Raw genomic sequence first — 72089 nt, 5'->3', positions numbered from 1 at the left:
CTATCCCGCAAAGCTCTCCTTCCTCTTTGAAGAAAGAATATGGACCTTCCCAGACAAACAGAAACTCCGGAATTTCATTGCAACTAAACCCCCACTCCAAAAAATACTACAAGGAGTCCTAAAGCCAGAACCTCAGAGGGACGAATAACAATGAAAGAAGGCCAAAAAAAAAAAGTTATTAAAAGAATAAATAAACAAAATCAAAGGAAAGACAAACACAATGGCAAATACAGATGTTAACATATCAATATTAACTCTAAATGTAAATGGATTAAACTCTTCAATAAAAAGACACAGAGTTGCAGCCTGGATTAAGAAACAAAACCCAACCTTTTGCTGTCTCCAGCAAAAGATAAAAATAGGCTCAAAGTTAAAGGATGGAAAACAATCCTACAAGCAAATGGACCAAAAAAGAAAGCAGGAACAGCTATACTTATATCAGATAAAACAGATTTCAAACTCAAAAAGATAAAAAGAGACCCCAATGGTCACTACATTATGATCAAGGGGACAATACTTCAAGAAGAAATAACACTCATTAACATATACGCACCAAACAAAGGAGCACCAAAATATATCAGACAACTGTTGTCCTCTCTGAAAACAGACATCAGAGAAAACACATACGTAGTGGGAGACTTCAACACACCACTATCAACAATGGATAGATCAACAAGACAAAAAATAAGTAAAGAAACCAAAGCTCTAAATAAGGACCTAGAGCAATTGGGCTTAACAGACATCTATAGAACACTAAACCCCCAAAAAACGGAGTACACATTTTTGTCAAGCGCACACGGATCATTCTCCAGGATCGATCACATACTGGGGCACAAGACAAACATCAACAGATACACCAAGACTGAAATCATATCAACCATCTTTTCTGACCATGAAGGCATCAAACTAGAAATAAACCATAAAAAGAAGGCAAGGAACTTTCCTACCTCATGGAGATTAAAAACCACACTACTGGAAGACCACTGGACTAATGAGGAGATCAAAGAAGAAATTAAAAAATTTTTTGAATTGAACGACAAGGAGGACACCAATATCCTAAATGTATGGGATGCAGCAAAAGCAGTAATAAGAGGAAAATATATAGCAATAGAAGCTCACATCAAGAAACAAGAAAGTACTCAAAGAAACAACCTAATCTCGAAGCTCAAAGATCTAGAAAAAGAACAACAAAAAAACCCCAAAACCAGTAGAAGAAAAGAAATAATAAAAACCAAAGCAGAAATAAATGAAATTGAAACTAAAAAAACAATCCAAAAGATCAATGAAACCAAGAGCTGGTTCTTTGAAAAAATCAATAAAATAGACAAACCCCTAGCCAGGCTCACAAAGGAAAAAAGGGAGAAAGCACAAATAAACAGGATCATCAATGAAAGAGGAGAAATCACAACGGACACAGCAGAAATCAAAAGAATAATCAGTAACTACTATGAACAGTTATATGGAAACAAGTTTAACAATCTAGAGGAGATGGACAAATTCCTACAACTCTACAATCACCCAAAGCTAGATAAAGAAGAAATAGAACACCTAAACAGACCAATTACAATTAGCGAAATTGAAATGGTAATCAAAAACCTCCCCAAAAACAAAAGCCCAGGACCTGATGGATTTACAAATGAATTCTACCAAACATTCAGAGACGAATTAGTGCCTATCCTTCACAAACTCTTCCAAAAAATTGAGAAGGAAGGGACAATACTAAACACGTTCTATGAAGCCAACATTACACTAATACCAAAACCGAACAAGGACAACACAAAAAAGGAAAACTACAGGCCAATCTCCCTAATGAACACTGATGCAAAAATCCTCAATAAAATTTTAGCCATCAGAATCCAACAATGTATCCATAAGATAATTCACCACGACCAAGTAGGATTCATTCCAGGGGCACAAGGATGGTTTAACATCCGAAAATCAATCAACGTTATCCAACACATCAACAAAAAGAAATATAAAAACCATATAATAATATCAATAGATGCTGAGAAAGCTTTCGACAAAGTGCAACACCCATTCATGATAAAAGCCCTTGAAATTCTTGGGATACAAGGAACATACCTCAACATCATAAAGGCCATCTATGACAAGCCAACAGCCAGTATTATTCTCAATAGTGAAAAGCTGAAAGCAATTCCATTAAGATCTGGAACAAGACAAGGATGTCCACTCTCACCACTGCTTTTCAATATAATACTGGAAGTCCTAGCCAGGGCAATAAGACAAGAGAAAGACATCCAAGGAATCCAAATAGGAAAAGAAGAAGTCAAACTATCACTATTTGCAGACGATATGATAATATACATAGAGAACCCCAAAAACTCCACAGAAAAGCTAATTCAACTCATCAATCAGTTCAGTAAAGTGGCAGGATACAAAATCAACACGCAAAAGTCAGTAGCCTTCCTATACACAAACAATAAATCTGAAGAAGAAGAAATCAAAAAAACCATCCCTTTTGTTATTGAAACAAAAAAAAATCAAATATTTGGGAATAAATCTAACAAAAGAGGTAAAGGACCTATACAAAAAAAACTATAAAACACTGTTAAAAGAAATAGAAGAAGACACAAAGAAATGGAGAGACATCCCTGCTCGTGGATTGGAAGAATAAACATTATTAAAATGGCCATCCTTCCAAAAGCAATATACAGATTCAATGCTATTCCAATCAAAATTTCAATGTCATTCTTCAAAGAAATAGAACAATTATTGATGAAATTCATATGGAATCACCAAAAACCCCGAATAGCCAAAGCTCTCCTGAAAAAAAAAGAAGGGAATGGAGGCATTACACTCCCAGACTTCAAACTATACTACAAAGCCATAATCATCAAAACTGCATGGTATTGGAACAAGAACAGACACACAGACCAATGGAATTGAATAGAAAATCCAGAAATAAACCCACAGATTTATGCTCAACTAATCTTTGACAAAGGAGCAAAGACTATGCATTGGAGCAAAGAAAGTTTGTTCAATAAATGGTGCTGGGAAAACTGGGTCGCTACATGCAAAAGAATGAAGCTTGACCACTACCTCACACCATACACAAAAATCAACTCAAAATGGATTAAAGAACTAGACATAAGACCTGAAACCATAAAATATATAGAAGGAAATATAGGCGAAACACTACGTGATTTGCACATCAAAGACATCTTTACAAACACATCACCCAAAGCAGTGATAGTGAAGGCAAAGATAAACAGCTGGGACTACATCAAATTAAAGAGCTTCTGCACAGCAAAAGAGACAATAACAAAAACAAAGAGAAACCCCGCCAACTGGGAGAACATTTTTGCACCCAACACTAATGATAAAGGACTGATCACAAAAATCTGCAAAGAGCTGATGAGACTCAACAACAACAAAGAAAATAATCCAGTCAAAAAATGGGCAGAAGAGCTAAAAAGAAACTTCTCTGAAGAGGAAATGCAAATGGCCAACAGGCATATGAAAAAATGTTCAACATCACTTGCCATCAGGGAAATGCAAATCAAAACTACCATGAGATACCATCTTACACCAGTGAGAATGGCACATATTAAAAAAACTAGCAACAACAAATGCTGGCGAGGGTGTGGAGAAAAAGGAACTCTTCTACACTGTTGGTGGGAGTGCAAACTGGTCCAACCACTGTGGAAAGCTGTGTGGAGATTTCTGGACCTACTAAACATAGAGCTTCCATATGATCCAGCAATTCCACTCCTAGGTATTTACCCAAAGGACACAGAAACATCAATTCCAAAGAACACCTGCACCCCTATGTTTATAGCAGCACTGTTTACAATAGCTAAGCTTTGGAAACAACCCAAATGCCCAAAAATAGATGACTGGATCAAGAAGATGTGGTCCATATATACCATGGAATATTACTCAGCATTCAAAAAAGATAAACACATGCAATTTGCAGCAACATGGATGGCGCTGGAAGGGATCATGCACAGCGAAATAAGCCAAAAAGAAAAAGAAAAATACCGGATGGTCTCACTCATAGCAGGAATCTAGAAAACTTAAATAAGGGACCAGGAAAATGAATAACTATAAGAAAGTGAAAATCAAAATCAACAAAAAACTATGAACCAGAGACACTTTTAGGGGGGCGGGGGCAGGAGGGGAGGGATTGGGGTCAGAATGGGGGGCTGCAATTGTATGGGGAATATAACAATAAAATTTATTATTAAAAAAAAAACATCAACATCAAGGGAACAAAAGCAAAAATAAACATGCGGGCTTACCTCAAACTAAAATGCTTCTGCACAGCAAAGAAAAAAGATCATTAAAATGACAACAACCTACCAAATGGGAGAAAATATTTGCACATCATAAATCCGATGGGTAATATCCATGATCTAGGGGCTAATATCCATGATCTACAAAGAACTCAAATGTTATTTGCATTGCTGAGTACTTCCATAGGGTAGATTATTTGAAGTAGGATTTTGATCAAAGAGTAGGCACACTTTCCCCTTCACATTTTATTTTATTTTTAAGATTTTATTTATTTTTGTGTAGAAGAACTGGTGTACAGGGCAGAGGTGGGGGTGGTGAGAAGACTCACCAAAGACAGAGTGGGGAGCAGAGCAGGCAGACTGACTGAAGTCAAAACCAGGTAATTGCAGTGACAGCACCGAGACTTAACCCCTAGGCCACCAGGGAGGTCCCTCCCCTTCACATTTTAGAGTCAACGTATTCTTCTAAGAGACTGGACCAAGTTATATTCCTTCTCTGGTGCAGGCGGTATGTTTTTCCCAACCACTTCTGGCCAGCGGCGAATGTGTTCAGTGCTTTTAATTTTTGCCAATCTGGTAGACACAAGAAATGTTTAAATTTTTATTTTTTTAGAGAATTTGAGGACTTTAACGTGTCTTCATGTGTTTATTGGCCATGCTCCCATCTTCTGTGATTTGTGCATATTCTTTGCTCACTTTCTATTGGATTGCTTGCCTTTTACATATTGAATTTGTAAAAATTCCTTATATATTATATATATATTCTAAATCCTTATGTATGTTTATATGTCCTTATATATATCCTGAATATAGATCGTGTGGGTATTTATAAATTTCATAAATTTTTTTTCCCTGTGGTTATTTATAAATCTTACAAATATTTCTCCCTAGCATGTCAGGTGTCATTTGATGCTTTTCTTTCTGTAGAGGTTTCAAATGTTCCAACAATCAAATCTGGTATTTTCTTTGATGGCGCTGAAGTTTGGTTGTTGCGTTGAGGTGAATCATTCCTACCTCTTTAATTATAAAACTGACCTTCTATGTTAAGTCTCCTATTATAGAAGATCTTTCCATGTTTTCTAAATTTTAGAATTTTATTCGATAGTGTAATTTTAATTAGTAATTATTAAAGTTTAATTGCTTTTCTTTTAAAATTAGTATTAAGTCTTACTTTTATTTATTAATATTGATTGGCTTGCACTTCATTTCTTTTAATTTTTTTGAAGTAACCTCTGAATGTATTATTTGTAAACATTCCAACATATAGTGTAAAAACAATCAGTTGCCCCTTTACTCCTTCCCAAAGCTCTCATCTTACTCTTCCTTCCAGTTAATTATGTGTGCCTTCCAGATCTTTTTCCAGACACTTACATTCATATATTGTTATTTTTCTCCATGTGATGTGTTTAAAAAATTTTGGATTCTTTTGTTCACAAACTTTCTATTTTTGACTATTGTAAGTGTCTTAGGGGATCCTTATCCCTGCAGTGTCTGTGTATGCGTGTGCATACGTGTGTGCATGTGTGTCATGCCACCTGCTCCATGTGCATGCACATAAGTATGTTTGTGTGATCCTTGTTTGGTTTGTTAATTTTCTGGGAAGTAGTGGGCAGCTCATTTTTTTCTGTGCTTTCGGTCACATTCACAATAGCAGCCCCCCATCCCTGGAGGCTGATGGAAACTCTCATACCTTTGCTCTTTGTTCATTGTTCTTTTCAGATTTTCTAAAAGGCTGGACCAATTTTGTCACTAATATATTCCAAGAAAATCTTCCATTTTATATAGATAAAGCAAAATCCATGAAAGGAAGCTACCTACTGTCTCACTTGTGGTTTAAAACACCTCCTTCCTATCTGTAGTCACCTCACATTTTTAACATGATATTTTCAAATTTGTACCTTTTCCATTTTCCCTTTTGCTCAACTTCATAGAGGTGTTCATTTTAATTCTTTCTTCAAGAACCAGTTTTGTATTTTATTTATCAAGTCTGCTTTTGTTGTGGTTGATTTAAAATTATATTAGTTTCCTTATTTGTCTTTTAAAAAAGCTTCTTGTGTTCTTTGCCTAGTTATGTCTTCCTAATATTTAAGTATATACATATATACCTGAGGCTATAAAATTTCCCATGAATAACTCTTTGGACCTACCCCATCGGTTTTGATATGCTATGCTTATAACATAGTCTATTCCTGAAGAATTTTCCATATTTGTTGTTATTTTCTGTTGAACCCAAATTGCTATCAGCTTTTCCCTGGGCCTCTTTTATCCTATTTATGACAAATTCCTCTGAGGATATGAATTTCTTTCTAAATACCAATTTCATAATTTTTATATGAATAACTTATTGTCCTCAAGTTCCAAACATTTTATAATTTTCTTTTTTTTTTTTTAAGATTTGTTTATTCATGCTAAAAGAACTGGCATACAGGCCAGATGTGCGGAAGGGTAAGAGGATTCACCAGAGACAGAGCAAGGAACAGAACAGGCAGAATGACTGAAATACACTGCTGAGGGGAGCAGCGGGCAAGACAGGAGAGGTCTACCGCGCCATGTGTGTATCTCGCCGGCCGGCAGGGATCGAACCTGCACTGCAGAGGCTACAGACAGCTTCATAGCGCTGCACTCAACTGCCTGTGCCACCAGGGAGGCCCATATTTTATAATTTTCATTATGAAAACTAATTTAGTTTCCAAAATGCATTTTTCACATTTTCTTCTTTCTTCTTGTTTCTATTTTTATTGCAAGCTGGTGAGAGAATGCAATTTGTATAATATCTATTCCACAAAAGATATTGGGGTTTCTTCTCTCATCCAACACAGCATCAGCATTTCCAAATGCTTGACATGAACTTGACATTCACCTTTGGGTTCACTCTTTCTGTAAAAACGAGCTCTTGATTCTGCTTCCTTTGGGTAAATACCTAGGAGTGGAATTGCTGGATCATATGGAAGCTCCATCTTTAGCAGGCTGAAAAATCTCCACACAGCTCTCCACAGTGGTTGGACCATTTTGCACTCCCACCAGCAGTGCAGGAGAGTTCCTTTTCCTCCACATCCTTGCCAACATTTGTTGTAACTAGTTTTTTTAATATGTGCCATTCTCACGGGTGTAAGATGATATCTCATTGTAGTTTTAATTTGCAATTCCCTGATTACAAGTAAATGTGAATATTTTTTCATATGCCTGCAGTTTGCAGCAACATGGATGGAGCTGGAAGGAATCATGCTCAGTAAAATAAGCCAGAAAGAAAAAGAAAAATACCGGATGGTCTCACTCATAGCAGGAATCTAGAAAACCTAAATAAGGGACCAGGAGAAAGACTAATTATCATAAAGTAAAAATCAAAATCAACAAGCAACTGTAAACCAGAGACACACTACGGGGGGCACGGGGAGGAGGGAGGCGGGTCAAAATATGGGGGATGGGAATTGTATGGGGAATATAATCAAGATGAAAATGCATACATTGTGCAAAAATGAAAAATGATGTAAAAATATGTAAAATAAAATAAAATAAAAACGAGTTATTGATATTTCGACACTTTTTCCTGTTTTCTAATAACCTCTTTTATTTAGTTTCTTCAGATCTTTTGACAGTGACTCTTGCCTTTGCCATATCCAGGACATTTCTCTGTTTATTTAGGATATAAAGGTGGGTGTGGGGAGAGGTCAGTTGCCTGTTGTGTGGCCTGGAACATTTGCTTTGCTCTAGCTGTGCCTTCCCAGGTAAGTGCCCCCCTGTCTCAGAGGGCGTAGTGAGCACAGGTAGCAGTAGCTACATCATGAGGTGCATTTCCACATGGTGGGTTGCTGGGGGTGGGAAGTCCTTCCTCCATTTGTTGTTGCAGCTGAGACACGACCCCTTCTCTGCTTCATGATAGATCTTGATGGTCAGTGGGCTCCCAGCTGTCTGGCTCCTGCCTGGGCCCACTGTGCAGAGAAAACCTGAGCAGGAATGCAGAGAAGGTGCAGGAGCGCAACTTCCCTATTCCCTCCCCCACCACTACTATTCTGGAGGGTGTCTGGTGGCCCCTCACCTTTCTCCAGTGGACTCATCCTCCTGCTTGGTGGCTTTCAGGCGGCCCTCAGCCTTGTAGCCTTATCTCTCTTGCGTCACAACTTCCCGCACCTTCTCTCCTGTACTCCAACGCTGACTTGAAATATCCCTGGGGTTTATGACAGGCGATTCCACATATGGCTCAGGATGGGATTTTTTTGAAAGCTGAGACTCAAACAGATATTTGCACGGCCATGTTCACAACAGAACTATTCACAAGAGCCAAAAGGTGGAAATAACAAATATCGACTAGCAGATGGATGGATAAAAAATGTGTATACATATCTACAGTGGAAAATTGTTCAGTCTTCAGGAATTCTGATACATGTTACAACATAGACGAACCTGGGAGATATTATGCTTAGTGAATAAGTCAGACACTAAAGAGCAAATACTACATGATTTCCCCAAATCATAAAGACAAAGAGTCAAAACGGTGGTTGCCAGAGGTGGGGTGAGAGACGACCGGGAATTGTCTCGGGTTCTGAGTTTCATTTGGGAGCATGAAGTTCTGTGGATGCAGGGTGATGTTTGCAAAACAGTGTGAATGTACTAATACTTGGACGCTTAAGGATCTGAACTGGACGCTTAAGAATCATTAATAGAGTTTCATGTTATGCATGTTTTACAATTAAAAGAAAAAAGGGCATGGATTTTCAAACCGGTCTGTTTCCAATCCTGCCTTCACCATTTAGTCATTCAGTCTTGAGCAGGTGACCAGGCTTCTTGTGCCTCAGTCTTCATCTGCAAAACAAGAATCCAACCGATCTCAAAGCTTGACTCTGGGGGTTACCTCGGCTACTGGAGCCCCGGGCCCAGTGTAAGTGATGGCGCTGCTGCCTTAACTGGACGTTACCAGCAGATTCCCAGGGAAGGGAGGTTAGGAATGTGAACCGTTTTGTTAATCCCCAACCTTCTTCCAGGAGGGCTTTGCTGAGCTTCTTCTCCCACCAAGCCTCAGCACCCACCTCTCTACCCTTCATGCCGGACTTGTCCTTTAACCTCCAATAACATCTTGTTTTTCATGTTCAGCCACAGAGTTGCCTCCACCAGGAACCCCACCCTGACCATGGCTGTTCCCGGGGCCTCTCTCCATGACTCTTTTCTGCATCTGTTTGTGGAGACACCTGTTTGCCCCACTGGGTGTTAAGCTCCTCGACAAAGGCCTCAGTTATGACCAACTGAGGTTACAGGGCCACCTTCACGGGCACATGGCGACCTACTGCAGCCTGCTTGGGGGGCTCTGTGGTGTGTCCCCAGCTTCTGCTCCATAGTGCTGCTTCCTGGGCTGGGAACTGACCACAAGCCTTACTGCCCTAACGCCTGGCCCTGGTGCCAGGCCAGCAAATACTATGGGACTAGACACAGGGTATCCTCTTTCAGGGCCTCAGCTTCCCCATCTATACAAACAAGGTCATCATAACTCTGGGATTTTGTGCCTATGTGATGTGAAGTGGTGCCAAATCAGGTGTAAGCCCAGTAGGCTTGTCCAGGTGAGTGTGCATGCACACGTGAGTGCCCCTGAGTGAGTGTGGGCACAGTGTCTGAGAGTGCATGCCCTCTGTTCCAACAGAGGCTAGACCCAGCTTCCAGAGTGCAGAGATTTATCTCCTCTCACAATCCCGAGGGGAGGAGGGCCATCCCACCTGGCTCTGAGTGGTGGTGGGAACAGGATGTCTAGGATCACCTACGTGCTCTCCTTTCAGGTGCCTTGTCAGGAGAGTTACACATGTGAGCCAGCAGGGGCCGCCACAGACAAGCAGATGTGTGGGTCTCTACCAAAACCACTTTTGCCTTCCCTGCCAGCATTCCTGGAGAACTTTCTAGGTACCAAAAATTCTGTGCAGAAATTCCTTTCAGCCCCTGCACTAGAAGCAGAGTTTACTGATGAAGCATGGAAGCTTGCAGAGGGGTAAGTAACAAGATCAATGGCATTGTTGTTTCCATTCTTTTTCTTTCTAGTTTGCCTCCAGCCCACTTCCCCTTCCATGATAACAGATGCCACTAGAAACTCCCTCAGGTCCATCCAGCGGGACAGGGGTGTTCTGTTGGCTTCTCAGACCCCCTGAGCTCCTCTGAAGTACTGGAGCTATGTGGGTTTTCCCAGCGCAGGGAAGGCAGGCTGCATACCATGTGTCTTGCTATTGGGGTCTCCATGGGCCTGGCCACACAGAGGGACCCTCACATGGTGCTGGGTGAATGATCTCCCTGACCCACTCACTTTAGTCTTGGGTGAGTCCTAGACTGCGTGACCTCCTCGGTGCACACAGAGCCCCTCCCCAGCATGCACACATGCACCCACCCACACACCCATGCCCACACCCTCTTGTCTCTGCATCTTGACTTAACCCTCCGCCTCCTGCTTGCTATCCTTGCTGCCCTTCAAGGCCACACTCAAAAACCACCTCAGCTGCCTTGGTCCTTTCTCCTTTCCTTCCCCTCAGAAGAGTGCTGCTCTTCTCACCCAGCAGTCACCGGGCAATCATTGTGTGCTGGGTCCTCCTGCGTCAGGTGCAGTGGCTGAGTGTGTCCTACATGCCAAGCTGGGCTGCTCCGAGTCTAGGGCTACATTGACCAGACAGGGAGCCTGAGAGGGCCAGGGGTGTCACGTGACAGCGTTGGGCCCACCCTCAGACTCCAGAGCTGCCCCTACCCTACTACGTACAGGTGAGCGGGGCAAACATCTTCCATCTTCTCTCTCCCAGAACTCAGGGGTGCTCCTTTACCCACAATTTACATATTTGTTTGCCAAAGCTATGCTAAGAAACATTCATATATTCTTTCTCCATGGACACAAACTAGGAATATAAAGTTAGCTGATCAGGAACTTTTATAAAAAGTATTTTTTTTTTAAAATTTAAATTTTATTTTTATATTCCCCATACAATTACAACCCCCTTATTTTGACCCCAAGCCCTCCTTTCCCCGCCTCCCACCCCCCATAGAGTGTCTCTTGTTCATAGTTATTTGTTGATTTTGATATTTTCTTTCTTATAGTTATTCTTTTTCCTGGTCCCTTATTAAAGTTTTCTAGATTCCTGCTATGAGTGAGACCATCCAGTATTTTTCCTTTTCTTTCTGGCTTTTTTCGCTGAGCATGATCCCTTCCAGCGCCATCCATGTTGCTGCAAATTGCATGTGTTTATCTTTTTTGAATGCTGAGTAATATTCCATGGTGTATATGGACCACATCTTTTTGATCCAGTCATCTATTTTTGGGCATTTGGGTTGTTTCCAAAGCTTAGCTATTGTAAACAGTGCTGCTATAAACATAGGGGTGCAGGTGCTCTTTGGAATTGATGTTTCTGTGTCCTTTGGGTAAATACCTAGGAGTGGAATTGCTGGATCATATGGAAGCTCTATGTTTAGTAGGTCCAGAAATCTCCACCCAGCTCTCCATAGTGGTTGGACCAGTTTGCACTCCCACCAACAGTGCAGGAGAGTTCCTTTTTCTCCACACCCTCGCCAACATTTGTTGTTGCTAGTTTTTTTAATATGTGTCATTCTCACTGGTGTAAGATGGTATCTCATGGTAGTTTTGATTTGCATTTCCCTGATTACAAGTGATGTTGACATTTTTTCATATGCCTGTTGGCCATTTGCATTTCCTCTTCAGACAAGTTTCTTTTTAGCTCTTCTGCCCATTTTTTGACTGGATTATTTTCTTTGTTGTTGTTGAGTCTCATCAGCTCTTTGTAGATTTTTGTGATCAAGTCCTTTATCATTAGTGTTGGGTGCAAAAATGTTCTCCCAGTCGGTGGGGTTTCTCTTTGTTTTTGTTATTGTCTCTTTTGCTGTGCAGAAGCTCTTTAATTTGATGTAGTCCCAGCTGTTTATCTTTGCCTTCACTATCACTGCTTTGGGTGATGTGTCTGTAAAGATGTCTTTGATGTGCAAATCCCGTAGTGTTTCGCCTATATTTCCTTCTATGTATATAAAAAGTATTCTTAGAAAAGAAACCGGGGGCCTTCCCAGTGGCGCAGCAGTTGAGTGCTGGGCTGCGAAGCTGCCCGCAGCCTCTGCGGCACCCGTTCGATCCCCAGCCACTGGTGAGGGTCCCACATGGCGCGCAGACCTCTCCTGCCGCCCGCTGTTCCCCTCAGCAGTGTATTTCGTCAGTCTGCCTGTCCTGCTCTCCGCTCTGGTTCTGGTGAATTCTCTCACCCTCCTGCGCTTCTGACTGTACCCAGTGCTTGTATAAATAAATAAATAAATCTTAAAAAAAAAAAAAAGAAAAAGAAAAGAAACCCGACGGCATCCTAGATAAGACATTGGCCTTTGGTGTATCCCTTAGTCTTTTGTGTTTGGGCTAGTAGGAGTTGTGACCCAAGTTCTAGCCCAAGGGGGCTAGAACTGCAAAATAAAGGAGCAGACTGTGAAATCATGCCCCTGCCCCTCCTCAACCACTAACTCTGGTGGGAATGGTCATAGTCTCTCTAACTATAAACAGCAACAGCCACTAACATCCACTGGGTGCTTTCTTTGGACCAGGCTGTGTTTAGTGCTTTACATACATTCTCTTTTTTTTTTTTTTAGATAATAAATTTTATTGTTATATTCCCCATACAATTGCAGCCCCCCCATTCTGGCCCCAATCCCTCCCCTCCCGCCCCCGCCCCCCTAAAAGTGTCTCTGGTTCATAGTTTTTTGTTGATTTTGATTTTCACTTTCTTATAGTTATTCATTTTCCTGGTCCCTTATTTAAGTTTTCTAGATTCCTGCTATGAGTGAGACCATCCGGTATTTTTCTTTTTCTTTTTGGCTTATTTCGCTGAGCATGATCCCTTCCAGCGCCATCCATGTTGCTGCAAATTGCATGTGTTTATCTTTTTTGAATGCTGAGTAATATTCCATGGTATATATGGACCACATCTTCTTGATCCAGTCATCTATTTTTGGGCATTTGGGTTGTTTCCAAAGCTTAGCTATTGTAAACAGTGCTGCTATAAACATAGGGGTGCAGGTGTTCTTTGGAATTGATGTTTCTGTGTCCTTTGGGTAAATACCTAGGAGTGGAATTGCTGGATCATATGGAAGCTCTATGTTTAGTAGGTCCAGAAATCTCCACACAGCTTTCCACAGTGGTTGGACCAGTTTGCACTCCATTCTCTTATTTCAAACCATGGAACAACCCTATGATTATCTTCATTTCACAGACAAGGAAAATGAGCCCCAGTGAGATTAAGTAGATCACCCAAGGTCTCTTAGCCAGTAGGTGGCAGTGCCAAGGTTATTCTGGCAGACCGTGGGCCTCTCCAGCTTACACCCCAGCCCAGCATCATGCAGTCTCTGCCAGGGTTTTCTGTGATCCCCACAATAATCTTCAGCAATCTTGAAGCAGCAGACATGATTAGTTCTGCCCCACTGAGGCACAGATGAGCAGGAACTGAGATAGTGGAGCTCAAACCAGAGCTCTCTTTCACCTTCCTGAGCTCATTCTCCCAAGTAGAGTGCCTATGTCCTGGCATTAGGGTGGCTGCTCAGATCTGACCCCCAACTTGTGGCATGCACCCATTAGCACCCCATGCACCATTCCAGGTAGCCCTTCTTACCTATAGAGCTGGGAGGACCTATGCTGGGGGTTCCTGTACAGGTAACTGGGCCATCCCACGCCATGTGGCTGTGTACGTGGTCACTGGGGAGGCTGGGGCTTTGCAGCCAGCACTGCTCCCCAGCCCTGGGCTGCCCTGATGGGCTGCTCTCCTGACTTTCTGCCCTAGGCCCCTGGCATCCACTAGACTTCCCTCCTTCTACTAGTCTGGCCCTAGTTGCCCTAATTCTGCCACGTGTGAGGAGCAGCCCTTCTGGAAGCCACATCCTCCAGGGAGATTTGATTATGTCCTGGTGGTGCCACCTTGTTAATGCAATCAGGAAGTTTTCTCAAGACTTCAGCTGCTTTGCTGGCAGCCGGGCCCGGCTCCTGGGGCATCACTGCTGACTCTCATCTCACAGCTCTTCTCCAGGCTGACAGGGCCTCAGAGACCCTCCATCCATGAGGAGGGGCCATGCCCACAGGGAGGGGCCAGTGTGGGGTACAGCTTCATCAAAGTGCCTTCCTGTCCACGCTACTCCCTTCTCCTTTCAGTGAGGTCCATGATGTGATTTTATTCAGCATTATTGAGAGTCTTCATCTGTTTAGAAAAAGCACTCAGCATTGAGGAATCAGCATTTTGGAGAATGCTCCAGAAAATGGCCATTTTCCATCAAATTTAGGCTCTTAATTGAAAATTTTAAGAGGAGAAGAAATTTGGGGAGATTCCAGAAATTCTCTCCATTATGGTAATAAGCTGTAATCAGAACTGAAGAGTTATATTAATTCCATGGGTTTCCTCCTCAGAATTGCCCTGAGTGTGTTAGCAGCAGACATTCTGTGCTGGGGAGAGATGACTGATGAGTTCAAATATTCCAGGAAACAGAGGGAGGGTAGGGGTGCTGCTTGTTTCTTGGTTTTCCTGCACCCCACCTCCAAACCCCAGGCCTGTACCCAGGACTGACCTTAGAGTCACCTCAGAGTCATGCAGTGCGAAGAGGACAGGGTCTCCTAGGCAGAGGGGAGCACACTGCTGCAGCTGGTGTGGGGCAGGCCACGGTCCTGGGCTGAGCTGACAATCTGGGCTTTGCCAACGACCAGGTAGGGACTGGAGGTGGAAAGAGAGGTTGCTGAGGGAGAACAGGTACCCCAGAGAAAGTGGGTTTTCCAGTCGCCAGACAGTTGGAAGAACCAAGTCTCCGTGAGCATCTGCTTGGCCAGGTGTGGCTATGAGGGCATGTCAGTCCCGTCCCAAGTGCCCTTCCTCATGGGGCTGAGTGAAATTCCCTCTCAGTTGGCTCTAACACGTGGGCCGACCTGGCCACCTCACTTCTTGCACCCACTGGCCAGCTCCCGGTTTTTGTGTATGCCAGCTGTCCCCAGGGAGCTTCTCAGAGCCTGGGTTCTGGGCCTGGATCTGCCCTTTTGGCTGATGGTCCACAGACAGAACTCACTGGCTTCCGCAGAATTCCCTACAAACCCACTCCAGGGCCCCACTGTCCCACCCACAGAGCAGGTGCCTATCAAATGAAGAACTTGCCTGGCAGGGCTTTGGACACGAGACAGATTATGGTGTGGGCAGTCACAGTGACACAGCCACGTCATTATTCATTTTCTCTACCTACCTGGTCTCATCAAAACACCATGTGAAGTTCTGTTCTCTCACACATTTCTGCCGCATCTGAGACTTCTCTCCCTTTTCTATTTAATGCTTTGAGTACTCTGGGCCTGAACTGAAAGGTAACATGTTTCTCTCTCTGAGTCAAGATGTAGCCCAGGAGTTAAAATAAAATACCATCACACATGCTATGTGCTAGGAACTCTACATAGCTTTGGAGATCTTGGAGGTTAAGCTCCACCATAGCCCCCCTCCCCGAGACACCCTCTTGGGTGACACAGGAAGCCACTGGGCTCTAGGAGCCTCGGCAACCCACCCAGAAGGGACCAGGACCATCCAGTTGCAGATTCCCACCTCCACCTCCTGACCCAGAGCCTGAGCACTATTTGCTGCTCTTGTCATTTTATTCCTCCCTTAGGTTTATGCCTACCATGGAACAGAAAACAAGGCTGTGTCAGGGAATGGGGGTGTGGGGAGTTAGGGAGTGGCCAAGACTGCCATCCATTTGTGAGTATATTCATTCGGGGCCCACTGGGTTTCATTGTTGAATTCTCTCACAGAAATGTGTGACAGAACAGAACTTCACATGGTGTTTTGATGAGGCCAGCATGAGATCAGGTAACTGGGAGCAGCCATGGGCCACTCAGAGATGTCTTCAGGACCTCTCTGTGAGCAAACATACAACAATAGGCCCCTTGGAGTACGGTTAGGAAAATGCTAGCTTTTCCCAACAAATGATTATGAATTCTTGTCTGGATAATGAAGATTATGATCTATCCTGTTTCCCTTTTTACCTTGACTTCTAGGAAGCTCAACGCCAAGTTTTATGCTCAACTTGATAATGAATGTCCTTACTTTGGCTTTCCTTGATCTTTGTCTTCATTGCATGAGACTGATATTTAACTTATGTATATTTTGCCCATTATGGATGATTGTGGGACATCCTTTCTGGAAGGAGGTTGAACATAAAGAGTGAGTAAGTAGTGGTAGGATGTGACTGTGTCCCTGAAGGGCTATCTGTTAAGGATGGGTTATGGTATTTAGGCTAACAAGGGGGACAGGGGACCAAGGGTCTCAGGTGTGGCAGCCAAGGAGCAGGTATCAAGAAGCACATAGTTATGGTAATGGCATGGCATACCATGTGATTTGGACACTTGGAATAAACAGTAGTGCTGCAAATGGGCATGATTAAGCCTCATGCACATAGGATGGAAAACCCATCCATAGTCCTGTGCCCCTTATTTAGTTGTCACTGCCTTCATGTTTCTTGGCCATCTTGTCTTAAATGCGAGGTGACATCAGACATAAAGCCTGTGTTGTATTTCAGTCACTAAACTTTGGCTAAAACAGAAGACCCAGGCTTTACACGGGCCAGTGTCTTACAGTGGCCCTCCTGCCTCCTGCTGGAATTTCTCCTAATTTTTGTTGTTCCTAATTTTTTCACTATTTGTGCTAAGAGAACTTATTAGTACATAAAAGATTTATTTATGCATACAATAACTGGGGTGTAGGTTGTGTGTAGGGGGTGAGCAGATTCATCAGAGACAAAGCGGGGAGCAGAACAGGTGGATTGACTGAAATACACTGCTGAGGGGAGCAGCGGGCAAGACAGGAGAGGTCTGCTGCGCCATGTGGGTCAGCTCCTTGGCGGGGGATCGAACTCATGCCACAGTGACTGGGGATAGCTTGTTGTGCTGAGACTCAACCCCTTGTGCCACCAGGGGTGCCCTAGAGTATGAACATTTAAAAGCAGGTTGTGTGTGGGCCCTGAAGGACGGGGCCAGTTCCCAAACCACCAGTTCCCATAATGCTTGCTCCTGCACCCCAACTTTGTGGCTGTTGGCTTTTGCCAGTAAGGCATTAATTTGGTACAAAATTGTACCTTAATCGCTCAATCTGAATTTCTTTGATCGCTATGTGGTTAAGCATTTTGCCCTACTTTTGTTGCTGTTATTTTGTTTTTGTTTTTTTGGTGTTTTTTAAAAGATCTGTGATGCATTCTCATGAACTGTGTATACCCATTGCACCTTCATCAGCTAAGGACTTGATGGAGTCATAAAATTTGAGTAAATTTTACAGTACTTTGTTAGCTCTAGGCCTGTCATATAGGACACAATATCTCTCTAGCCTATTTTCTTATTTTAGTTTTCTTTCATGCCATGTGAAGTTCTGCTCTCTCACACAATTCAGATTCTGCCAGTGAAAGGGGACTGTGCCGTTGACGTTCCCTGACTATCCCTCCTGACAACAGCAAAGCACTTCCAAAACAAAACAAAGTAAATAAATGTTCATACTCTAGGGTGATGACCCTGTAGAAATGCTGTAAAAGAAGGGAAAATTTATATGTACTAATAGGCTCTCTTAGCACAAACAGTGAAAATACCGCCTCTCCCCACTCAGGTGCTCCCATGTCTGCCTGGGAGTGTTCTTAGGAGCATGTGCCTTTGAGGCCTGTACCTCAGACCCATCGGTCTGGCAGTTGGGGTAAGTTTAACACCAGGACAATCTGAATCTGAAGGACCAGGGTGGGTGGGCTTCCTCCTCAGCTCAGGGCCGTCTACCAATCCTCACTGGGGCCCTAGGCCCCTCCAAGTCCTGCCCTCTAAGACCCGCCTTCCTCACTGGTACCTAAGGTTGAGCCAGGGAGGATTCAGCATAGGTAGCTGCAAAGAGCCTCCTGGGGCTGTGCGGAGGGGAGATGAGTGAGATGGGAGGTTTAGGGTGGCCCACGTCCCCAGGGATGTGTTACTTGTGGCAAAGACAGAGACAGGGAGGGGCAATGTCCTAGGTGCTGAGCAAGACCCCTCCTACCTCTTCCAGGCTTGTAGACTCACATACCTGGCAGCTCCTCAGCCTCCTGCTCTCCATTTGGGCTGAACTGGTCATCTGTCAGTCCCACTGATCATGCACCATCCCCTCCCTCAGGAGCCTCCCTTTACTGACTTCCCCAGGCCTCTGCACAGTTCTTCCTGGTGATGCATCCTGGAGGACTTCCCAGTAGAGGTGTCCCTGCCAGCACAGGCTGGCTCTGTACTGAAAGGCACAGTAGGCTATTGTCAGACTGAATGTGTTTTCTCTGTTTGTCGAATGGCTGGGCCCCAGGCCCTGGCAGGCAAGTGAAATTCCCTCTGGTCCCTCTGGGATTCCCTTTCCCCATTAGATTCGAGTGTGGAGTTGGGGAGGGGGTTTCCTGGTGGGGTGGAAAGCTGGGAGGTGCTCCTTACTGCCTCTTGGAGCTTGGGCACTGCTCAGGAAGGCAGCCAGCTGTCCCCTTGTCTCCAGCCTCCTTTGTGTATGAGTCACCATCTGGAAGTCGCCTTCATTTGTTTTAATTTAACGGACCCAGCTCATCCTGGGAGCACTGCCACCGGCTTGTCCTTCCTTCCACTGCAGCTTTATGCTTCACGAGGAAAGGGGGTGGGGCGCAGAGTGCTTTGCAATAAAGCACTCTCCCCTCATCATCTTAAAAAAATGTTCTTAGCAGAAGCAGTGGGAGAAATTTACTGGCCTGTCAGAAAAGCCATTGCTCATCAGACTGGAGAAAGGAAAAGCAGAGGTCATCAATTCATGGGTAGTGTCTCAGGAAGGGATTAAATCATTTAGTAACATGTCCTTAAGAAATCATTGAAGCCTCACACTGCCTTTTTCTTTTCCAAGACTCTCCCATCAAATGCATTTTCCAAATGCAAAATGAGTCAGATGCCAATGGTCATCTTCCTGCTATTCAGAAGCTGATCAGCTTCTGCTAGAAGACTGGGCAGACCTGCGGTGCGTGGGTGCACAGACGACACACACACATGCCTCCATGTGCCAACAAATAGGTGTTCATGTGACATGGTTACATAAACGTGCACACAACCACTGCCCAACTGTGATGGTTTCCAGTTTTCTTAGGTTTGTGATATAGTGTAAGTTGCTGCAAATTCATTAAGTTAAGCGCAGGTATAAACTACATAAGCCCCTAGCAGCAGGGTGGCCGGGGACTCTAAGGTCTGCTGGTGTATGTGGCCTCTGTCACTCGCAGAGCTTTGCAGTGACCAGCATGGTGTTGTCGGGTGATGGGGGAAGCTGCTAAGTGCCCAGGCTGGTGTGCCCCCTGCAGATCAACAGACTTGACCCCTGCTGGGAGCTTCGACTTTGAAAGTGCTTAAACCTGGGTTCAAATTGCAGCTTCCCACTAGAATGCCCTGTGGCTTCCCTGTTATCGCTGTCCTCTTCGGGCCTCTTGAGCCCACACTGGGTGCTGCTGGGATGAGTTTAAATACATGGATGAGCGTTTGTTAACATGCCTGAAATTCTGGAAGCCTGTTCCAGCAGGTCAGCCTGTCCTCCAGGATACTCACTCAGCCAGGTGTGAGGCATGAGGAGTAGCTAATGAAGATCTTCTGGTAGTTAAATTTGTGTGTCAACCTGATTGGCCTATGGAGTGCCTAGAACAAGCGTTCTTCCTGGGTTTGTCTTGTGAGGATATTTTTGGACAAGATTCGAATTTCAGTGGGTAGACTGAGTAAAAGAGGATTGCCCTCCCCAGTGTAGGCCTGAATAGTACAAAAGGTAGAGAGATGGAGCATGGGACATAGTTCTCCTCCAGCCCTTGATCTAGAGCTTGTCTCATGGGCACTTTGATTCCCAGCCTTTTGGCCTTGGATGAGATTTACAGCATGAGCTCTCCTGCGTGTCCCATATGCAGATCATGGGGCAGATGTGAAGGTTGTCAGTGCAGCCCAGCCAGACATGAAAAACAAACAAAATAGATGAAATATCTTGTTGGAATTAAATAGGAAATTTTCTAAGCACGAATCACCTTCTCTGTTCATCCAGCAATCATTGGGTTTCTCCCTGTGCTGAGCCCTGGGCCAGGGCAGGTGGGGCGGACTAGCCACCTGCTTGTCATGCAAAGGATGGGGTTCTTGAGGGAGATGGGTCACAGGAGCCCCTTCAGGTGTTTGGCTGGCCTGACAGACGGCATCTTCAGAGTCTGGTTTCCACCTGGAGATAGAAGCTGCTCAGGGCGGGCCAGGGGTGAGCAAGAGTCCTGGCAGGGCCTTGGCCTCTGGCCCCTGGACTCTGGGGCCTGGATCACCCTGCTTCAGTTGGCTTTTCCCAGGGTGCCTTCTGTCTTCCTCATGATAACATCATGCTCCCTGCCTGACCTCAGAGGATCTGACTGGAGCTCCTTCTCCTGGTGCCCCCAGTGTCACCTGCAGTCTATCTGGCTCCGAGTGGGTGTCTGGAGTGTGGGCCACGGAGGCCAGGTGAGCAATCAATGGCCTCTGCTGATGGGAGTTTGAGAGTCCTCCTCTGAGAGTCCTCCCATGAGAATCCTCTGGGGATTCTCAGTGCCTGGAGCTGAGTCCCTGCAGCCACCTTTGTGGGCATCACCTGGAGGAGAGTCCAGCTGGCTCATTTTCATGCCTGGGAAGTTCATAGGGCTGCTGCTGCCCCTCTCCCTGATACTCCTGTCACTAGCAAAGTGGTGACAACTAGCAGTGCCCCCTCAGGCTGTGGAAACAGTGGCAGGTGGGCCTATGGCAGGGATGCAGGGCCAGTGTTCTTTGGGGTTGTCAGAGGTATCCCCATGTCAGAGGCTGGTGAGTCTGGAACCAAGGGACCTGCTTACTCATCGCAGTGGGCAGGGAACCTCTGTGCTGACCCCAGGCTCCATTCAGGTCTGTCCTCTACTGTGGCCAGGGTGGGAGGGGAGGAGGAGGCCCTGTAGATGCACACCCCTTCCTGGTGTCTCATTTCCCCATACTGCTCTGCTGGAGCTGAGGCACTGTGTTGCTAGCTGGAGAGACCAGTGGCCTTGTCGTCCGTGTGTCACATGGGGGTGGCTGGCTTCACACCACAGCCAGGACCCAGGCTGAGCCTTAAGGCACTGGCGCTCCTCTGTGTGGCTCCATTCCTGCGCTCCAAGGGCAGTGGTCATGGGCCACAGCTCATGCCAAGGACTTCATCCAGGGGCCATCCCCGCTGTGCCCCTCCCCAGTCTCCTCCCAGCGGTGGCGATGAGCCATGTGAGCACCAGGCACTGAGCTCCTTCCCTGAAAAGAGGTTGAAGGCTGAGATCAGAGATACACCAAATCTACCTGTCATGTTCATTTAGCCATCAGGAGTGAATGCCCTCCCCATGTCTGTGGGCACTAACTAGACAGGGGAGGCAGAATTAAAACCCACACCCCTTCTCCCAGCAGCCAAAGCCTATAGGGATAAGGCACTCTGTTCTGGGGCTGCATGGGCACATAAGAGCACGCCCCACCTGGGAGGTCCAACAGACTCCCCTGAGTCCTAGGGAAGGAGTTGCAAGCTTAGCGGGGAAGAGGGTACAAGGGTCATCGAGGCTGAGGGGCTCCCCTCTAGCTAGCGCAAACCAAGGCGATGGGTCATGGTGGGGACAGGTGGGTGGAGATTGATCAACTTATTCCTCTGCCTAGAACTTTCCCATTTTAGAACAGAAAGTCCCCTGGGCCGGGAAAGTGCTGCATCCTTGGCAGGAGGCAGAGTTTGGGTGTAACAGGAGAGGCCAGGCTTAGGTGGTGACAAACAGGCCAGGAGCTTAAACTTGGCCCTGGTGGGTGGTGGGAGTCACAAAAAGCCTTGCTCCAGGGACCACAGGGTGAGATTGTGTTTCAGAAACCCTGACGGACGCTGCACTCAAGGACTCTGGGCAAGCGTGAGTGGTGGTGGGGTTCTAGTGATCAGGGCCAGAAGTCAAAGGCCCTCAAGTCAGACTGCAGAAAGTGGGGCAGTTGGAGGAGGCAATACTAGGGACTTGGAGACCCAACAATGTTACATGAGGCATGTACCCCAGCTGGGCTGGCATGCCCAGGGGTGGGTAGATGGGATCCAGCCTCCAGGACACTGACCAGCTCTGCGCTGGTTCCTCAGATCATGGGTGTAGTGGTGGTTGGGCACAGGGCAGGATTTCTGTGATTCGAGCAGATGGGTGAAGGAGGAGTCCTGGAACCCTGAGGGGCTTTTCAGGCTCTTATTGGTATTTTACTGGGTACACAGCAGGCAGGGTGCCAGGAGGCTTGTCAGCCTCCCAGACCCCAGCAAGTCTTCACTCTTTCTGGGCTCTCCGGTGTTCACTCGTGGCCTTGCTTTTCTGCTCCTTTTCGCTCTACTGTTCTCCTTCTGGTGGTTCTGCTGCTCCATTCTGCTGGCATCTCCGTGATACCTTCCTTATAAGCCCAGTCTCACTCCAGGTGTACCCACTTATGTATGCTCACACCCCACTCCAGGTGCCCGCCATCAGGCATGCATTCAGGACCGCAGGGTTCCATCATCAATCCTAATGGTGGGAGGGCAGAAAAGCCTGATAATTTACTTACCCTACAGTGGGGAATTCAGTTGTGTCCTTGGCTGGGTGGAGCTGAAGTGCAGGGGTCCTAGGATAGAGTCCCCAAGACTGATGGGTTCAAAATGATCTGGCTGTTGAAGGTTCAGAGTTCTGGGGAGTGCACAGAGCAAGAAGGGTTGAATCTGAGGCTGCTGGAGGGAGGCAAGGAAGAAATAGGTGGGGGGCAGCAGGAGGGAAGAGGATGTGGCCTGAGGTAACCATTAGGGTCACAGGGGATCACAACTGTGGCCAATCTGCTGTTTCAAAGGAGACCAATATGAACCTGGAGGTACGGCTGCTGATTCTCCAAGTGGGTTCCTTGGGACGCAAAGGTGCTACATGGGTGTAAGGGCAGGAATTGGGTACGGAGCAGGTTCTATATGATTCTATGCAGACGGGGTAAAGGAGGAGAGTCCTGGAGCCCTCAGCGGCTTTTCAGGCTTTTATTGGGATTTACCCGGTACACAGCAGGCAGAGGTGCTGGGGGACTGGGAGGCTGGCAGGGCTCCCAGGCCCCAGCAAGACTTCAGTCTGTCTGGGCTCTCTGGCGTTCTCTGGTGGTCTCTGCTGCTCTGCTCTCTCGTGGTTCTTCTTCTGCTGGCGTCCCTGTGACGCCTCCCTTAAAAGCCCAGTCTTAGCCCAGGTGAATCCCATCTACCTATGCCCACCTATTCCAGGTGCCCGCCATTGGCATGCATTCGGGACCACAGGGTTCTGTCATCTATCCTAATGGCGGGAGGGCAGAAAAGCCTGATTCTTTTACCTTACCCTACAATCCACCCCCTCAGGCTTTTCTGCCAGACAGTCTATACAAGTTATACACACGTTTCTCTTGGCGAATATGAACACTGCAGCCATGGCCCGCAAAAGCAAATGAAATATATCACAATATAACAGAACACAAGTAAGTCCAGGCAGGGCACCAGCCTAGTGGCAAAAGACAATTATTGGCACCAGCAGATGATCCACCACTTCTGCTGCTGAAGGCACTGCTCATACAAGGAAGGGGAGCCACTCATGGCATCTACTGGAACACACCAGGAGCCGTCAGGCTTCCTGGCCTTCTCTGGCTGTGGTCTCGGCCACAAGCCACACACCGCATCCACCCCCAGGATGCACTCGCTCTGGGATTGGCGATTCTGTACTGTTGGGAGTAATCGCCAACCCTCAGGGTTTCTGTCTGCAGTCGCGCCAACACTCGGCCTTCATAGCCACTAATGAGACTCGCAGACCCCTGCACTCAGGCCAACCCGCTGCACAAGCACATGGGTCAGGGATCCAAACTCCACATGCGGCCTCTCGGGTCCCCTCTTCAGCTTGGGCTCCACCCCAAGCCACGTTCCCCACTGTAGGGGTAGGAAGACCAAAGTGCAGGTTTTCTATGATCCCAAGAAGACGGGGTAAAGGAGGAGAGAGTCCTGGAGACCTCAGTGGGTTTTGCAGGCTTTTTATTTAGATTACCAGGCATATGGCAGGCAGGGGTGCTGGGGGGCTGGAAGGCGGGCAGGCCTCCCAGCCCCCAGCAAGTCTTCATTCTATCTGGGTTCTCCGACCTTCTCTTTGCTTCACTGCTCTTCCATTCGTTCTGCTTCTTCTCAGCTTTTTTTTTCGGCTTCTGCTGCTGCTGGCATCCCCATGACGCCACCCTTAAAAGCCCAGTCTTAGCCCAGGTGAATCCCATCTACCTCTGCCCACACCCTATTCCAGGTGCCCGCCATCAGGCATGCATTCAGGACAAGGATCCATCATCTATCCTGATGGTGGGAGGGCAGAAAAGCCTGACATTTTCCTTACCCTACACCCACCCATCCCCCAAGGACGGGTTCCTCAGCATCTCACACTCACTCAACCATGAGCAGGGCATCACCCACAGGTGACTTTAAAAGACTCACTGGCCTTCAACATTTTTAAGCTGCGTAACAGCCGCTCAGGGCTTCTCAATCTTAGCACCAGCTTTTGCCTTCTCAGTTGGCTTTTCTCCTGCCCAATGCTGGGCAGAACACTGGCTGCTTTTGGCTACGAAGGCCCACTGGCCACCCCCAGATTCCCATCTCCTGGGGTGTACAAAAATAGCATCCTCCCCCAGGGTCCCAAAAACATATCAAATTTGCCAAGGTCCTCCGCCCTCTGGTGGGATTGTTAGTCCATTAGTCCATCAGTCTCAAATCCATAAATTTCTCCCTTTGTCCGCACTGGGGAGCTCCGAATTGTGGCCCTTTCTTATCGATGATTCTTGCTGCCTCGGGGGTTGTTGGCTGGTCCTCTCAGGCTGTCTCCTTCACGCGAGGTCTCATCCCGCAGCTCCCGGAATTTGTCCACCTCCTGTGCCGCCATGACACGTCCAGCGTTGTCACAGGCAAACAGTCCTACTCCCCAGTCCCTCCAGGTCTTCGGAGGGCTCCATACCCATTTCCATACCCATCATCTTGCTGACTTACGCCAAATGTAAGGGCAGGAATTGGGCACAGAGCAGGTTCTATACGATTCTATGCAGACGGGGTAAAGGAGGAGAGAGTCCTGGAGCTCTCAGCAGCTTTTCAGGCTTTTATTGGGATTTACCCAGTACACAGCAGGCAGGGGTGGTGGGGGGTTGGGAGGCTGGCAGGCCCTCACTCTGAGCTCTCCAGCGTTCTCTGGTGGTCTCTACTGCTCTGCTCTCTGTGGTTATGTTTCTGCTGGAGTCCTCGTGACGCTGCCCTTAAAAGCCCAGTCTTAGCCCAGGTGAATCCCATCTACATATGCCCACACCCTACTCCAGGGGACCGCCTTCAGGCATGCATTCGGGACCACAGGGTTCCGTCATCTATCCTAATGGTGGGAGGGCAGAAAAGCCTGATACTTTTTACCTTACCCTACAATGGGAAATGGCTTTGAAATGTGTCAAATTTTGCAGTGTTGAGTTTATCATGTTAAATGAGCTTCCTCACTGGCCAGCTATCCAGAGCTGTACCTCAGTACCTCCTGGGGGCTTACACAGGGGTTGGGGATGTTCCTGGGACAGACTCTGCTGAGAAGTTGACTGCAGCAGGAAGACGAGGAGACTGGAACCAGAGAGAAATTTGGGACTAAAGAAAGGCTTTATTTTTTATTTTTTTAATAAGAGGGGTAAGTGGAGTTATATGTGTAGGAGAGAGTAGTGGGGAAGAAAATGATTGGTGAAGCCAGTTGTGAGGGCCCCAGAAGAATGGCTGCCTCTTTACCTCCTTACGTGTGTGTGTGTGTAAATGGATCATCCCTGTAACCTCTTTAACACCTGATTTAAATCATGCAGTTTGGACTTTATAAGCTGATAAGATTCACATGGGATTTTTTGGACTTTGACTTGATGTTATAATGGGCTGAAAATTTGGAGGACTTGGGGATGGAGTGTAATTTTCATGTGAGATTGTTGTATATGTTTGGGGGTCAGAGGGCAGGCTGTGAGAAACAGAATAACAACCCCCCCAAAGATGTCCTCGTCCTAATCCCAGAAACGTGAGACTATATTAAATGGCAAAAGTTGCTAATGAAATTAAGATGCTAATAAATTGACCTCGAGATGAGAAGTCATTCTGGATTACCTAGGAGCAGCCAGTGTAACCACGCAGGTGCTTACAATTGGAAGCTGAAGGCAGGAGAGAGCACTGGAAAGGTTTGCATAAGAAGGACTCAGTCTGAGGTTGCAGACTTTGAAGATGGAAGGAGAGGACACCATCCAAAGAGTGTTGGTAGCCTCTAGAACCTGGAAAAGGCAAAGATCCTGCAGGAGTACAAATGTGCAGACACCTTGATTTAAAACCAGTGATACCAATTTCAGACTTGAGATGTCCTGAACTAGAAAAATAATAAATTTATATTTTCTCAAGCCATTAAATTTATGGTAATTTGTCACAGCAGCAATGGGGAACAGATACAATTGGTGTTGTAGGAGGGACTCCCGTTCGTGCAGGAGAGGGATGAACCTTCTTTGGCTGCCTTCTGTTGTGAGGTTGAGGGTCAGAAACACGCACCTGGGTAGCCTTCTGAGGCCCTGACTCCCTGACACTGTACTGTTCCTCCATTTCTGGGATTCAGATCAGTTCACCTCCCCGTCATCAACTTTCATAGTTCTTTCTGGGTTGCCTCTTGCATTATTTCCAGGGTTATAGTTGTATATAGAGGGAAGGATCAAGAAAAATAAGTTTAAGTCATCTTGTTTTCAACTTATTTTTATTCATTCTAAATTATTACTATTCTGATCAACATTTATTACTAATGTCTTCAGCTAAGGCTTTATAGAAATACATATATGTTTATAGTGTTTTTCTATGCCATGACTTTTTGTACCTTCCTTCTGGGTTCCATTTCCTTCTTCCTGAAATATAGTGCAGCATTTAGTAGGTCTTTCAGCAAGGGTCTGTTTATGGTAAATTTCTTACAATTTGGTATGAAGTTGTCTTTCTTTTGCCTTTTCTCTTATAATTTACATAATACGGAATTTTATGTTTGCAATGGTTTCTCTTATCACTTTGTAAATACAATTCTATCATCTTCTGTTGTTTATTATTGTAATTGATAAGTCCACTGTAATCACAGATTTCCACAGATGATCTGCTTTGCTCTAACTGGTTTTGTGGTTTCCTCTTAGTGAGGAAGACAGCTAGAGATTCATAGGAGAGCACCCCACTACCCTATCTTCCTTTTAGTGATAGAAACCTCTAAGTTTCAGCTGGGCATAGGGTTCCTCAGCTAAGGACTGCTTTTTCCCAGGTTACACAGTGTGGCCATGTGGCCAGATAAATGTGCTCAGCAGTCCTGTGCAACTGGAGTTCATGCCTTTTAAAGGAGCCTCCTCCAAATGCATGCATTAGGAGGCCTCCCCTCCTACACTGCCCTTTCCTGCTGGCTGGAAAGCTTTCCTGGTGTGGTCCTCCCTGGCTGCCCATATGGATTAGAGACACTCTGGGGATGGTGCAGTGATGAGGCACGCAAGATGCTGCAAACCTTAATCCCTGGACCTTCTACCAGTCCAGACATTATTAAGAGAGAACCAAATGTCTTCATTGTTTTAATCACTGTTATTTTGGTCTTTGCTAAAGTAGCCAAATCGATATCCTAATTGATGTAGCAAGCAACATTGTCTATCACACACTACTGTAGGAGTCAGCCAGCTATCACCTCAGATCTTTATCCTGACCCCTCTCCCCCATACACACACACACACACATTTCATATTTTTATTTTTAGTTATTTTTTGAAGATTTATTTTTATTTATTTATGAATACAAGAACTGGGGTGCAGCCTAGAGGTGCAGGGGGTGAGAGGAGTCACATTTTGTATTTTTAGAAGGGAATAATTGTTATGTGTCCGGAGCCGCCTGGAGCATGCGCCGTGTTGCGCAACACACGTGCCATTAATTAGTTTTCGCTTTACCGTTTTGCCTGCTGAGAAACCACAGGTGTTTCCTATTAATCAAATGAGACTGGGAGGTACGATGGGAGGAGCTACCAGGATATAAGAAGAGAACCACGAGAAGGTCAGGAGGTTATTGCGAGAGGAGCAGAGAGAAGGTCAGGGAAGGTAGAAAGACAGGGAAAAGTAAAAGAAAGGAAAAGGAAAAATAAAGAAGTAAACGCTAGCGTCAAGTTGTCTCAAGCCCCTCATTTCAATCCTCAGCCCTTCTCTTTTCGTGCCTACGAATCCCGCGGGTCGGGACAGTTATGTTTTTCTTTTTTTTTTTTTAAGATTTATTTATGTATTTATACAAGCATTGGGTACAGTCAGAAGCACAGGAGGGTGAGAGAATTCACCAGAGCCGAGAGCAGAACAGGCAGACTGACGAAGTACACTGCTGTGGGGAGCAGCAGGCGGCAGGAGAGGTCTGCGCGCCATGTGGGACCCTCACCAGTGGCCGGGCATGGAACCGGCGCTGCAGAGGCTGCGGGCAGCTTCGCAACCCAGCGCTCAACCGCTGCGCCACCAGGGATGCCCAATTGTTATGTTTTTCAACTAATTTTTATGCTCAGTGATAGTTCTTAGAAGTTATTCAATTTAGAAAATATTCATATGTCTCACTCCTTTTAGAAGTCACATATATTATAGAACACATGCATTATAATTTAACAACTTTCATTAATTAATATTTAGTTTTTTTAATATTATCCCACATAATGATAAAGTTTAAATCCTTGTGTATTTATTCTTATATGAATATTTCTATAAGACAGAGATCTAGAAATGGCATTACCTGGCAAAAGATAGGCATGTTTAAAAATTTAGTAGGTCAGTCCAGCCAAATTACCCCTCCAAAACAAGTAGCCTAATATATACTCTTCCTAAAAGTACAGTAGGCCTTTTATCTGTCTTATCAATACTTGATATTATCAATATGCTGAGTGTAAAACACTGCCCAATTTCTATTATCATAATAACCTACGGTATGTACCTTTATCACAAATCCAACAATCATTTGCATTTTGTGTAATTTTTCTGTTTCATTCCTTTGCTTATTTTTCTATTGAAATGTGTCTTTTTTTCTTATTAGTTTGTGCTAACTTTTAAATATTAGTTATTAAACTTTTTCCTGTGTGAGTTACAGATATTTTATCCCAGACTCTTTGTCCTGTTCTTTGTCCTCTCCTTGTCTTTGAAATATGTGGTGTCTTTCACCATATGAAACTGAAATTGGAAAGAACTGAAATACTTCCTCTCCTATTGCTTTCTTAAGGAATCCCTGTGGTTTTTTTCTAAATTAATGTCTAAGGGGATTGATAAGTTTTTCTTGTAAAGTGGCAGCAAGTAATTAGTTTAGACTCTGTTTCAATAAAATCTTACTTACAAAAACAGACTGTGGGAAGAATCTGGCCTCAGGGCCCGGTGTGCAGACCTCTGGTCCAAGCCCCACGCCATCTTGTGGAAGGGAGGGGTGTTATTATCAACACAAACATGGAACTCAAATAAACATTCAGGCAGCTCCTCAGGTTCAAGTGATGTATCCGGTTTGAACAGAGTCCACATGGCAGGGGGAGACCTGGGAGGCTCTCTTATTTATCTTCAGTGGGTCCCTGAACCCCTCCCTCCTGAGGCCCTCAGAAGGCAGAATTTTCCCTTTCTTCCCCCCACTCTCTTCCCACCTCCCCCACACTTCCTCTGCCTCCAGGCCCTTCTGATTCTTAACCCTACTTCCCCTGGCTCCCAGCCTCCAGCCTGGGGTCCTCAGACACCCTCTGTTCCATTAGTCAGCTGCTGGATGGGACTGGGGAGGACACTGTGCCTTAACCAGTAGGAAAGAAGGATTCTGTACTATGTGGACTTCCCTGAGGCTTCCTTAACACCCATGAGTACTCTTTTTTCCTTTTATGATTTAGATGATTGCATTAACAGTGACTGCTGTCTATGGATCTTATTAAGCAAGGTACCCCAAGGTCTTTCTGCCCTTGTGATGGGCCATCTGTCACCAATCCCCTAATAGGAGTCCCTTGTTGTTTGAAGTCATACTTGCATTTTATAGATTCATAAAAGATCTTGGTGAAAACTGTCCATTAGTGTCTCAAATAAGGTAAAAAGGAGTTTACAATTAGATATTACCTTAGTAACACAGTAAAGGAATATAAATATTTTTCTCCTATGGGATGGTCACTTGACTGTTTTGGTGGAGGCTGCCTATGAGTTGAGCCAAACCTGTTATTTCACTTACCCATCGCTGTGTTATGATCACTCTAAAATTAGGTGACTTAAGACAACCATTTACTCTTTCTCGCAATTCTGTGGGTTGAGAGTGAGGGCTGGGCTCAGCTGGGCAGCTCTTCTGTTTCTCCTCAGGGCACAAGCTGCCTGCAACTGGCAGCTGAGCTGACTGGAAGAGCAAAAAGGATCCACTCACATGCCTAGAACCCCAGTCCTTCCCATGCGGTCTTTCTCTTTCTACATGGATAATTTAGACTTCCTCAAAGCACAGCCATTCCAGAACAGCTGGACTTCTTACACTGCCTGGATCCAGAAGAGAGGAGGCAGAAGCTAAGGTCTAGGATTGGAAATCTCAAGATACCATTGTCACCATATTTTGTTGTTCAAGGCAATTCCCAATATTTCAACATTTAGGTGGGTGGGTTGATATGCATATACAGGGAAAAATTCATGGTGGGCATCTTTTTTTATTTTAAAGATTTTTTTTTTTTTTTTTTTTTTACTTTTGCATAGAACTGGGGTATAGGCCAGAGGTGCAGGAGGCAGGGGTGTTGAGAGGATTCACCAGAGACAGAGTGGGGAGCAGAACAGGCAGATCTACTGAAATACACTGCTGAGGGGAGCAGTGGGCAAGACAAGAGAAGTCTGCTGAGCCATGTAGGTAGCTCCCTGGCCTGGCACTGAACTCAGGCCTCCGAGGTGGAGCACTGAAATTTAACACCTTGGCCACTAAGGAGTTCCCATGGTGATGACCTTTAGAGATTATAATCCATATCTTTTATTTTTTGTCCTTCTTACCAAGTGAGCTAGCTCAACATTAGATTAGGAGTCCTGAGAGAGAATTGCTTGGACTCTTGAAGAATCTGACAGTGACAGTTAATTTTATGTGTCAACTTGCCTGGGCCACAATGTGCCTAGATATTTGGTTAAACATTATTTTTGGGTGTGTCTGTTAGGGTGATTCTGAGTGAGATGAACTTGTGAATGAGCAGACTCAGGAAAGCAGATTGTCCCTCCAGATATGGCTGCGCCTAGCCTCATCCAATCAGTTGAAGATCTGAATAGAATGAAAGACTAAGAAAGAAAGCTCTCTCTCTGCCTAAATGTCTTGAACGGGGACAACTGTTTTCTCCTGCCTCTAGGCTTGGACTAGGACTGAAACTATACATTGGTTCTCCTGGATCTGGAAATCTTAACTTCCGTAATTGTGTGAGCCAATTCCTTAAAATAAATTATATATCTCTATATATTCCATTTCTCTGGAGAACCCTAATATACCTCCTTTTACATAGAAGACTAGAAACTGTGTGAGTAATACCTGCTCATATAATTTTTAAACGCATCTTATTTATTAATATTAAAAACAGGCATAGTAACAACATAATACAAAATTAAAAAATGAAAGCTAAGTCTCCTGCGGTCTTTCTCTCCCAGTCATCTTCTTTTCTTTCCCTACAGGCAGAGCTATGGACAGTGTCTTTTATAGCCTTCCAAAGTGGTGTTTTGTGTTTTACACTAATGGTAGCTTCCAAAACCCACAGTTCTGCACTGTGTGTTTTCCTTTAATAATATATCAGTTCATATAAAACACCTCATTTTTCAATGGTTACACATGGTTGTGTGGATGGTCGTTATTTAGTTTATTTATGGAGATCTAGATTGTTTGGTGGTTTTCATATTTTGCTCTTGGAAGCAATGTCACAGTGGATTTTCTCACTCCCAGGCCATTTGATACATAAGCATGTCTCTCTGCAGGGCGGACAAATAGACTTGCTTTAGAGCTTGTGCATTTTTTACCTTGAAATGTGTTAACAAATTATTCACCATAGGACCTCACCCATGTGCACACCCAGCAGCAACCTTGCTAACACATTCTGCTCTCAGAATTTCCCAATGGTGCAATCTGAGAGTGGAAAATATCTTACCATTTTTTAATATTTAAGTAATCTTGGTTTATAACATTATTTAGGTTTTCAGATGTAGCCTTTTAGATCAACGTCTGTATATACAACCTTATGTTCACCACCAGAATTCAAGTTTCTATTAATTACCACAGTTTGTCCCTTTTACCCAATCTGCAAACTATATTTTCCCTCCCCTTCTGGTAATCACTATTTTGGTTTTATAGTCTAAGTTTATTTTTGTTTTATTTAGTCCACTCACATGGACTAAACATTTGTGGTACACAAATGAGTCCATTCTTTAGGTGTCACATAACAGTGAAATCATACAGTGTTTGTCTTTTTCCATCTGACCTATTTCACTAAGCATAATAAACCCATCCGTGTTCTAGCAAGACTTCACCTTTTTTATAGCCAAGTAGTATTCCAATGTGTATTTACACCTCTTCTTTATCCACTCCTCTGTTGATGGGCACTTAGATGGTTTCTAACTGTTGATTATTGTGAATAATGCTATAATGACTTAGAGGTAGACATACTGCTTCAAATTAGTAGTTTTGGATAAATACCCAGCAGTGGGGTAGCTGAATCATATGGTATGTCTATTCTTAATATTTTTAGGAATTTCCATACTTAAAACAGTCTTCTTTCTGTAAGGGCTGTTTTAATGTATAGTTTCTTATGAAGATTTAGGTAGAGAATCTTTTATACCTTCTACACAATGAAGATGAAACAGCTGCCGGCCTGTCTGGGGCTGTTATGCTAAAGGAGGTGTATCCCTCCATGTGACAGAGGGCGCTTCTTTTGCCTCTGTCTCAGAAAGTGTCCAGTTCCAGGAGGAATATGTGTGTATGTTGGTGAGGAGAAGGAAAGACATATCTTTTAATATGTTAAAAGTGTTTATTTAAGATTATTTCTTACTTTATCTCCACCACACTCTTTACCTATTTCAGGTACCTAAATCTGGGTACCCAAGATGGGTGTGGTTCCATTTTGTTTTAGTTTTGAAAGATGTGGACATGGTGCCTAATTGATGGATATCTTCATAGCTAAAATAAAGACCACCTCCCTTTATAATGTGTATTTTATTTGTCTCTCATAGGAGCCATCACTGGCTGGGAGGCTGGTGATCAGGACTATTCCTAACCACCTATATATCTCAGAGAAAAAAGCCTGGGATCTCACAGGGCCTGGCCATCTGGTTTTGCCAGGAGTAAAGTGAAAGGGCAGAGTGGCCAGATCACCCAGCAGGAGACGCAGTGAGGGATGGTAGCCCTGCCTGTCACAGCTGGAGGGCAAGAGTGCTGTATATTCAGCTTCCCAGCATCCCTTAAGTCTGTCTGCAAATCCATAAATTCATTTCGTCATAAAGGTACTGGCTACCCCTCCAATGGGTCTTCTCTATGAAGGTGTGAGAAACACTGACTTAGGACCCAGTTGGTGCTCATTCCTAACTACATGCAGGGTAGAAATAACTCTGAGAATTGTTTGGGAATCATGGTCTTTAGAGTTGAGGGGATGTGGCTGCTTTTTAAGAAAGGGAGGCTGAGTTTGTGTCTCTTGTCTTCTCCTTTCCCCATCATTTAAGAGATGCAGTGGGGAGAAATCTTTAAGTGCTGACTGCCAACCTTGGAAAAGGAAATGAATTACCTCTCATTTCTTAGAAAAGGAACTATGACAAATTAGACCTGGAAGAAACACAAGTTGTTGCAAACAGACATGGGGGCCAGGGTATCAATGCAACCTACCCTCATAGAGAGAGGGCCTTTGCTTGCCTATCTGAGGTAGGGAAGTGGCTTTACTGAACAAGGAATGTATCCTTTGGCAGAGGAGTGAAAGGGGCTGTTTTTTTCTTCAGCAGTGGGTGAAGGCTTGGCAATCACAGGAGGCAAATCCAAGGCCATGGGGTCATAGTCAAGGACCTGGGGTTTAGGCAGGGTTTTAAGAGATTCCCTAGGGAGGGCAGAAGGAGCTTGACTCAGGGGGAGCTGAGACTTGGCTGTGAGGGGTTGGGGCTCTCAAACCCCTGCCCCTCACTATACTCCTGCCATTCTGAGGTGAGGCCACTGCTTTTGAGCACAGAGGAGAGGGTTGCTCTGGGCAAAGGCTCCACAGGGAAGCTCTGCCCCCTCCCTTTGGGGATACCTCTCCCAGGGAGACAGGGGGAGACCCCAGCTGGCCCCCCTGCTGTTGCTAGCGAGGCCTAGGGTTGCTCTGAGCTAAGCTGTCAGGAGTGAAGACAAGGAGTGCTGAGTCTTACAAAGGACTTGTTTGCACTGCTCTGAAAGAAGGGCTCTGCTAAATGATGAAAGAGCTTAAACATAAAACAGTAGTGGGGCCAAGTAGTTAAGTGAACAGAAGGATCCAGCTATAAAAACCAGACAGGTGGGATGACAGGTGGATTATGAAGTAAATATTGTTGCAATGATGACATGAAAATCACAAGTTGAATAAAAAAGCACAGCTAGAAGAAAGGCTAACACAATTTTTCTGTGTATGTGGTAGGAAGAAAGTAGAGAAAGATTGACGGGTTAAATTCTTGCTACTTTTTATTGAGCTCTGTGAATATTCTTGGCCATATGTACACATAACCCGTATGTATGTAGGTTTGTATGTACGTATGCATGCATGTTTTAGGTCAGGAATGTTACAAACAGGTTCTAAAGCCAGATATGCTGCCCCTTACCCCAATCCATACCCATAAAACAGTGCCCATTGGCACAGAATAAATCACTGAATTGTGGAATACCAGGGGTAAAAGAAAGTGGAATAGGACAGACTGGTGCTCCATCTATCAGCGAGGTGATCTGTGGGCCGTTGCACATACTGTCCTATCTGCCTGGGAGACTCCCCCAGTCCTCCTGGCCTGATTTACTCCCACCCATGATTCATATCTCAATGTGGAGTCTTCAAACCTTCTCCATACCTGTTCCTAGCTCCTGACAAAGCCAGATACTCCTTCTCTGTTGCATCCTGGGCTTTCCCCAGCTGTCACAATGATCATACTGCATGTGACTGCCCTTCACACACATACACCTTTTGATGAAACAAAATGTGAAACATACAAAGAACATATGCAATGCAAACACACTGTTAACATGAGAATAGTACTTGCATTCAGTTTAAGAACAGGATTTTTTTAAAAAAGGTTAATTTATTCATTTCCATGTAGAATAACTGGGGTGCAGGCCAGAGGTCCTGGGGGGACAAGAGGACCCACCAGAGACAGAGTGGGGAGCACAGCAGGCAGATCCACTGAAATACACTGCTAAGGGGAGCAGCAGGAGAGACAGGAGAGGTCTGCTGTGCCACGTGGGTAGCTCTCTGGCTGGGGATCGAACCCAGGCCATAGTGGTGATAGCTCAGACTCAACCCCTAGGCCATCAGGGAGGCCCAACAGGATATATTTAGTAGCTTAGAATATACCCACTCACCCCTTGCTTCCCTGCTACAGACAGTGATATCTCCCTACTCTTCTTTTTCGGTGACTATAATGAATTGCATATTATTGCAATTCTGTTCCATGTAATCTTGCATGCTACTTTCTCTCCATGAAGTTTTGGAATTTATCTGTGTTGGTGTGGATAACTACCTATAATTTACTAATTTTCTCTGTTGTGAAGTGATATTCCTTCATATGCATTGCTACAATTTATTGATTTGTTCAGTGCTGGTGGGCACATGGGTTGTGTTCACTTTTTCCTATTATTAGCATTGCTCCAACCAACCTGAAAGATGCATGGGCAAGAATTTCCCCTGTGTGCGTGCAAGTGTGTGTGTGTGTGTGTGTGTGTGTGTGTATGTATTTGTCTATACCATCTATATCCTTGTCTAGGTACTTACAGAAGAAAAGTGCTGGCTTGCAGGGCACACCTGCATAGGTCATATCTTGTGGGTAATGCCAAACTGTTACTCAGAGTGGTTTGTACCAACTTTGGCTCTGCCAGCAGTCGTGAGAACTCCCATTGCTCATCATTACCAATACTAGGGCTGAACTATTAAATTGTTGTAAATCTGGAGGGTATAAAATGGTATCTTATCATGGTTTTAATTTGTGTTTCTCTCATCAGTAACATAATCAAGCATCTTTTCATATTTTATTGGCCATTCAGGTTTTTTGTGACTTCTTGAAAATCTCCAGTTTTTTGAGAAATTTTCTATTGGGTTCTTTTTCTTTTACTTTTGTGTTGGAACCTCTCACCAGGTGCTCCTCTCTTCTCACCCCTGAACTTGGCAACCTCACATCGGAGACTTGAAATTGGCTCCATAAGAGTATTTATATCACAGAAAACAGCAAATAGGAACTTTATTCTGGAGAGAACACCGGTATTTATAGGCATCCTTTATATCCAGGCACTAGTCATTTGTTGAAGATATGTGTTGCATATCCCATATCATGGTTTTTAAAAATTGTTTCATTTGAAATGAGTTAAATTTACAGATGTTGATATTTTTAAGGTGGCTATATCTTTTTTTCCTAGTGGCATAGTATGTTTCATGTTTTAAGAAATTTCCCTCACTCTAAATATGTTTTCATATTTTCTTCTGAAATTTTTGGTATTTTGCATTTTCCATTTGAGTAATATATCTGAAATTGGTTTGTGTGTGTTGTGAAATAGGAGATCATTTTTTTTTTATTTTGGAAAGCCTAGATCTCTTATACATCTCCATAGATACAATATGATACATTATCTGATAATGTATCATATATTATAAATTATAATGTTATAAATTGAGTGAGATAAGGCAAAAAATCCAATAACTGAGTTAGAATATGCTGTAGTAATACGATGTCCAAATATTTCATTATTTTATGTCTGTCATTTGAATGAATTGTCCCAAGACACACATCTGCAAAGCACCCAGTGTGATAGATTACAGAGAAAGGCCCAATTATTTGTGTTGCCCTATAACCAATCACTTAGGGATTTGGTGTCATGACTTTGGGGTAGTAGCAGAGGCATGGAAGAGCAATTATAGATTTTCACTCTTTTCTTGTTAGTTCTGCCACTACCTGGTGTGGCCACTAGAAGGATGCACATAATGAATGCAAGAGAGATGAGTCATTTCATCTGGAGCCTCCCCCAGAAGTTCAGAACAGATCTTCCCAAGACTTTGGTACATGGATTATTTTGTGCTGAGGTCAACCAAAGACCCGTAAGCCCAAGGGAAACTTTTTACCACTCCCTTAACTATCTAAAGAATGAAGATAGGGGGTAGGTGTATCTCCAGAAATAACCTTTCTATCAGAGAAACTCATCTATATGGCAGGGCAAATATTGAGTTACAGAGTATCTGGTTTTTGTCCTACAAGTGACTCTGTCCTCGCCACACGAGTCCCCTTCTCTCTCCCTGAAGACCCAGGCACTTATTTTATTCCTTTGCTCAGGATAAATACCCGAATTTTGCCCCCATTTTCTTTGGAACCTACATCCATGTATTAAAGATTCTCCATAGGCATGTAATTAAATATTACATTCTCCATAGGCATGTAATTAAATATTTTCTCCTGCTAGTCTATCTGATATTAATTTGATTGCTCAACCAGCCTAAGAAAAATCCAGAGGGTTGGGGAAATTTCCTCTTCATCCCTACATCATTCTAGATTGACCAGTTTCCAGTCAATACATCAGTTGATTATTAATGAGCCCAGCCAAGATCAGCTAAGTCCAGCCAAGAGTACAGGACTGCCCACTAACCTCTGAACTCATGAGAAGTAATCTATGGTTACTGTTTTAAAGTAACCGTTAAGTAACCACTGTTTTGGGGGTGTTGTTACACAGAAATACCTAACTGATACATCAATTATCTGGAAGAGTTCACATCTTTAAAAAACTCAGTGACACTGTTTTATTTAGATTATAAATGTACTGAATACCTTCTAAACATGATGTTCTTTTAAAATTTTAGTCAAGTTTACCATTTTTTAAAAGATTTATTTATATAAGCACTAGGTACAATCAGAAGCGCGGGAGGGTGAGAGAATTCACCAGAGCCAGAGTGGGGAGCAGAGCAGGCAGAAGGACCGAAGTACACTGCTGAGGGGCGCAGCGGGCGGCAGGAGAGGTCTGCGCGCCATGTGGGACCCTCCTCCGGTGGCCAGGGAGTCAGATCGAACCAGCTGCGGGCAGCTTCACAACCCAGCGCTCAACCGCTGCGCGACCGGGGAGGCCCCAAGTTTACCATTGTTTTTAATAGTGTTCAGGCCTGTTATTGTTATGGTTATATTTTTGTTATTTCCTCCAAGGCATATTTCTCAAACTTGATAAGCACTCTGTCATTTCAGCATGCTGAGAGCTTTAGTAGCACTTGTGAAGAACCAAAATATAATGGTTATGGTTAATGAAAATCTGTTAATTTTTTTGGGAATTAACTGATTTTTTTTCATTAGAAGCATCAATGATACTTATGAAAAACTGCTCTCACTTAAGTGTTGATGATATTGTTTTAGTGGAGTCAATATTTCTACAAATATTATTTCACCTTTTATATGTGCACAAGAAAACTTGAAACTTAAAGTGAGAGAAATTAATTTATGATAAATAGTAACTTGATCTAAGTGAAAAGTCATGTTTCACATAGTGGTATATAACATACCTTCTGTGGGTAGTTATTAAAACATAGTCGTTTCAGGCAGAGTGCAGCAGATATTGATGCTTCTTTAGCAGATTAGTGTCAATTGTTCTTTTTAAATTTTAAAGCCATTTTAAAACTATAGATTCACCACTGAGCATAGATAGCTTCGACAGCTTCTTTGGTTATGAAATATTTTGCTTTTATCATCTGTTATTTTACTCCAAATGTATTCTTGATGCAAAAATTATTCAGTAGTTGAAGAAAATTGGTGCCAAGTTCTGAATCCCACATGGGTATCCTTGGCTTCTTCTCTATTCAGGTATAATCATTTATCTGCTCTCACCTTTTTAGCTCTGTACTGACCACGTGATTTTGTTCCTCTCCAGGAAAGATAGGTAGTAGATCCTGGCAGAAATAGAACACAATGTTTTAGAATCTGGATTTGGATTTATTCAAATTCTTTTAAATAGTACATGATGTAAGTTTTGGATTATGAAGAGACATAAATGATTAGAGGATTCTTTTTGCTATTCCAATAATAATAATAATAATAATAAATAATGTATAAAGATAGCATTTATGTGTGCCAGGCACTTTTGTAAGCATTATAGATACACTGGCTCATGTTAATCTTCAAAACAATCGAGGAAGATAGCGCCTACTGAAATACCTATTCTGTGATAAAGGAAATAGAGCTTTAGCAGTAAATGAATTTGACCAAGATCACATAGCTTGTAAGTATAACAGGGATTTAGTAATCTAGTTATGTATTTATAATCTTGTTATGGTTATATTTTTGTTATTTCCTCCAAGGCATATTTCTCCAACTTGATAAACACTCTGTCATTTCAGCATGCTAAGAGCTTTAGCAAGATATAATGGTAATGTTTAATGAAAATATCTTTTAGGGCCTCCCTGGTGGTGCAGGCGGTTGAGCGCCGCAGTGTGAAGCTGTCTGCAGCCTCTGCAGCACAGGTGCGATCCCAGCTGGCAGCGAGAATCCCACATGGCACGGCAGACCTCTCCTCTCTCAACCACTACTCCCCTCAGCAGTGTAATTTGTCAGTCTGCCTGTTCTGTTCCCCGCTCTGTCTGTGGTGAATCCTCTCACCCTCCCACGTATCTGGCCTGTACCCCAGTTCTTGCATAAATAAATAATTCTTTAACAAAAAAAGAAAATATCTTTTAATTTTTGGGGGGAATTAACTGTTTTTTTTTATTAGAAGCATCAATGATACTTATGAAAAACTGATCTCACTCAGTGAACACTCAGTGAACACTACTGTGTTCATAGCCAAGATAGTGATAGGCTATATCTCAATATTAGCAGCACTGCACACCATCCTGTAATAAGTGTGAGGGTTGGCTTCAAACATCTAAGCAGCCTTGGTTAGACTCCTGAGCTGACATGACTGGCCTGGTTTTAGAATGAACACAGAGAAATTTATCTGCAACTCACATTCCCTGTCTGTGTATCTTTCACATTGAGTCACCAGTAACATTTTGTCCTGCTTGTTCTTTCTTTCTCCCTCTCTCTCCCTCCCTGTCTCTCTCCCTCCCTCCCTCCCCTCCTCCCTCCCACAAGTACCATTTGTGAATAAGTTGCAGATATCATAACAATCCCTAAATATTTTAACCTGTCTTCTTTTATAGAACCATAATGTAATCATTTAATTTGACACTGATTTTTTGGGACAATTTTTAAGAATATAGGGTAGTTGCTTTGTGGAATGTGTTTTATTTGAGTTTGATGTTCGTTCACGATTAAAGTCATACATTTTTGTAGGGTATGTATTTTGTGATTGAAATTCATTCATGGACTCATTCTTTCGTTCATTTGACAAGAACATTGTAGGTTGATGTATCTCTCTCTGAGCATTCATCTGGACTCCAGTTTGTTGTATTACTAGTGATGTTAAATTTGAGTCAACATCACTGTCTGCCAGATCTTTCCACTGTAAAGGTTTCTTTTCTCCCCTTCAAAATTCATAAATAAGCTGTACAAAGAACATATCCATCCTGTTAACTTCCATCTAGTGGAATTTAGGATCCATTGATATTTCCATTGATAATCAATTATGACATTGGTGGTTACACCATAGAGTTTCTAACTCTATATCATTCCTTATAAAGAATGATTTATTCATTTTTTTCATTCAGTTGTTCACTTTATTTTTTTTTAAAGATGTATAAAATTTATGTATACAAGAACTGGGGTACAGGCCAGAGGTGTTGGGGGTGAGAGGATTCACCAGAGACAGAGTGGGAACAGGAGTGATGAGTACAATTAGATTTTGCTTTCTAAATGCCATTTCCTCACTAAACTGAATCAAGGCTTCTTGATAAAATGGCAGATTGACTGAAATACACTTCTGAGGGGAGCACCGGGTGAGTCAGGAGAGGTCTGATGCACCATGTGGCTAGTTCACTGCCCAGGGATCGAACTCGTGCTGCAGTGGCTGAGGATAGCTTCATAGGTTGCATCTTAACTTCTTGCACCACCAGAGATGCTCCCAGTTGTTCATTTTATTGCTTGTACTAATACAATGATACCAAGTATTCTATTTTTATTTGCTAACTTATAATACATTATTGTTTCTATTCATTTTAATGCTCAGATTTTCTCATATTTGGCTAGTGGGAGCTTGTTCAAGTTGAATTCTGTGCCCTTTTCATGCCCTGATCAATTTTCAAGCATTTCCTTACTTTCTGGCACAACAAGATATTCTAGATTCACAATGTACTTTTCCTGCCCCAGTCTTAGATTTAGCCATTTTATCAAGAAGTCTTGATTCAGTTTAGTGAGGAAATGGCATTTAGAAAGCAAGATCTAATTGCACTCATCACTTCTGGAGTGCCAGGCTTCACAGCCTTTTCTGTGAACAAAGGGAGGAAATAGATGGGGTTTTTATTTGTTTGCTTGTTTTTTAAATTAAGAGTTTATACTATTGGCTCTAGTTCTAATCCAACATAGGATTCTTCTCCTTGCTTCATTCATTCTTTTATTTCCTTCTTTCAAAAGGATAGGCTATTTATTTATTCATTTGCTCAATTCTGTAATATACACAAAGTGGTTTTAGAATTACTTCTGGGTTTTCAAGTAATTTGCAAATCATCTCCTATAATCTTTAGTTTCTGTATTTCAGTGATTTTTTTCAACTTGTTTTTTATTTTATATTTCCTTTTTAACATTTTTTGCTAAATCATCAGAATTTCAATCAATCAATTAATTAGTTTTATTTTTCTGTTCTCAAACTTATTCATTTTTGATTTTATCTTTATTTTATCTTCATGCCTTTTTTAATATTTTATTTTAATAATAAAAATAATAATTCTTACATCATTTTTCATCTTTGCACAATGTATGCATTTTCATTATGGTTATATTCCCCATACAATTGCACCCCCCCCTTATTTTGACTCTAGTCCTTCGTCTCCCTGCCCCTCACTCCCCACCCCTGCCCCATAGAGTGTCTCTGGTTTATAGCTGCTTGTTGATTTTTGTTTTTACTTAAACACATGTAGTTTGCAGCAACATGGATGGAGCTAGAAGGGATCATGCTCAGCGAAATAAGTCAGAAAGAAAAAGAAAAATACCAGATGGTCTCACTCATAGCAGGAATTTAGAAAACTTAAATAAGCGACCAGGAAAAAGATTAATCATTACAAAGTAAAAATCAAAATCTTTATGCCTTTTTTGGTTGATTTTGTCATCCACTTTTGGATTTATGAACGAACATGTACTTCAGATTATAAATTTTTCTTTGACCATACACTAAGTAAAGCATTTCTATTATCTTTATTTTTTAGTCATTCTATATTATTTACTTCTATTTTTTCTTTCATCGAGTATCTTAATAGAAAAATTTTAATTTTCAGAGTGAATGACTTTTTAAAAATTTGGTATTAATTTCCAATTATTTTGGGCCTCCCCGGTGGCGCAGCGGTTGAGCTCTGGGTTGCAAAGCTGCCCGCAGCCTCTGCAGTACCGGTTCGATCCCCGGCTGCTCCCCGGCCTCCGGAGGAGGGTCCCACATGGCGCGCAGACCTCTCCTGCCGCCCGCTGCTCCCCTCAGCAGTGTACTTCGGTCCTTCTGCCTGCTCTGTTCCCCGCTCTGGCTCTGGTGAATTCTCTCACCCTCCCGCACTTCTGACTGTACCCAGTGCTTGTATAAACAAACAAACAAATAAATAAAACATGCCTCTGTTAAAAAAATAAAAAAAAAACCTTAAAAAAAAATTTCCAATTATTTTTGTAAATTGATAAAAATGTTGGTTTTCACCTCATGGAACTTATTGATGTATTCACATGTAATCAATTTTATGAACATTCCATGTACACTTGAGAAGAAAGTATATTCTCCATTACCAAGGTGTAATATTCAATATGTGGTCATAAGATTTACTTTTTCAATATATAGTCATAAGACTTACTTTATCAATTATGTTGTTTAGATATTCTTTATTTCTAGTCATTTTTTGGTCCAGTTGATCTCTTTTGTATGTTAAAGTCTCCTCATTTTGGTGTTTCTCTATCAACTTCTCCTTAAAGATATTCATCATTTTGATGAGCATAAATTCATCAACTTTTGCCTATGGTTCATCATTTGAGATTTTGTATAAGGCCTCCTTTTCCATCATTAGGTCACAAAGGTATTCCTTTATGTTTTGTTGCCTTTAGAGTTTGACATTTTGTAGTTTGTCTTTTATTCATCTGGATTTCATCTTTGCATATTGTGTTAGGTAGTAATTCAATTTTATTATTTCTATAGAGTAAGTCAGTTTTACCAACCACTAAACATAAATTTTGTTTTTAATGTTCTGTTTTTAGCATAAATGTTCTGCTAAACATAAATTTTGTTTTTAAGTTTCCACATATATCTATATAATATGTTTTTTATTTTACATTCTATATTACATTATATATCTGAGATCTCAATTCTGTTTCCTTGGTCTGTTTGGCTGTTCCTGCATCAATACCATATTATGTGGGTGGTAATTTTGTAGCATTCCTTAATCTTAATATCTGCTCAGTAAAACAAATTATCATTTGTTACTCTTCTTTATAAAATTATCTAATTCATAGCCTTTATTTTTTCATATAAATTTTATGTTATTTACCTAGTTTCTCACAAAATGTAACTGAACTTTACTAGGACTGAGTTGAATTTGTAGCTTAGGAGAAAATTGACATTTAAGAAATGTCTCATTCAAGAGTTTGAACTGTTCCTCCGTATTTCAAATCATCTTATCTTTTTTTTTAAAGTTTTACTTATTTATGCATACAAGAGCTGGGGTGTAGGCTAGAGGTGCAGGGGGAGGAGTGAGAGGATTCATCAGAGACAGAGTGGGGAACAGAACAGGCAGACTGACTGAAATACACTGCTGAGGTGTCCCGACCCGCGGGATTCGTAGGCACAAAAAGAGAAGGGCTGAGGATTGAAATGAGGGGCTTGAGACAACTTGACGCTAGCGTTTACTTCTTTATTTTTCCTTTTCCTTTCTTTTACTTTTCCCTGTCTTTCTACCTTCCCTGACCTTCTCTCTGCTCCTCTCGCAATAACCTCCTGACCTTCTCGTGGTTCTCTTCTTATATCCTGGTAGCTCCTCCCATCGTACCTCCCAGTCTCATTTGATTAATAGGAAACACCTGTGGTTTCTCAGCAGGCAAAACGGTAAAGCGAAAACTAATTAATGGCACGTGTGTTGCGCAACATGGCGCATGCTCCAGGCGGCTCTGGACACTGAGGGAAGCAGCAGGTGAGACAGGAGAGGTCTGCTGTGCCATGTGGGTCACCTCCCTGGCCGGGGATCCAACTCATGTTGCAGTGGCTGAGGATAGCTTCATAGTGCTGAGACTTAACTCCTTGTGCCAGCAGGGAGGCCCTTCATTTTATCTTTTTACAAAAAAAAATTTTTAAAGATTTATTTATTTATTTATACAAGCACTGGGTACAGTCAGAAGCGCAGGAAGGTGAGAGGATTCACCAGAGCCAGAGCAGGGAACAGAACAGGCAGACTGACGAAATACACTGCTGAGGGGAGCAGTGGGCGCGGCAGGTGAGGTCTGTCGCACCATGTGGGACACTGGCAGCTGAGGATCGAACTGGCAGCTGAGGATCGAACCGATGCTGCAGAGGCTGTGGGCAGCTTCTCAGCCCAGCGCTCAACTGCTGCACCACCAGGGGAGGCCCTTGACAAAAATTTTTAAGAAATTTCCAGGAGGAAGACAAAAGGAAGCAACACCAGAGGTGTGGGCATTTTTTTTCCTGCCCACTGTGTCTGAGATTCATTCTTAAGGAACTGAGAACTTAATCTTCCAAAATGTGAAAAAGACCATTTTATGTCCCATCTCCCACTCTAGCTCCTCAACAAAAATGCCAGGACACCAGAGTTTGTGGGATACAGTCCGTACAGTCATCTCACCTTCAAAAACAGGCTGAAGGGAGTGTGGCATCAACAACTGGTCATGGGTATTATGGGTACCAACACAAGTCACCAGATAAGCCACTGATGCCCTACACAAGGTACAGCAGAAAGATCTGGGACCAAGTAAAACCTTCCAACCCTGACTTAAAGTTGTGGTATAATGGCAAGATTATTGGTGGCATGTGGCAAGATCTCACTGATGAAGAAAAGAAAGAATATTTAGTTAAACATGAAGCAGAAAAGACAGTACAATGAATCTATCAAGGGCTTTCATAACCCACCATACCTTGCATATGCAACCATACCTAGCATACACAAATGCAAACATCATGCAGAAACTGCTTTAGAGGAAGAAAGTCAGCAGAGACGGTCTTGCATGAAAAGGAGGACCTTGCACGAATGCTCAGCCTGCTGAAGATCCAGGTGATTGTGCTGATGACTTTTCAGGGAAGCATAATGCCACTGCCTCTTTCCAGAGAAACCACCGTGTCATCAGTGAAATCCTCAGTGAGAGTGTGTGTCAGACATCTGGTCAGTAGTCACAACAGCTAGAATGCAGGTCCTCATATGAAAGGACCAGTCCTTAATAATGATCCATCAGTGAAAACTAGAAGCTGAACTCAGATATAGGAACCACACCAGGAAAAGAAGAGGAAATTCCTGGAAAGCACAGATTCATTTAACAACAAACTGAAAAGATTGTGTGGCTTGAAAGTAGAAGTGGATGTGGAAAAAAATGCAGCTGAAATTGCACAGGCAGAGGAGCAGTCTCTCAAAAGGGAGGAGGAAAGGGAGAAAGAGGCAGCAGTAAAGTCAGAGGAGCTTAGTTCCTGAGGAAGAGCAAGGAGCTACTAAGATGGAAGAAAAGAAAGAAGGTGAAACCATTTCAATGGAAACAGAGGAGACACATCTAGAAGAAAGATGGAAAGTCAAGAAAATGGGGAAGAAGGATTATTTTCTCCTGATGACAAGGAGAGTGGGCAGCGGTGGGTGGACAGTATGGCAGAGGAAGAAACCAGTGATAGGAAACCAGCTGGCAGCATCACTGGAGGAGCTGCCAACAGATCCCATACCAGGATATGAGAAAGAATAAATATTGTCATGTTTTATGTGTTCCTAATACTTTTTAAAATGAAGTGATGTTTTTGGGGAAAAGAACTTTGCAGCAAAGATAAAAATATAGAGAAAGATATTCTTTTTCAGATTATATGAGCATATCCTCTGCAAATAACAGTTTTAAATCTTCCCTTCCAATGCATACACATCTTCTCTCTACTTCCTTACAGTCGAAAACAAGTCTTCCATTCTTGTCTTACTATTGATGTTAAAGGGTATGCATCTAATGTTTCTTCATTAAATCTGACATTTGCTGCAGGATTTTAAGACATAATCCGAACCAAGTTAATAAAATTGCATCATAATCATAGGTTAAAAAGTGTTCTTTAAAAAATTATGTGTTGAACTTTATTAAAATACTTTTCTCAATCAAGTGAGATAATCACATCATATTCCTCCAGCCAGTTGTGCTAAATTACATTGGTAGATTTTATGATGTTGAGACATCCTTGCTTTCTTACAGTAGACACTATTGGCTTATATTTTATAATTTTATAAAATGTAATGACTGTCTTTTAGGTCCATAATAAAATGTCTCTATAATTTTATCTTGTCTAAGTTTGTCCTTAATTAGTGTTGGCATCAAAATCTTCATAGGATGAATGGGTGGATGTGTCTCTTTTGGCCATATTTTGGAACAACTTGTGTAACTTGAACATTTGTATATAATTTGAAAATTTTGTAGAATTTACCTTTAAAATCACTTTGGCCTGGAATTGTTTGTTTGTCTAAGGGCTGGGGTGGTGGAAGGGAGCTTTGACAACAAAGTTCAATTTTGTTAATGTTTCCTGGTTTACCTATTTATACTAGCCTTATGCACTTTGACTTTCTATTTTTTATTTTATTCATTTCATTTAGGGTTTCATTTTTTCCCACATATTACAAAATACCCCTTTGTAATTTTTAAAATAGCAGCTGTGCCTGCAGCTATTACTTCTTTTTTGTCCTATATCTTCTCTATTCGTTTTATATTTATCTTTTTTCTTGATGAATATATTGTGAAATATGTCTCACTAATTTTTACAAAGATTTCATTTTTGCTTTTGTTAGTATCTGCATTGTTTTCTTTGATTGATCGTCACTCTAATTCTTTCTGCTCTGTTTCTTTGGTTTTATTCTGTGCAATTTTCCAGCTGTTTAAATCAAATTGCTTGCCCTTCATCTTCTTTTTTCCCAAGAAATGCATATAAAGATATAATTTTCCCTCTAAGGTGAATTTTTTGACAAATGCTGTTTTTGTTAACATTTATTTTTTAGTATCACTCAATTTCCTTCCCAAGGGCTACTTTTACTTCCCCCATATATGGGATTAAAAGATCTCTCTCATGTTGTTTTAGTAGTATATTATATTCGTAGTAAATGTGTACATATGTGTTTAGTGAACAGGTTTTTTTGTGAAATTAATTCTTTGGAATCTGTGGGTACTTCCTTTATGTCCTAATGCATGGCCAATATTTGTACATGTTGCATGCGAGGTCTAATTCAATGTGAATCATCTATTTGTTGGAGTTAAATATCTGTTTGTTTATGTATACTTACAGTAGTTAAATCTTGATATGTGTGCTTATTGTGTTTTATCTGCTTAATCTCTTGGTTTCTGAGATGGTATGTTGAAATATATACTATCATAATTGTTGATTCATCTGTTTATAACATCTGCTATTTTGTTAGCTGTTGCTTTATATATTTTGATGTTGTAGTGGTAGGGACACATCTTTTTCGTGATGGCAACATGTGCAATTCATTTTTCTTTAAGTAGTTTATAACATTCTTATTTTCCCTAACATTGTATCCTAAATTGTATTTTGTAAGATATCATATTTTATTATTTTAAGTCAAGCATCCTTCCATATTTTAGCATCTCTAAATTGAGTTGCTTCTTACACTTACTGTAAGGGAAGCAACAGATGTGACCTACTTGTCATTGCCTGTACTTATGTGAACATAATAATAGTTGTTCTTTTCGTCATTATTTCAATTGAATTATGTGTGTTGTTGGTATTATATGTGTTGAGTTTAACTGCTGTTTAATGTTTTCAAAAGCTTATTATAATCTGGCACTGAAATAAAAGGTTATTATGTATGCAGAAAGACATGAAAATAGAACAACATGGAGTATGTTTGATGTAAAAAATATTATTTGTCATCGGAGAAATGATTGCAATTCTAAATTTTCATGCTAAGCAATAATGAAATGCTTTTAGGAATCCAAGAATTGAAGATACCCTTGGGTAGATAGAGGTGTAATACATTTGTTACTAAGATTCATGAAAAAAGATTATCTGTCATAACAAGTACTCCTGTCAAATCCTTTGGAATGGATGAACAAAAATTGAAGATGTTGTGTAGCACGATAATCGAAGTGTCACATATCAATTGCCAGAAACTTCCTGTTGACTTGATCAGAGGTTATTTAGCTTCCAGTTACTTATGATTCAGTTGAGAAAAACCATGACACAATGAATTAAATAAAATAAGAAGTGCTAATAAACCCTGATATTTTATGGAGTCATTGCTGAAGTGTGAGTGCAGGTTATAAAAAGTAGTGCATCACTCTGATGCTATGAATAACTACCAAAGATCAAAAGTTGCCACCATACTTAATTTTAAACTGCAGAGCAATAAGAGTGTGATATTTCCCTAAATATGTTACTGTGCTTGCACTAAAAAGAAAAGTAGGACATTTGTAAATTGACAGCAGATTAACTAAAAGAATTTGGAACAGGTGTCCATGAAACCTAAGTAACTAACCATGTGTATTTGTTTCAATGCATCTGATCAGCTGAAAAATATACTCACTAAAAGTGAATTGAATTGTTTGTTATTCCAGGATATATGGACAGAGTAGGACCCCTTAATGATTCTATCAACAAACTGTTTAGGAGCTATTTGAAAAAGGAACATGACTCTGTTTTCTGAAAACCTTCTACCAGCAAATTCTGGTAAGATCATGAAACACTAGAATCAACTAGTAGAATTGTGTCATTATCTTGGAAGAAAAATGCCAAAGAGAATAGTGGAATGCTCTTCAATTCACCACAAATTCTATTATATCACAGGAATTTTTTTTAAGATCTTTTTTTTGGTTTTTTAATTTTGTATATTTTTTACATCCTTTTTCATTTTTTGTACAATGTATGCATTTTCATCTTGGTTATAGTCCCCATACAATTCCTACCCCCCTTGTTTTGATCCTATTCCCTTCTCCCCCTAGCCCCGTAGTGTGTCTCTGGTTTATAGTTGCTTGTTGATTTTGATTTTTACTTTATTATAATTAGTCTTTTTCCTGATCCCTTGTTTAGGTTTTCTAAATTCCTGCTATGAGTGAGACCATCCGGTATTTTTCTTTTCTTTCTTGCTTATTTTGCTGAGCATCATCCCTTCGAGCTCCATCCATGTTGCTGCAAATTGCACGAGTTTATCTTTTTTGATTGCTGAGTAATATTCCATTGTGTATATGTACCACATCTCCTTGATCCAGTCATCTATTTTTGGGCATTTGAGTTGTTTCCATAGCTTACCTAATGTAAATAGTGCTGTGATAAACATAGGGGTGCAGGTGCCCTTTGGAATTAATGTTTCTGTGTCATTTAGGTAAATACCTAGGAGTGGAATTGCTGGGTCATAAGGAAGCTCCATCTTTAGCAGATTGAGGAATCTCCACACAGCTCTCCATAGTGGCTGGACCATTATGCACTCCCGCCAGCAGTGCAGGAGCGTTCCTTTTTTCTCCACACCCTCGCCAACATTTGTTGTTGCTAGTTTTCTTAGTATGTGCCATTCTCACTCTTGTAAGGTCATATCTCATTGTAGTTTTGATTTGCATTTCCCTGATTATCAGTGATGTTGAACATTTTTTTGTATGCCTATTGGCCATTTGCATTTCATCCCTGGAGAAGTTTCTTTTTAGCTCTTCTACCCATTCTTTGACTGGGTTATTTACTTTGTTTTTGTTGAGTCTCATCAGCTCTTTGTAGATTTTTGTGATCAGTTCTTTATCATTAGTATATCACAGGACATTTTAGTATGTGTATAAGCTTGGGTAACTAAGTGAAAATAACTCAGAAATGTTTTACTCTGATGCAAAGAAGTTTTAATTTTCCTTTTTATTTATTAATAAGAGTGATTGATAATAAACATCTAAATAGATTAAAAGTTATTTTAATATATCTAAACTGAAAATTCTAAGCAATGAGAAAGCATTGTTTTGTGATTTTATTGGTAGAGATTTTTTTCTTTCTTAGTTATACATAAAATAATAATCTTATTGAAAGGACTGGTACTGTAAAGAAAAGGAAAGCCAGGCCAAGTTTCTCATAGGCAGGAAATTTATTGCGCTCCCGGGTGAGGTTCACCGACCCCCGCGGGGGTCAGAGAAGTCTCACCCGTTGGGGGATAAGGGCAAGCTTTTATAGGGTGGGGTCTGGCCTTGGTGGCAAGTGGAGAATGCGGAGTCGAAGTTGCTTTTCAAAGAAGTTTTTTTCTCTCGGAACTGGTTGTTCTTTCAATGCTGCTTATCAGGGCCCATGCAAACCTGGCAGAGGGGGCTCCTAGGATGCAGGTGCAGCAGTCTCAAGTCCCTCCCCCCCCCATACCCCATCTCTGCCCTGGCCTCGATCTTACACTTATAACTCATGAGTCTCAGATGAATGCAATATAGATATTTCAATTTCTCCACAATCATTTTATTCATTAACTTATATTTTTTTATAGAGTGTCTATTTCCAGCTTTTCTTTTCAATGTGTCCCTTTATATGAAAAATTCTGGAGACCACCTATTTTTGAATACTGTTTTTGTTTTAATCACATCTGAGATTCTAAGTCTTTTAATCATTAGTTAAGCCATTTATATTTTTATAATTGCTATTATAGTAGTGGTTATTTCTGCTAACCTATTTTATATTTCCATTTATGTTGTCCATTAAATATATTATTTTCTTTCATTGACTTAAAGCTTGCAGTGGTTATTTTTACTCTAATGGCAATTGCCCTATAGTCAAACATATCTTTTTACCATTTTTGTTTATTTTTTTCCCACTACTATCCATTATATCCCCTCTTTCTCCCTGACCCTCCCTTTTACCTCAGGGCCCTATCTACTTTTATCAATGCCCACTAGATTTAGTGAGTATTTTACTTTGTCAAACCATCTGTTATATAAATGTCCAGTATTTGTTTCAGAGAATGATATTCTCTGAAATGATATTCTCTGCCTTGCTTTACTACACAAAGTCCCTTGAAATTCCTCCATTTTGCTATAAATGGTTGCACTTTATCTTTCCTTATGGATGAATGGTATTCCATAGTGTGGATATCCTGCTTCTTCTTGATCTACTCATGTATTGGTTATTTAGGCTGCTTGCATGTCCTCACTATTGTAAGTGCCACACATGGTAGAGCACATAGTTTTTTGCATTCACAGTTTCATGTTTTTTTTTGTTGTTGTTGTTTGTTTGTTTGTTTGTTTTTGTGGGCCCCTCGAATATACATCTTGTATATTACCCCGTCAGTAATATATTATATGAATATTTTCTCCCATTCAGTAAGTGTCTTTTTAATCTTAAATATTTTTTCACAGTGTAAAACCTTATTAATTTGAGGTAATTTGTTTTTTATTTTTGCTTTTATTCCCCTTGCCATAGGGATCAAGGCTCCAAAAATATATATTTTTTTAATTTTAATTAATTAATTTGTTTATACAAGCACTGGGTACAGTCAGAAGCGCGAGAGGGTGAGAGAATTCACTAGAGCCAGAGCGGGGAGCAGAGCAGGCAGAAGGACCGAAGTACACTGCTGAGGGGAGCAGCGGGCGGCAGGAGAGGTCTGCGCGCCATGTGGGACCCTCCTCCGGTGGCCGGGGAGCAGCCGGGGATCAAACCAGCGCTGCAGAGGCTGAGGGCAGCTTCGCAACCCAGCGCTCAACCGCTGCGCCACCGGGAGGCCCTCCAAAAATATCTTTATAGTTGATGTCATGGAACATATTGTGAAAGTTTTCTTCTAAATATTTTATCATTGCAAGTCTTATCTATAAATCTTTAATCTGTTTGGAGTTCAGTTTTGTGCATGAAGATAGAGTGATTCAAATTCATTGTTTTACTTGTGACCTTTGGTTTTCCCAGCATCTTTTATTAAAGAGAGTCTCCTTTCCCCATTACATGGTCATGGTTGCTTTATTATAATATGTATGTGATAGGTGTGTAGATTATATCTGGGCCATCAATTCTATTCTACTGCTTCATGTATTTATTTTTGTACCAATTCCATATTGTTTTCAATATGGTTTCTTTCCTTTTTTCCCCAAAATTGTTTTTGCTATTTGAGGCCTTTTGTGATTCCAAATAAATTTTAATATATTTTGTTCAATTTATTTGAAAGATATTGTTGGTATTTTGATGGGAGTTTGCATTAAATTTATATAATTTATGTATCACTCTAGGTTTATCTATCTATCTATCTATCTATCTATCTATCTATCTATATATCTATATCATACTGTCTGTGAATAAGTGATAGTTTCATTTCATTTTCAGTTTTGTATTTGCTTTATTTATTGCTTTGTCTGATACATCTGGCCAAAGCCACTATTACTAAGTTAAAAGTGACAGTGGGTATCCTTTCTCTTGTTCCTGATTTTAAAGAGAAAAGCTTCCAGTTTTTCATCATTAAGTATTATATTGGCTACTGGTTTATAATATATTACCTTAATTACAGTGAGATAGGTTACTTCAATTCTCACCTTGTTTAAAACGTTATAAAAAATGGGTACTGAATCTCATCAAACACTTCCTCTTTATCTATTGATATTATCATGATTTTTGTCTTTTGTTGATATGATGGATTATATTGATTGACTTATGTATGTTAAACCATTCTAGTATTCTTGTGATAAATCCCACTTGTTCATGATGCAAAATCTATGACATATTGTTGAATTCAATTTATTAGTGTTTTGCTGAAGATTTTTGCATCAAAGTTAATCAGGGATTTTGGTCTGTAATTTTCTTGTGCTTTATTTATCTGCTTTCAGTATTAAGGTGATGGTATTGTAAAATGTAGTAGGGAGTGATCCCTCTTGTATTTAAAAAAAACTATTTGACCAAGAAAAAGACTAATTATAATAAAGTAAAAATCAAAATCAACAAGCAACTATAAACCAGAGACACACCGGGTGGGGGAAGGGAGGAGGGATTAGGGTCAAAACAAGGGGTGGGTAGGAATTGTATGGGGAATATAACCAATATGAAAATGCATATATTGTACAAAAATGAAAAATGATGTAAAAATATATAAAATAAAAAATAAAATATATAAAATAAAAATAAATTTATATATAATAAAAAAACCTTTTTGAGCAAGATGGGCATTAATTCTTTGAAGATTTGATAACATTAATTTGTAAAGTCATCTGGTCCTGGGCTTTTGCTTTTGGTAAGATTTTTTATTGTTGTTTCAATTTCCATGCTAGTGATCAGTTTGTTCAATTCTTGTATTTCTTCCTGGGTTTGGTTTTCTATATTGAGCTAGAGACTTGTCCATTTCTTCAAGGTTACCAAATTTATTAGTATATAATTCATAGTAATCTCTTATGAGCCTTTGTATTTCTATGTTCTATGTGGTAATTTCTCTTCCTTTATTTCTGATTCTTTGTTAATGTTTTCCCTCTTCTTTTCTTTGTTAACCCAGCTAGAGCCTTGTCTATTTTGTTTATCTTGTCTAAGAACCAACTCTTGGTTTCATTGATCTTTTGAATAGTCTCTTGATTTCCATTTCACTCTTTCCATTATGATTTTGTTATTCTTCCCTTTTACTAACTTTGAGTCTTGTTTGTTCCTCTTTTTCAAAGTGTTGTAAGTGTAGTATTAGGTTGTTTATTTGGGTGAGTTTTTATTTGTTTGTTTGTTTAGTTTCTTATTGAGGGCCTGTATAGCAATTATCTTCCCTCTTATGACAACTTTTGCTATTTCCCATTGATTCTGGTAGCTTGTGCCCCTGCATTTTCATTAATGTCAAGGTATTTTTTCATTTCTGTTTCAATTTCCTTTTTTTATCCAATGGCTATTAAGCAGCTTATTGTTCAGTTTTTCCCTTTTTATAATTGATTTCTAGCATTATAGTGTTATGGTCAGAGAGTATATGGTATAATTCTGATCTTTGTGGTTTCATTGACAATTGAATTGTGTCCCAAACATATGGTCTATTCTTGAAACTATTCTATGTGCACTTGTGAAAAATGTATATGCAGTGGTTTTTGGGTGGAGTGTTCTGTAAATATCTTTTAAACCTATTTGGTCTAACTTCTCATTTAAGGCTATTGTTTCCTGACTTGTTCTTTGTCTTATTGATCTGTCCATAGTTGTAAGTGGAATATTAAAATCCTCTAGTATTATTATATTGTCAATAACTCTCTTTAGCGCTGTTACATATTATCTTATGCATCTTGGTGCTCCATCATTCAGTGCATGTTTTTTTAATGAGTGTTATTTCTTCTTGTTTTATTAGACCATCTTTATCTTGTATTACCCTTTTAAATTGGAGGTCTATTTTTTATCTAATATAAGCATAGCTATTTTGGACTTTTCAAATTTATCACTTGTTTGTGGTATTGTCTTCCAATCTGTAGCTCGAAGACTGTGCTTATCTTTGTTGGTAAAATGGGTCATTTGTGAAAAAAACAAGAGGCTGGACTCTGTTTTGAAATCCATTTTGGAATCTGTTCAGTCACTGTGCACATTTGACTAGTGTCAGGCCATTTTTTTCTTACATCGTTGGTCACCTTTTTATATTTATTCTTTCCCTTAGGTGTGGTCCTCTCACCAATATTCCATCCATGAATCACCACCTCACTCTTCTGCATGTCTCTCTCTCTTCCTCCCTCCCAACCCCTGATCATTCCAACTCTTCCCTGCATGCTTAGATCAATGGTTGGCCCAAGAATTTTGTCCTTTTCCTAGAACTTGGTTCTTTTTCTGAAACCTTGTCCTTTTCCTGGGTGAGGGCCTATGCTCCTGGACCATGGCAGACCAGGCTGCTCAGATTCCCAGGAGCAACTGTGAGGAGCAAGGCAGAGCACCTCAGGACCCGCTTATAGGGCAGGTGTATGGAGTTCTCCAGACTCCTTGATTCTGGAACTTTCCATGTTATAGGAGACTGTCCTAATTTCTCCAGACCTATTTTGTCTGGGTTCTGTGCCTCCTCATTCACACTGATTGTCCCATCCACTCTGATGACTGTCACATGATGCTGCTTCTGAGTCTTATAATTCTGGTGTCAGCAACCCAGCTCCCAGCCAATATCAGTGGGAAAGTTCCCCAGTGGGGACACTCTCAGCAGTTGGTCAGTCTAGTTCCTCTCATGGTTTCTAGTCCTGCCCTGGGTCATCAGTCATATCTCTGATGTTTTCTTCCTCCAGCTGGAAAGGAGGAAGCCTCACTCATGTTGCATACATTTCTGGACCAGAGGTTTTGTTCCCCAGCTCTGGAGATATTGTAGGTGGAGCTCACGTCACCACACCAACTCATCTCCCAGTCTTCTCTCTCATGGCTCCAACCATGCTGTTTGGATCCAACCCAAATGATGACTGTGTCCATGGCTTTGATTTGTCCCTCTCATCTCCTGGAGGCAAGACCCTGGAGGTCTGCAGTGGGAGTGCCTGAATGACAGATGCCTTGCACAGATCTGAATGAAGCAGGGGCCAGCCTAGAGGGAGACAACCCCCTTTAGCCCACACACTTGCCACCACCACTGGCCTGTGGCCTAGGTCACAATGGGTTGGGTTAGAGTCCCCTTCCCAGGACCCAGGTCAAGCTGGGGTGCCTGGCTCCTAACTCCAGTCCACGACTCCAGTCTCCTAGAGGTGGGCCTGGTGTCAGGCCATTTTTACTTTAGGTGACTAATGAGCATGGGTACTCATTGACTTTTTTGTTTGTTTGTCTTTTTTTCTTTTTTGATGTCTTTCTTTTATGTTTTGTTTAAGTTCCATTTCTCATGTCTTATGTGTTACTTTTATTGATTTTTGCTTGAAAGTTCTACTGAGGTTAATATAAGATGGACTATTTGAATGACTTGTTGGATGGTCTAGTCTCAAATTGATTATGATGGGCCACAATGTTACTCTCTTCTCCTCCATAGTCCATAATTAGGTGTCTGTTACCACCATATTTGTTGTTCTGTTGCTTTACTACTCCATTCATGTGTGGATTTATGTGGACAAATTCTTTTAGTTTTTGCTTTTAGAAAAAACTCCTTGCCCTTTCTTCTGCATTGAATGTTAATCTAACAGGCAAAAGGATTCTAGGCTGGAAATTATTTTCTTTTGTTACTTTAAACATTTCCTGCCAATCCCTTCTTGTTTACAGTATTTCTACTGAAAATTGTACTGACAATATGATTGGTGTTATCTTACAGGTTACCCTTTTTTTTCTTTGATTTTTTTTTTTTTTTTTTGTATTCTGTCCTTGCCATTGGCTTTCAGCAGTTGTATTATATATGTCTTGCTGTATGTCTATCTGGCATTATTTTGTTTAGAACTTTTTGGACCTCTTGGAACACAACATCTGGCTTGTTTCTCAGATTGAGTTGGTTCTCAGTGATTATTTCTTTAAATAAATTTTCGATGCCTTTCTCTTTCTCTTTTCCTTCTGGGATCCCAATGTTACAGATGTTACTTTTCTTTAGATTTTTCCAAAAGCTCCTATGGTACTTACATTTCATTTAAAAATTTTTTTTTTCTATTTGTGTGTTCTCTGATATTGTGCTTTCAAGCTCAGAAAATCTAAGTTCTCTCCATTAATTGCATTTGTCTGCTGTTGAGGCCCTCTATTGTGATTTTTAATTTGTTTATAGTATTTTTTAGATCCATTAATTCTGATTGTAGCTTAACTGTTATTTTTTCTTGACTTCATTCTGTTTTTGTTTTATGTCATCCTTTCTTTTTATTTCTCTAAGCATTATTGTAACTGTTACTTTAAACTCCTCTTCAGGCATATTCTATTGATCTGCCAGATAAAGATTTCTCTCAGGTTTTTTTTTTTTTTTCTCTAGCATTTGTGATAGTTCTTCTTTATCTTTATTTTTTGTTTTTTATGGATGGTAATAGGTATAGACTTTCACAGTGCTGGCTTTGTACCTGTTGAAGTGATCAGAGAACCAATACCAAGAAGGGATAATTGGTCAAAAGAAATTGGAGAAGTAGGAAACTGGAGGTTCCTCCAATGAATGTCCAGATTCAAGTTTCCTACTGTAACAGATTTGTATGGTGGAGATCCACAGTGATCCTCATCTCTAGACCAACTTCTTGGTCAAAGTGTCTCCTATTTGTGTCAGTTTCCACCTCTAGGTTATGTCTGAGCATTGGATGCAGTGCTAGGCATGATTATAGTTAGGTGGTATCACAAGCTGGGAGCTGTTCTCTTTTCTTTTTTAGTGCAGAAACTTATTCTGGGATGTTTACTCCTGTTGTTAACAAGTACTTAAGTTCTCTTTATTGAAAGTATTTAATTGTTGTCTTAGTTTTAGACTTGAATGGGGAGTTGGTGGTGGGTGTTTTGAAAATTCCAGCATCAGGCTTTTAGTAGTAGCCTCTTTTATGAAGAGCCAGGTGATCTAAACTGGTTCTCACCTGTTTTTTTCAGGCTTTAGTTGTTCTATATTGAGAGTTGCAGGCTTGAGTCAGTAATCCTATAGCTCCACCCCTGCTCCTATAGCTCTCCTATAATGTACTCTCTGTTCTGGACACCAACTATGTGCAAACCCTTATCGAGCACACTGTTGTATCTCCTGAGTCCCCAATGTGTGTATATACCCGGGTCAACAACTACATGGGGGCTCCATACAATAGCCACTCCTCCCTCTCAAAGGTTGTAATACCCTGATATTGCTGTAAACACTGTTCAATTAAAGTTTTTCCTACCCTTTTCTGCTAGATGATTGCTCCTGAAGTGTACTGCAGTTGTTCATTTATCTTTCAGATGTTATTGTTTTTTTTTTCTGCTGCAATTTAGTTGTGAGTATTGGAAGAGGAGAGTCTGCCATATTCACTTTGCCACCATCTTGCTGGACTCCCCCCCTTATTTTTTAAGCCTATTAATACATTTGTCTTTCCCCTAACAATGTAAGTACATTGGATGTTCACAATTCCTTTGATCTCTCCTTCCTGCTCCTTCAATCTTGGTCATGTGATATTGTATAGAATTTTAGTTCTTAGTAGTTGCCATGGATATGTTTTCTTCTTTTCTTTTGTCTTGTATGTTCCTTCCTTCTTCCTTTCTTTACTTCAATTATTCCTTCCTTCCATCTTCCTTTCTTCTTGACTTATTTTTTTCTCTTTCTTCCTTTTATTCTTTCATTTCTTTCTTTTTTTTAAAGATTTATTTATTGATTGATTCACTGATTGATCCATACAGACATATAAGCACTGGGTACAGTCAGAAGCGCGGGAGGGTGAGAGAACTCACCAGAGCCAGAGTGGGGAGCAGAGCAGGCAGAAGGACCGAAGTACACTGCTGAGGGGAGCAGAGGGCAGCAGGAGAGGTCTGCGCGCCATGGGGGACCCTCCTCCGGTGGCTGGGGAGCCGCCGGGGATCGAACCGGCACAGCAGAAGCTATGGGTGGCTTCGCAACCCAGCGCTCAACCGCTGCGCCACCGGGGAGGCCCTCTTTCATTTCTTTCTAAGACAAAGATACTTGCAAAGATGTATTTTATTTGAGGACTTTCTTGCTTATATCTCTTGCTTCATCCTTCTGAATTTGTTTTTCTTTTTATTTCTGCATTTTTATTCTGGGTCTTTGTGTGGCAAACCTGAGATCCTATGTGCCTGAGCATACTTTGAATATACTCAGGTTTTCATGAAAAAAATTTTGGACATAAAAATTCTAGCTTTGAAATACCTTTTCTTCAAAACATTAAAGTATTTCCTTGTTATCTTATTGCTTTCCATGTTGCTTTTGAAAAGATTAATGCTAGTGTGATGCTCATACATATAACAGTGCTCTCTGGATGTTTTTAGGATTTTTCTTTGTCTTTTATTTTCTTAAATTTCACTGTGATGTATCTGGTAGTTTTTTTTTATCTTTTCTGACTGACACTTCATGAGTCCTTTCAATATGAAGTCTTTATTTTGGTGAAATTTTCTTTACCTTTATTTAAATAATTCCATTTTCTCCCCTTTTTTGGAGGGGAGGGAATCCTTCCCCCACCCCCTTTGGAATATTGACACTACACATCTATCCTTTATGCCTTTTAGCTTTCTCCTGCAGTTTTAAAATCTTTGTTTTTTTTTCCTTCTGAAACATTATTAACCTTTGCATCAAGTCCTGAACCTGCTCTTCCTCTGTTCAACATGCTATAAAGCCCATGCTGATAAACATTTAAGTAGTTTCCAAACAATGTTTATCCTAACAAGCAGTGCTTCAGTGACTAACCTACACTATTTTAAAGATCTGAAAGAATGTCTATAGGGTAAATCCCCCCCACATTGCAACTGCTAAGTCAAATGGGCATATGTTTTTCTGATTTCTGATAGTTGAACTGCTCTCCACAGGCTGGATCAGTCTATACTCCCATCAGCAATGTGTATAGGAGACTGTTACACTCCAGGCACAAACCAAAATTCTCACATTTTAAAAAGATTTTGCCAACTGATAGGTGAAAACTTGTTATTAACATAGGTTGAATTTGCATTTTCCCCAAGCTGAGTAAGTTAACACCTTTCCAGAGTTCTTTGTATTTTTTTAAATTTTTTTAAACATTACATGCATATGGGTGACATGCTTTGTTTTTGTTTTTGTTTTTAAGATTTATTTATTTATTCATACAAGCACTGGGCACAGTCAGAAGCGCGGGAGGGTGAGAGGACTCACCAGAGCCAGAGCAGGGAACAGAACAGGCAGACTGACAAAGTACACTGCTGAGGGGAGCAGCAGGCGGGCGGCAGGAATGGTCTGCGCACCATGTGGGACCCTCGCCAGTGGATGGGGATCAAACTGGCACTGCAGAGGCCACGGGCAGCCTCACAGCCCAGCACTCAACCGCTGCGCCACCAAGGGAGGCCCCTGTTCTTTGTATTTTTTTATGAACTTTTTATTCAATGCTTTTACACATTTAAAAATTAAATATTTGGTTTTATTCATGATAATTCCTAGTAGCTCTTTGTATATTAAGGAATTCAGCTCTCTGTCTGATGTAAGATACTGTGTTTCCCCCAGATTATCATGTGTCTTTTTCTGGAGATTCAAAATTCTCTTATAGACACACTTATCAATCTTTTCATTCATGGAATTTAGATTTTGAGTCATGGTAAGAAAATTTCCCCACTTCAAAGTTTAAAAAGAATATTTTACTGTTTTCTTCTAGAACTTTTAATGCTCATTTAAAAATATTATAAACTTTGATCTATTCAGAATTTATCTAGATTTAAGGAGTCAAGGACAGGCATACTATTTTTTCAAGATGGTTGCTAAGTTGTCACCACATTATTCATCAAAAGAAAAACTATGTTCCTCCATTGTTTGAGTTGCACCTATATTGCATATTAATTTGCTCTCTCTCTCTCTCTCTCTCTCTCTCTCTATATATATATATATATATATATATATATGAATCTGTTACTATATTTTAAATATATTTCCTTGGGGCCAGCAGTCCGAGCCCGGAGGGGGAGCGGGCACCCACAGCCAGGGCAGCCGGCGCTCAGGGGAGTGCGTCTCCACATCACCATTTTAGAACAGGGACCTTTCTTCAATAAAGACTGCTTGAAACCAGCAGAAGGCTCCCTGCAGAGCCAGAGGTGAGCTGGGAAGTTCGCCCATGCCAGGCCCTTTCTGGCCAGCAGTCCAAGCCCTGAGGGGGAGTGGCACCCAAGGCCGGGGTAGACCATGCAGGGGAGTGCATCTCTGCATCACCATTTTAGAACAGGGACCTTTCTTCAATAAAGACTGCATGAAATTGGCAGAAGTCTCCCCATGGAGCCAGAGGGAGAAGGTTCCCTGCGCAGTCAGAGGTGAGCTGAATGCCCCCACAAGCCTGGTCCACCTGGCAGGAAGTCGGAGCCCAGAGGGGGATCCAATCATTTGGAAGCCACAGTGCAATCCAGCTGCCCCACCTCCAGGGAAGTTTGTGGGACTTTAAGACACACCTTTGTAATTAAACCCAGAAGGAGGAGATATTCTGTAACAGCGACCATTAATATACTCAAAGTACCACTGCCTCACTAGACTTCTAGCATAACAGTATTTGACTCATTTGGACTGCAAGCTTCCAAAACCCCACAAAGAGCACACCAAAAAGATGCCGGCCAGATCCAGCAACACAGTGTCCCAACGCATACGGCAAATTAGAAAACAGGCAGCAGGGAGAAGAAAAACTACATGCAACCTAGCAACTCCTCAGGAAAAAGACAAACCACAAAAAGAAAACCACCTACCAGATCGAAGAACTTCTGATCCTTCCAGAAAGAGAATTTACAATTGCCATGATTAAAAATCTGAAGAAAGTAAAAAATGACATGGGAAAAATAATCAACAATCAGAAGAATGAAATTGAGTCCCTAAAGAGGGAAGTAAAAGAAATGCAGGAGATCAAAGAATCAATGGAGGTGCTAAAGAACTCTGGGAAAAGCAATGAAAGCAGAATAGATGAAATGGAAGAACGAATAATCACTCTTGAAGACACAGAATTAAAAAGAACCAAAACAGAAAAGGAAAGAGAAGTATGAAGGAAAAAGACCAAAGAAAGACTTCGGGAACTATCTGACTCTACAAGGAAAGGAAATATAAGAGTTATAGGAATCCCAGAGGAGAGGAGAGAGATGTAGGAACAGAGAAAATTTTCGAGGAAATAATTGAAGAAAACTTCCCAAACATGAAGGAGCTGAAAATAGACATAGAAGAAGCAAGAAGAATACCAAACTTCCATGATGAAAGGAAAAATAGAGCAAGACACATAATAGTAAAGCTCCCAAGAATCCAAGACAAGAAAAAAATAATGAAGCTGACAAGAGGGAAGACACAGATAACATTCAAAGGAAAACCAGTCAGACTGACATCAGACTTCTCGGAAGAAACACTCCGGGCAAGGAGAGAGTGGAGGGACATAGTCAACAGACTCTAAGACAACAATGCCAACCAAGAATACCAAAATATATCAGACAACTATTATCATCTTTGAAAACAGACATCAGAGAAAACACATATGTAGTAGGAGACTTCAACACATCACCATCAACAATGGATAGATCAACAAGACAAAAAATAAGTAAAGACACTAAAGCTCTAAATAATGATCTAGAGTGCTTGGGCTTAACAGTCATATATAGAACACTAAACCCAAAAAAATCTGAGTACACATTTTTCTCAAGCGCACATGGATCATTCTCCAGGAACAATCACATACTGGGACACAAGGCAAACATCAACAGATAGACCAAGATTGAAATCATACCAACCATCTTCTCTGACCATGAAGGCATCAAACTAGAAATAAACCATAAAAGAAGGCAAGGAATCCTCTCACCTCATGGAGATTGAAACCCACACTACTAGAAGACCACTGGACTAATGAGGAGATCAAAGAAGAAATTTAAAAATTCTTTGAGTTGAACAACAAGGAGGACACCAATTTCCTAAATGTATAGGATGCAGCAAAAGCAGTAATGAGAGGAAAATATATAGCAATAGAGGCTCACATCAAGAAACAAGAAAGAACTCAAAGAAACAATCTACTCTCAAAGCTCAAAGAACTAGAAAAAGAACAACAACAAAAAAAACCCCTAAAACCAGTTGAAGAAAAGAAATAATAAAAACCAAAGCAGAAATAAATGAAATTGAAACTAAAAAAGATCCAAAAGATCAATGAAACCAAGCTGGTTCTTTGAAAAAATCAATAAAATAGACAAACCCCTAGCCAGGCTCACAAATGAAAAACGGGAGAAAGCACAAATAAACAGGATCACAAATGAAAGAGGAGAAATCACAACGAAAACAGCAGAAATCAAAAGAATAATCAGAAACTACTATGAACAATTATATGGAAACAAGTTCAACAATCTAGAGGAGATGGACAAATTCCTACAACTCTACAATCACCCAAAGCTAGATAAAGAAGAAATAGAACACCTAAACAAACCAATTACATGCAGTGAAATTGAAATAGTACTCAAAAACCTCCCCCAAAACAAAAGCCCAGGACCTGATGGATTTACAAATGAATTCTACCAAACATTCAGAGACGAATTAGTGCCTATCCTTCACAAACTCTTCCAAAAAATTGAGAAGGAAGGGACAATACCAAACACGTTCTATGAAGCCAACATGACACTAATACCAAAACCGAACAAGAACAACACAAAAAAGGAAAACTACAGGCCAATCTCCCTAATGAACACTGATGCAAAAATCCTCAATAAAAATTTAGCTATCAGAATCCAACAATGTATCCATAAGATAATTCACCTTGACCAAGTAGAATTCATTCCAGGGACACAAGGATGTCCAAAAATCAATCAAGGTCATCCAACACATCAACAAAAAGAAATATAAAAACCATATGATAATATCAATAGATGCTGAGAAAGCTTTTGACAAAGTACTACACTCATGATAAAAGCCCTTGAAATTCTTGGGATACAAGGAACATACCTCAACATCATAAAGACCATATACGACAAGCCAACAGCCAGTATCATTCTCAATGGCGAAAGCTGAAGGCATTTCCATTAAGATCTGGAACAAGACAAGGATGTCCACTCTCACCACTGCTTTTCAATATAATACTGGAAGTCCTAGCCAGAGCAATAAGACAAGAGAAAGACATACAAGGAATCCAAATAGGAAAAGAAGAAGTTAAACTATCACTATTTGCAGATGATATGATAATATACATAGAGAAACCCAAAAATTCCACAGAAAAACTAATTAAACTAATCAATCAGTTTAGTAAAGTGGCAGGATACAAAATCAACCTGCAAAAATCAGTAGCCTTCCTGTACACAAACAATAAATCTGAAGAAGAAGAAATAAAAAAAACCATCCCTTTTATTATTGAAACAAAAAAATCAAATACTTGGGAATAAATCTAACAAAAGAGGTAAAGGACCTATACAAAGAAAACTATAAAACACTGTTAAAGAAACAGAAGAAGACACAAAGAAATGGAAAGACATCCCCTGCTTATGGACTGGAAGAATTAACATTATCAAAGTGGCCATCCTCCCAAAAGCAATATACAGATACAATGTTATACCAATAAAAATTTCAATGACATTCTTCAAAGAAATAGAACAATTACTGATGAAATTCATATGGAATCACCAAAATCCCTGAATAGACAAAGTTCTTCTGAAAAAAAAAAGAAGGAAATGGAGGCATCACACTCCCAGATTTCAAACTATACTACAAAGCCATAATCATCAAAACTGCATGATATTGGAACAAGAACAGACACATAGACCAATGGAATTGAATAGAAATCCAGAAATAAACCCACAGATTTATGGTCAACTAATCTTTGACAAAGGAGCAAAGAATATGCAATGGAGCAAAGAAAGTTTGTTCAATAAATGGTGCTGAGAAAACTGGGTCGCTATATGCAAAAGAATGAAGCTTGACCACTACCTCACAGCATGCACAAAAACCAACTCAAAATGGATTAAAGAACTAGACATAAGACCTGAAACCATAAAATACATAGAAGAAAATATAGGCGCAACACTACATGATATGCACATCAAAGACATCTTTACAGACACATCACCCAAAGCAGTGATAGTGAAGGCAAAGATAAACAGCTGGGACTACATCAAATTAAAGAGCTTCTGCACAGCAAAAGAGACAATAACCAAAACAAAGAGAAACCCCACCAACTGGGAGAACATTTTTTCACACAACACTAATGATAAAGGACTGATCACAAAAATCTACAAAGAGCTGATGAAACTCAACAAAAACAAAGAAAATAATCCAGTCAAAAATGGGCAGAAGAGCTAAAAAGAAACTTCTCTGGAGAAGAAATGCAAATGGCCAACAGGCATATGAAAAATTGTTCAACATCACTTGTAACCAGGGAAATGCAAATCAAAACTACGAGGAGATACCATCTTACACCAGTGAGAATGGCACATATTAAAAAAACTAGCAACAGGGACTCCCCTGGTGGCACAGACGTTGAGCGCTGGGCTGCGAGGCTGCCCACAGCCTCTGCAGCACCAGTTCATTCCCTGGCTGCTGGCAAGGGTCCCACAAAAAAAAAACAAAAAAACAAAAAAAACAAAACTAGCAACAACAAATGTTGGCGAGGTTGTGGAGAAAAAGGAACTCTCCTGCACTGCTGGTGGGAGTGCAAACTGGTCCAACCACTATGGAGAGCTGTGTGGAGATTTCTTGAACTACTGAACATAGAGCTTCCATATAATCCTAGGTATTTACCCAAATGACACAGAAACAGTAATTTCAAAGGGCACCTGCATGCCTGTGTTTATAGCAGCACTATTTACAATAGCTAAGCTATGGAAACAACCCAAATGCCCAAAAATAGATGACTGGATCAAGAAGATGTGGTACATATACACAATGGAATATTACTCAGCAATCAAAAAAGATAAACACATGCAGTTTGTAGCAACATGGATGGAGCTAGAAGGGATCATGCTCAGCAAAATAAGTCAGAAAGAAAAAGAAAAATACCAGATGGTCTCACTCATAGGAGGAATTTAGAAAACCTAAATAAGACACCAGGAAAAAGACTAATCAATACAAAGTAAAAATCAAAATCAACAAGCAACTATAAAACAGAGACACACTTGGGGGGGGGAGGGAGAAGTGGGGAAAGGAAGGACTAGAGTCCAAATAAGGGGGGGGTGCAACTGTATGGGGAATATAACCATAATGAAAATGCATACATTGTGCGAAGATGAAAAATGATGTAAGAATTATATAAAATGAAATATAAAAAAACTGTTTTAAAAAAAATAAATGTATTTTATTGGACCATCTGTCTGTTCATGAAGTCAAAACCATAATGTTTCAGTTACTGAGATTTTCAAATATTTTTTATAACTGACAATCGTGCTACCCTGTCATTACTTTTTTCCTAAGAATTGAACTGAACATTCTTTTCACTCTCCAATGTATAGTATAGGAATAGTTTTATAAAAAATAAGTGTTACATTTTCATAGAATTCCCATTAAATTTGTGACGTTAGGGAAAATCTCTCTTTTTATGTTACTTATTCTTCATGTACTATATCATGTTATATCTTTTCATTTGATCAAGATTTTGTATATTTTTCTTCAGTGTTACTTTCATAACTTAAGTTTTTTTCTTTAAATTTAACATATCACTCTTGCATATTTCATGAGTTTATTCCTAGGTATTTTAACTTAATCCCATATTTTCTCTTTTTTTGAGCTTTATTGACTATATTTCACACATCATAAACTTCATGCATTTTAAGTGTGTTTAGCATATTAACAAAGTTGTGCAACAACACTACAATCTAATTTTAGAACATCTTCAATACCCCAGAGGAAACCTGGCATATAGTAGCAGTTGTGTTTCTCCTCCCCCTGCTCCAGCCCCACGCACCCACTAATCTGCTATCTGCCACTGTAGATTTACCTGTTCTCGATATTTTACATAATGGAATCATACAATGTGTGATCTTTTGTGACTACTTTTTTTGCATAACATTTTTTCAAAGTTCATCTGTGCTACATCATGAATGAGTAATTCATTTTGTACCCAATAACATTCCAAATTTTGGAATTCATTTTGTACCAAATAATATTATATGGAATATTTTGTATATCTATTTACTAGTTGATAAGCATTTGGGTCATTTACACATTTTGGCTACTACGGTTAATGCTACTATGGTATAAAACTTTGTTTAGACATATGTTTTTAATTATCTTGGGTATTAAGAAGTTCTGGAACCAATTCCAATGGGCGGTGGTTCCCATACCACTAGGCAAATTTTGGATGCTGTTTGAGTATCCTACAATTCAATTCAATTCTGAGACTTATCTACATGGAGAGAGAATGAGATTCCATTGATTAAGAGCTCAGTCCTAGAAGACTTCAACTCCCCTCACGTCGGATGCCAACTGCAGCTCCAGGTTGTTCTCTGGATTTCTGACTGACTCACTGCAGTCCAGATGTTCCAAGGACACCCTCCTTTTTCAATTTGCTAGGGTGGCTCACAGAATTCACATTTACTTCCTAGATCACTGGTTTATTATAAAAGATTTAACCTGGAAAACTCGATAGAAGAGATGCATAGGATAATGTTTGGGGAAAGGGAACAGATTCCATGCTCTCTCCCTCAGGGTATCACTGACCTCAAATCTCCACATGGTCACCAACCCAGAATCTTTTGAGAGTTTTTATGGAGGCTGCATTATGTAAGTATTGTAGATTAAATCATGGACCATCAGTGATTGATTCAACCTCCAGCCTTTCTCCCTTGCTAAGAAATCAGGGGTTCCTCTGGTAACCAGGCCCCATTCTTAGGTGCTTTCCAAAATCTAGTTTATTGTAGAAAGGGATCTGTTATGAATAACAAGATCCCTTAAGTGATTTCTTCATATTTGAATATTTGAGGACCAGATATTATAACAAAAGATGTTTCCATTGCTTTCACATTCAGGAAATCCCAAGGATTTTGAAAGCTGTGAACCAGGAGCTGTGAAGGAAGACCAAATGCATATGAAAAATACAAATTTTTCATCTGAATGACCAAATGTATATTTTTTGTAAATCACAATGCTACAGTGCACACCAAGGAGTGGAATTGCTGGGTCATTTTATAACTATTTTTCACATTTTGAAGAATCATTAAATGGTACTCTAAAGTAACTGGCCTGAGAACCACCACAGGTCCCACCCATGAGCCCTAGCTGCCCTGACCTGATGGCCAGTCCATCACTTGCTCAGACCCATGCCAGGGAAGGCCCCAGCTACTGTACCCACCACCAGGTAAACACTCAGAATATTGGGAGAGGGAAACCCATATCAACAGAAACCCCATCTACAGCAGAGCAAATCTGAAAGTAAACAATAGCAAGAAAGAAAAATACAAATGGTCAAGCAAGCGCTAAGTGGAACAATACAACACAGAAAGAAAATCAATCTCCAGACCCCAATAACACAGACATGAAAGAGATTTTCTTTACATTAGAGAAAGAATTCAAAATTGTCATAATTAAGAAAGTCAACAAATAAGAGCAATACAAAGAAAACTTAGAAAAACAGATCAGAGATATATAAGGAAACTCAGAAAAGGAAAAGAATGCTGTGAGAAATACCATCAATGAACAGAAGATAGGGAGTGAAACTTTAAATAAGAAAATTATTTAAATTCCAGACTTTGAAGAAGGAAATGAAAATAGACATACAAGAAGCAAACTACCTTAATAAAAGGAGATATATAACAAGACATATAATGGTTAAACTTCCAAGAATCCAAGACAAAGAAATAAAATGAAGTTGAATAGGGGGAAGAAACAGATAACCTATAAAGAAACTGATTATGTTAGTATCAGACTTCTCTGAAGAAACACTATGGGTAAGACAATAATGGAATGACATATTAAAAAAACTCTAAGACAAAAGGTGTCAAGAATATTTTATCCTGAAGAGCTCACCTTCCTATATAAGGGATAAATAAAGGCATTTTTCAAACAAACAAAATCTTTGGGAATTTGTTACTACTAAGCCCTAACTCCAAGATATATCAAAAGGAGACTTAAGAATTAAACTAAAGAAAGGAATGAACACAAAGAACTGAATAAGGAATTAAATATAGCCACAAAACAATGAACATAATGTCAGTAACAGACTTTCACATATCAACAATCACCCTAAACATTAATGGACTAAACTCACCAATAAAAAGACACAGAGTAACATGTTAGATTAGGAAACAGAATCCAGCCTTATGTTGCCTCCAGGAAACATACCTAAGTTCCAAAGATAAATATAATCAGAAAGTAAAGCATTGGAAAACAATTCTACAAGCAAATGGCACTAAAAAGATGACAAGGGCAGCTTAATTTATATCAGATAAAATAGACTTCCATGACAAACATGGATAGACAGAATACAATGATCAAAGGGACAATGCACAGGAAGACATAACACTCATCAATATATAACTCACTAAACAATGGAACAACAAAATACATTAGGCAATTACTCTCATCTCTGAAAACAGACATCGGAGAATACACATATGTGGTAGGAGACTTCAACACCCCACTTTAACTAATGGACAGGTCAATGGGAAAGAAAATAAACAAGGACACAATTGCCTTAAAAAAGTTCTAGAGTACATGGGTCTTATAGATACCACACCCCCTAAAACTTGAATACATATTTTTCTCAAGATCACATGGATCATTCTCCAGGATTGACCACATACTGGGTCACCAGACAAATACCAACAAGAACATTGAAATCATACCAAGTATCTTTTCTGTCCATAAAGCTATGAAACTAGCAATCAACTTCAAAAAGAAAGTTTCATTACATGGAGACTGAACAACATGCTACTGAAAGACAACTAGATTAAAGAGGAAATTAAAAAATACCTTGAGAAAAATGGTATGGGGACACAACCTTCTAGAATATATGGGACACAGCAAATGCAGTAATAAGAGGAAAGTATATAGCAATACAGGCTCACATCAAGAAACAAGAAGGAATCCAAAGAAACAACCTAATCTCCCAGTTTGATCTGTGGTAAGTTTTGTCTTTTTCCTGACCCTTTGCTTGGTTTATATATATTCCACATATAAATGAAACCATCCAATATTTATCTTTCTCTTTCTGACTTATTTCACTAGTTCTTTGAAAAAATAAAATAGACAAACCTCTAGCTATGCACACTAAGGAGAAAAGCAGAAAATTTAAATAAAATGCATAAAAAATGAAAGGGAAGTCATAACAGACACTGCAGAAATTTAGAAGATAAGAGATTGCTATGAACATTTTATGTGCAAACAAGTTCATACAAGGATGAGTAAAAAGAAATAGACAACATAAACGAACCAATTACAAGCAAGGAAATTGAAATAGTAATCAAAACTCTTCCAAAAACAAAAATCCAGGACCAGATGGTTTTCATAAGTGAGTTTTACCAAACGTTCAAAGATGAACTATTCTGTCCCAACTCAGTCAAAAAACTGAGAAAGAAGGAATACTTCCAAATATGTTTTATGAGGCCAACAATGCGCTAATACCAAAACCAAGCAAAGACAACAAACAAAAAAAGAAAACTACAGAGCAATCTCTCTGATGAACACAGATGCTAAAATCCTCAATAAAATCTTAGCAAACAGAATCCAACAATGCATCAAAAGGATTATACACCATGACCCAGTGGGATTTCTTACAGGGACACAAGGATGGTTCAATATCTAAAAACAATTAATGTAATTCACCACATCATCAAAAAGAAAAATAAAAACCATATGATTCTATCAATAGATGTGAGAAAGCATTTGATAAAATTCAGCATCTACTTATGATGAAATACTTGGATAAAAGGAACATATATTAATATAATAACAGCCATATATGTCAAAACCAGAGGTAACACCATTCTCAAAGGTGCATTCTCAAAGGTGAAAAACTGAAAGCCTTTCCAATAAGATCTGGGACATGATAAAGATGTCACTCTCACCACTACTATTCAATATAGTACTGGAAGTCCTAGGTAGAGAAATTTGGTAAGAGAAAGATATAAAAGGAATCCAAAGAAGAAGTAAAGCTATCATTATTTGCAGATAATATTATAATATGTAGAGAGAACCCTTAAAAATCCATGGAAAAACTAATTAAAACAATAAACCAGTTCAGTAAAGTAGCAGGTTACAAAATCAAAAATCAGTAGCCTTCCTATATGCAAACAATCATTCTGAAGAGGAAGAAATTAAGAAAACTATCCCTTTTACAATTGTACAAAAAAAAAAAAATAGGTCCTCCCTGGTGGCGCAGGCAGTTGCATGCTGCACTGTGAAGCTGTCCGCAGCCTCTGCAGCACAGGTTTGATCCTGGCCAGTTGGCGAGAATCCTACATGGCAGGGCGGACCTCTCCTGTCTCGCCCACTGCTCCCCTCAGCAGTGTATTTCGTCAGTCTGCCTGTTCTGTTCCCCGCTCTGTTGCTCTGTCTCTGTAAGACCTGACCCCATAGAAGAAAATCTAGGCAAAATACTCCATGACATAAACTTCAGAAATATCTTTGGGGACTGTCTCCAAAATCAAAGAAAACAAAGAAGACTAGAAACATCTAGGACTACATCAAACTAAAGAGCCTCTATATAGCAAAAAAGCCAGCAACCAAAATAACACCCCAATGAATGGGAGAAAGTATATGCACACCATATATCCAATAAGGGACTGAAAAGGAAGATCAACAAAGAGCTCTCACAGCTCAACAAAAAATAAAGAAAACACCCAATCAAAAAATGGGCAGAAAAGCAGACACTTCTCCAAAAAAATGCAAGTGACCAACGGGCACATGAAAAATGTTCAATATCACTTATTATTATCAGGGAAATGCAAATCAAAGTCACAATGAGATGCCAACTCACAACGATGAGAATGGCCTATATTTAAAAAAAAACAG

At 40.8% G+C, this 72089-nt stretch overlaps 1 pseudogene across 1 annotated transcript; it reads left to right on the top strand.

Moving 5' to 3' along the window:
* The first annotated feature begins 23079 nt into the window (after nt 1-23079).
* On the top strand, nt 23080-46436 carry LOC311178107 (SWI/SNF-related matrix-associated actin-dependent regulator of chromatin subfamily E member 1-like; annotated as a pseudogene). Its single transcript has 2 exons — nt 23080-23134; nt 45289-46436. The product of its transcript is annotated as an SWI/SNF-related matrix-associated actin-dependent regulator of chromatin subfamily E member 1-like (transcript).
* The last annotated feature ends 25653 nt before the right edge of the window (nt 46437-72089 follow it).

Source organism: Talpa europaea, assembly GCF_964194135.1.
Source record: "Talpa europaea genome assembly, chromosome: 10".
Classification (NCBI taxonomy): domain Eukaryota; kingdom Metazoa; phylum Chordata; class Mammalia; order Eulipotyphla; family Talpidae; genus Talpa; species Talpa europaea.
This window is presented reverse-complemented; position numbering and strand designations above follow the sequence as displayed.